At 33.5% G+C, this 72089-nt stretch overlaps 1 protein-coding gene and 1 long non-coding RNA gene across 3 annotated transcripts; one reads left to right on the forward strand and one right to left on the reverse strand.

The window, feature by feature from the left end:
• Positions 1 to 5764: 5764 nt before the first annotated feature.
• LOC123678222 (protein lin-28 homolog) lies at positions 5765 to 28264 on the forward strand. 2 transcript variants are annotated; one of them, XM_045615123.1, is made up of 4 exons: positions 5765 to 5975; positions 22239 to 22381; positions 23957 to 24129; positions 27184 to 28264. In XM_045615123.1, exons 1-4 carry the CDS (start codon positions 5948 to 5950, stop codon positions 27413 to 27415), a joined length of 576 nt encoding a protein of 191 aa, XP_045471079.1. In that variant the 5' UTR covers positions 5765 to 5947; the 3' UTR covers positions 27416 to 28264. The 2 variants fall into 2 exon arrangements, with proteins under 2 accessions (XP_045471079.1, XP_045471078.1); XM_045615122.1 differs by lacking the exon at positions 5765 to 5975 and adding an exon at positions 19173 to 19639.
• On the reverse strand, positions 16751 to 17348 carry LOC123678223. The gene is made up of 2 exons (XR_006747204.1): positions 16928 to 17348; positions 16751 to 16866 (listed from the first exon to the last, which is right to left on the reverse strand). It is a non-coding gene; the product is annotated as an uncharacterized LOC123678223 (long non-coding RNA).
• Positions 28265 to 72089: the final 43825 nt, after the last annotated feature.

Genomic DNA, 72089 nt, shown 5'->3' on the forward strand with positions numbered 1-72089 from the left:
CGGCACCCAATTTCCTTGTTTGTGAATCATTCCCATGACTTTTAGGCGTTTCGAAATGACTTGTTGCGTCACTTTCAATGATCCTGCCAATGATTGTTGCTTTGACACGAGTCTTGATCAAATAATGCATCCAATTCTTCATCTTCGAAAACCTTCTCTCTTCTACCGCCATGCAGGTCTTCGACGTTAAAATCACCGTTCTTGAAGCGCTGAAACCACTCTCGGCACGTTCTTCCACTGAAAGCGGCCTCACCATATATATTTGAGAGCATTGGATGAGCCTCAGCCACAGATTTCTTCATATTAAAGCAGAAAGTTAAAACCTCCCGCTAATGACGAAGATTTGGCTCGTAAGCTGACATGTTTAATTGAGAATAACTTTATGATGCAGCCACAAATCGACTAATATTTCAATGACGTTATGTTTACAAATACCTGAGCTTATCGTATGATACCTACGAACTATTTATTTCAACTATCACTTAACGCTACATCTATTGCAAGACGATGGAAGCAAAGTTGAACACCTACTAAATTTCAGAAAACTGAGATAAGTGATGGAATTTTCCGAAAAATAATTTTTAATTGTCTTATCAAACTTCCATCACGATATTTACAATTTACAATTATTTTAAACAACAAATGAAAGAATTATTCATAGTCGCATTTCATTCAATGAATTATTGAGATAAATCATTTTTTTCAGTAATTATTATTGAGTATTAATTTATTAGGATCATCGTTGCCCGAGAATTTTTCCTTGAGGAACTCCTCTATATGTTTCAATGTAAACTCATCTAATCAATAACTGTTTCGATAACTAACAGAATTTACAGAATCAAAGATCTAAGCTTCATTATCCAATTCGTATGATAGGTTTTCAATGTCTTTACATCGTAGATATTGGGTCGAATATGAGTTATTGTTTTCCTTTGGAAGTTTTCCATCGTTAGCAGTTCTAGAACATCGAAATGATACCTTCCTGTGATAACCGTTCATTATTTGAATTCACTGAACGAAACCCACTCAATGTCTATTAATTCGGTAGTCGAACAACAGACGGTCTAATTCAAAAATAAAATATCCAATTCTTCGACAAGTCTAGACAAAAATAATCCCCTAAATGAATCTGACCCCTGTTAATTCGATACACCTGATATACTTCGCTAAAATAGGCGTAACTAAAAAAGAACATGGTCTAGTTACCACCTGCTTATTGCTGGAAATAGAAAAGATACCATCAACATCAATTAAAACGGGTTGCTGGAACCATGTTTTAAAAAACCTAATTGTTACTTGTTTTATTTACCGTAGAAAAACGAAGTAAATCTGTTAGTATTTTGGTTCATTATTTCCAATAATGAAAATATACTGGATGTTCCACCATTGACGCAAGGCTCTATTATGGTTAAGCGCTGAAATTTTCAAATTTTTTTCGACATAGTATCATCAGGCCCCATTAGTCCTACATTCAAAAATTGTTTGGAAATACACAGTCTTCCACGAAAGTGTAAATGACCCAACATATGTTTTTTATGGAATACCCTATTTTTATCGAATTATGATATTTTATGGGATAAGCGAACCCAAGTTTTTTCAAAGTTCCATATCGTTAAAAATTACCGCTTTTGCCCTGTCTATCTAGGGCATCGAGTCAATAGTGGAACCCTTGCAGTTTGAATAATTCATATTTCCAAAGGTTTAAACAACAAAATCTAGAGCTTTTCCCGGAAATAAAAGTGGGCTTTATCTGACCAATACTGTTAGATCGATAATCTGCGCATTCGGAATTCAAGATTTTAAAAGGTGATATTTGAATATTCTGAAAATAAATGCATTGAATAGAGAAATTCAAATTTTTAATTGATACGATGATACTGAATAAACTACGTAAAACTCATAATTTCTGAGTATAACAGTTATGTAAGTTAGACTAATGAATCAAACATTTTTTTTTTGGACCATGTCTTTGGAATTTGATTAAGTTATTTTATTATAGAAACTATCAACTATCAGGATTCTAAAACATAAACTAAAAATTTCTGTAGGTATAACTAATTTTTTTCTTGAACGATTTCGAAGAATAGGAAGAATAAAGGTAAAGACGTATATTTGAGGCAAAGTTCTCGAAATTCTACAAAAATCGTGAATATAGCATACGGGATTTTCAATCTGCAACAAATATTTTTTTACAATTAGTTGAGATAATTTATGCCATGAAAGAAATAATATAACATTTGTGAAAATTTGCATGTTTTTCATTTCGGTTTAGGGTTGCATATTATTCAAATGAAATAACACAATTTGAAATAGAAAAAGATTTCCAAAATTGGTACAAAAACCTTAAAAAAATTGTGCTTTTGCGCATTAAAACTTCTAAGTTACTTGTTAATCATACATGATGAGGAAAAAGATTATGACCAAAACAAATATGAAGCTTAAGTAAGGTAAGAATTAAACAAGAGCATTAAAGCTCCTTGATTTAGTTTTGTGTTTTTCCTGATTTTTCCGCACAATGACAGTTTTACTTGAATGAATTTCCACAAAATCATCAAGCAGCTAGAGGAATCGAAATAAACTTATTTGGTGTACCTACGAATAGACCTAGAAAATGTGAGCTCTCGCACTGAATATACATAATCAGAAGGAAGTCCAGTGTAATCTCAGGAACAGCCATTTCCTTCGCATATTTTCAAAAGTGGGGGAGAAGAAGGATGAAATGAATTTGGCTCACATACAGGCGATTATTGAAGGGATTTAGGGGTGAGACTCTAAATAAAATCGAGGGCGTTTCTAGGCAACGACCAATCATATTTTGTCCAACATTGTGAGATCGGTTATTTGATACTTTTCAAAGGACAATCAATATTTTGTGATATGGGAAATTTAGAGATGCTTTTTTCGTTAATAGATCTGCAGGATGTAGTAATTTGTGATGTAATCACGCACGGGAAAAAATTTTCACACCCATAATGTCCCGAATGAATTCTTACTATTTGGTGTATGAAAAATACAGTTTCCCAGTGCCTATCTGCAAAAATGATGTTTGAAATTCAATTCAAAATAACCTAGCATTTTGGAAAATGTTTTCTGATTACAAATAGAGTAAAAAAAGAAGAAGCTCAAAAAACATTTGATTTTGGAAGTAATAGGAAATTTTAGAAAAAGGTGTGAATTAACATCAAATTCAATCTAAACATAACTTCAAAAACATCATTTATATGACATTAATCATTAATGAACTACCAATCAGTAATAAGTCAATCAGCAATCTTCCAGAATTGTTCAGTACCTATAAATATGGTATCCCATTTCAAACTATCTACGGAAATAAGTTTTTGGGAAGAGCCTGGATCAATAAATATTTCAAAGGAAAGTTTCTTACTCTACAGGATGACATTCAATGCATACTTTCCAGGTAGAGAGGATTGTTTAATGAACAATATACATTTTCCCTTGCAGAATCTCATTCTCTTTAAAAAACCTGGAACGTTTTGTCTCTTTTCTTTTTGTCATGAAATGAATCGTTTTGAGGATAAGTTATATCCTTAGAATAGTTTCGTGTATTCAGAGTAGGAAGTATTCATGGAGAGACAATTAACAAATCAAAAATGATCTTTTGGAATATGCGAATGAAAATCTATTCAAAAGCTCATTGAATCATGACTTCAGATGGTTGGGTAAAACATCAATTAACCAGAAAAAATAATAATGACAAATAAATGAATAAGAAAAAATAATACTGAGGTAATTTGTGTGAAATTGCGCAGAATCTGTAATTCACAATTTATTATGTACCAATGCATCTGTTTCAAGTGGTAATAATTTCAAAATTCGGCATGCGGTGAGATTTAAATTACCATGATCAACTCATGTGCGCGTAGTAGTTTTTCTTTTTGAATATGATCATGGGGATCACAAAAACAAATGCTCCTATGCGAAATAACTTCGAAGTACTCTATTATGAAACTTTAGCATGAAACAGAGAAATTCATTTTATGGAAAAGCAAAGGCAACAGAATGTTTCTATTTTTTCAAGAAGGTAAAAAAAATGTATATGCCCATTCAAAAACTTTACTTGACCTTGAAATGAAATTGAAATCAAACTCCAAGATCATATTGAATGTTTGCGTTCGATGTTCTCCTGAAGACTAAGAACCTTTCATTTAATTTCATTCATTTTTGATCTAGGCTCTTTCCAAAGAGTTATTTGAGTGGATCTTTTGAACGCTGTATATCAGAAAACGCAAAAATGTTACTTGAATTGAAAAAAATCGAACTTTTTTGCGTACTTGTTTCCAGCATTCATAATTTAGTTGCTTATAATTTAGTTTTACTGTTTGTTAGTATACTATTGTGAAGCCTATCCATAAACACGATAATTTTGACAAATTTGTTTCATTTTCGCTTGAAAATAAAAAAAAAATATTTCTAAAATTTTCAACATATCTGTGTTAATTCCACACATTCTGCTTATTTGCTTCATGGCTACTGTATCAGAAAAGAAGGTTCTTTCAAGTGCCGTTACCAACTAATGAATAATTTCTATGAATGCAGTAGACGCCACTTTGGCATGCAACCTAGATAAATGCATATATCATATTTTTTCCCATAATTGATCTTCAAATCAAAAATAATTGAAACCACTGAGTACGTTACAAATAATCGAAGTTCTGCAAAGAATTATTAACTCACCTCAAAAGAAAGATTGGAATTTTATTCATTAAAAATGATCATGATGCAAGTAGATAAAAATGAATTAAATAATGAGACTTTTTTCGGTTTCACATGTGAAGATACGTTTTTCACAAACAGTTCAAAAAATACAATAATAATCACATGATGCGAAATTCGAATCTGTTGGGTGTTCAAATAATTTTCAATTATCTTCTACCACTGAAATATTGAAGTCAGCATTCAAATTTTAGATAAATATTTCCTTCAATTCCAATCGGATAGGTATTTGAGTTAGGTTTCAATGCGGAATTTTTAATCAAATTTCGTACAAAGAAATCTTTTAGTTCAGTAACAAAGTTTTGGATGACGGTCTAAAAGCTATTTTTGTTTCAATTTTAGATTCAACCTACCTATTCCAAATCTTAAAATTATGTGAATTTCAAGAGAGGTTTGATAATTTCTTTGAAATATGGTTTTTGGGCATGAACAGAAAATGTTGCTTCCATATTGTTAATGGAGCAAACATTTTTAAAAAAGCAATATTATCAGATCTTTTGATTCGCTAAATAATTCAAGAATTTCATATCGACGAGTCCAGATTAGATAAAATTTCAAATTAAAAAAAAACGACTTCAAGATCTCAAATAAACTTCGTATTTTTACTGATAATCTATCAAAAATAATGATTATTTTTCTAAATAAAATAATTTTACTTTAAGACGATAGAACGTAAGAGACCTTCTCATCTTTAACATTTATTTCTTCAGCGTATTTTTGATTCTAGTAGCGTACAGTTCAGAAGAAACTAAATGATTTCCAAGTTAAGTTGAAATACAAACAAAATTATCATATAGATGTATATGCACATGCTTGAGCTTGGTCATTTATGGGAACTGCGTTGTGGAATTTTATGAATGGTACATAATTCACTTCACTATCTTATAGTAAACTTGAAAGAACGCGCACCCTCCTAAGCACGCTATTTTAAACTCTATCAACGTGTTCGTAAGAGCGTACCTTCTAAGCTCATCGTCAAACTTCCTATTGGCCCGGAATTTTTTAAAGGTTCCATAGTTCGTGTGAGCTTCTTAGCACGCCGTAGTAAAGCTATGTAAGTGGGGAGAACAGTGCGTCTCGAAAGAACATGAGCAAATAGAGTGGAACGTTCTATACGCAATGTAACAGGAAATAGTGCACGAGTGTTTCTCAGATTGTGCTTTGATTTTTTTTTCTTCTGGTTTTTGTTTTGTTTTTTTTTGAATAATTCTCGATGGAAGGTGAAATCGAAAATGGACGAGGTGAGTGTAAATAATGTTTTATTTCTGTTGTGTCGATGAGGCACTATGTTACCATGCTTTTATATGCATCATCTATTTTCAAGAACGTGAATATACCAGTTTGAATCTTCATATCTAAATTGTATCTTTTTTAGGTTTTTGGTATTCAATGGGGAAAACAATAATTTTTTTTATTTTATTTCTTCATTAAGTCTAATTGGAATCCCTGGAATAATTATTTCAATTCCATATTGCTTCAAAATTTGTGTATTAATTAATATTTTCATATAAAAAGATTAATATTGTTTTCATGATTTCATCAAAAATTCTCATACAACTATTTTCAATCATCAGTTAAAACCTCTTTTTTCTTTCACACTATACAATCTTCGTCAAGATTTTCTCGAATCTTCTTCCAGTGCTTCATTTCTACCTAGGTTCATTTCTTGGGGTGCCGGGTGGTAAAATATTTCTGATGAGAACAAGCTAGAATCTACGAGTTTCGAATTCCTACCTCTAACATTCCTCGTAAAGTACAGTGCCGTAGAAAGGGCAAACGGGATTGTTCGGATTGGGATACACTTATTCTAGATGAGGGCCTATAATATTTTTGTTCGAGAAAGATATGATATATTAGATTAAGTTTTAGCTTTTTCAAGCTTAACTGTTATTGCCACGTGTGTATGGAATGACATATCATGCATTAGTTGAATTTGAAACGGAAAATTTAACACAATAATTCCCTTTATAATGACATTTTCAACGAATCTTTCTGTGTATAACTACTTCTCTTAATGGCAAAACTTCAATTACCTATTATGACTAGTGCAATGATTTTTAGAATATTTTCGTAATGTAAAAATTTGGGTCTTATCAATATTTCGTGTATTCATCAATTGTTTGAAGAAAATAACTTTTTACTATTTTTTCATTGCTCATTGATTTTTTTTTTAATCAATCATTATTCATTGAAGGGTAGATTATACTCATGAAACTCAGATTTCTACTGAGAATCATCTACCTTAATTTTTTTGAATTTGTGTATATATTTCTGTTACTTCTACTTATATTTCTTGGATCCCAGTATCAATACTCATTGAAAAAAGAATTGAATAAAATAATTCACAAACAAAACTATGTAATCATCAGATTAAAGAAATCATCGGTATATAATTAATTCAAATGTACCTTTTTACATTATTTTTTTTTCAAGCAAAACAAAACATGAACTTAATTTCTCCGTTTTTCAATTATTGATGATCAAAGCATTTTTTAGTAGCGAAATGAATCATAATTCCAACAAAATTCGGCATCGAAACATTTCTCCGAAAAACGATGGTGACGTATTCCCAACATCAGTAAACTTTGTAAACATTGAATGAATGAATATTCCATATTTTGTCTACCGATCGAATCATCTGACAATTATTCGACTCACTTGAGATTCCGATGACTAACGAAACCAGTCTAATCATTCTCATTTCTTCTGGACTTGACACCTTTAGTCATCAAAGTAGCAGACCGATTGTCATTTGAAAAAAGTTGAAAATTTCAGACTCGTATTTATGTAAAATGATCTGAAATATGAAATCATTGATATAGTCTACACTTAATTTTTTATCACTAAACTTCTCAACTCGTACCTATAACAAAATCTTTCAATGAATATCAGGCTGCTACGTTTGAACACCATGTTATTTGTTTATGTGAAAATGTTCACGAAATTCAACGATTCCCATGTTTCCAAATGGACCCCAATGAGTTCAAAATTGAGGATAAACACCTAATACCAGTATTTCCTAACCTGAAGACGATTAGGAACAGAAATTAACGGAGAAAAACATCAAGTACCTAATGTATACTTTCTAGATATAAATTCACTTGAATGAAATTCCTAACCCGATTAAATTCTCAAGTTGAAAAGATCAATACTCATTCAACGGCATAACTCTATGATAGAAAAAAATTATGTGAAGTACTTATTATTGGATATTTTGAATCGTCCAAAAAATGGATTGAAATTAATAAAATCGGTCTGTCTCTAATTTTAACCTGGGATCTTCAAGCTGGTTATTACATTTGTACAAAAATTTATAATTTTGAAATAATCGATATAATAGTAGTAAATTACGTTTTAAATTTTGAAGTGATAATGTGGCTTTGGAATTGTTCAGAGCCTTTTGATATTTTGACACTCTTGTTTTAGTTGTTTCCTCCTTCCAAAGCTCTCATTGTAAATCATAAAAAGTACTTCAGAAAAATCTAAATTTTCTCCTTAATTTTTCATATAGTTTTTTATTGATAGTTGACATTGAATGTGATATGAAGAATCATTAAGTGAATTTTACAGAATTGAAAATTTTGTTCAGTTTTTCGAGTTGGGACGATCAACACATCAAATATATATATGTACCACAAATCCCATCTTACATTTGATAAATAAGTTCTGGTTTTTGTAATGCGGGCTCTATCTCAAAACTTAAAATGTGGATGTTTCGGGTTAATTCTAATTGGAAATATCGAATATATTACCTATTGGTTCATTAAACATTTTTAATCGTTTATAGGTTTTAACCTAGCGTTTTCTGTTTCGAACCGAATACTAAAATTTCATGTCTGTGAAACTATTGAAGGTAAGATATGGTAGTTTGAAATTTATATGATATCGTTTCACTATTACATGTTAGCAATATTAATACGGGATGGATAAAATTTCTATTCAATTATTGAAAACTAAATGTAAAATCCACCTGCCGGAAACTACACAGGTTTCTTCTTATCCTAATCGTTAGCCCTAATTTCAAAAGGATCATTTGGAATTGAGGAAACTGTCTAGTCTAATCTAGTCGCTTATCTAGAAATTAAAATTCAATTTGGCGTCAGGTCAGGGGGTTGATTCTGGAGCTCTTCCCCTATTCCAGAATTATAGTAATTGGTAATCATTGGTTTGTAGTAAAATAGCCGACTTTTGAATCTGATCGATTTTCGACGAAGTTTTAAATTATGGTCAAACTCACATGGCGTCCATAAGGATCTGTATCCTGCCATTTTCAAATTATTAGGTTGGCCAACTGACCATCACATGTGCAAACTGCTGATTGGTACACCTGCATACACACGTATTATGGGTCAACGCTAGACCTTTATACCATATCCGTTACTATTCATCAGAAACCATTGATTAATTTCAAAATTATGATTCACACTGGATAGGACATTATAAACAATAATTTGGAAACCAGAAGGTACAGAAAGAATTCGATGACACAAGCTGTTTTCGATATTCGGGAAATTTTCGAAGATCGACATATTTTCATAACCAAAAGAATTCCAATTCATTAAGTTTATGCTTGAATGGTTTGTCCTTAAAATTTTCTATCGTAAATGTTTTCGAAGATTGAAGCTTCAATAATTGACATTCGTTCAAAGGGTTAAACTAGCAATTTCTTTTTACTTGAAAAAAAAAAACTACATGCGATTATATTTTAAGGAAATGAATGTTTATTCCACTGTAAAGAGAAAGGTGTGCTATTAAGAGGGACTACCACCACGTGGCTTTCCGCATATCAGTCAAACTTTGTTGTTACCCATTCATATCCCCTCTGGCGCTCCTGCGATGACCAAACTTTATAAGATGTGCGAAGCTAATAAGAATTTTCTACTTTCAATTTTCTAATTTTTATTTTTTTCGCGAAATTAAAGTTTCACCTCTATATTGTGATGATTTTTGCTAAGTTTTTTTCACGAATATTCAAAAAATATTTTTATATTGTACGTATTAGCACTTCTTCTGCGGAAAACGAAAAGTTACCAAAATTTCTTAAATATTTTATTCGCAATTTATTTTATTTATTTTATTTACTTTCTACAATGAAGATTATTGTTCAAGGAAATTATGTGAAAACCACATAAAAATCGGTGATTTGTAAGAATATTTCTATAATTTCGTTTTGAAATGAGCAGCCACGAGGTAACTATGGAAAACGATATCAGCCAAAAGGCTGCCACACCTATGATTATAGCACCATATCCTTCTTATCAAAATTTCCATGACCAATTCACACATTCTCCTGGATATCACGAATTTCATTTTTAAGGTCTTGAATCGGTTGTGGAGCATCGACTTAGATCTTATTTTTCTCATGTTCCTTTCAAAGAAGGCTAAAGTTTTTCTGGCAGAATTGCGATTATTATGCTTCTTGTGTGAAACGTAGCGTCGTTTTGTTGAAATTAAACGTCGTCAATATCTTCCAATTCTGGCCATAAAAATTTTTGACATAACCTAATTCCCAAAATAGAAGAGGAATTGACAAATCTGGGTTTTCATCAACACTACGAGCTACAGCAGCAATATTCTCATTTGCTCTTGAGCGACGCACACGGTTTTAATTCATATCACTAACTTGTCCCAACAGCTCAAATTTTCCAACCAGTTATTGCTGATCGAGAAGATGCTTCACGACAACCCAAAACTGCTTAGTTTTGAGACCTGTGACTGCAAAAATCTCACAAGTAGTTAGTAGAGGATCACAACAATTTCAATTAGTTTATGAAGTGTGTATCACTTCACACTTCATAAACTAATTGAAATTGTTGAAATTCTCGTGTAACCTACGCCATTGCGTAGGTTCCATTTGTCAAATGTCAGAAGATGACAGCTTCGAAAATAACAGGTGTCCAATTAGCTGACTATTCAAAATGAAACAGATTCACAGGATTTCTTTTGGAAGTGGCAACAAATTTTTGAAAATGATTCAATATTTCTTTTTACAGAATATATCTCCCCTCCTAAAAATATTTTTTAATGAATATCGAGTGAAATTTAAGAAAATTGAATGACTCGGTGGTAAAAAAATCAAATTTTCATTCACATCGTCATTGATAAAATTTCAAAAATATCAGACTCGGAGTGGTTTGAACCTAGGATTATTTATTTTGAATAGTTTTTATGAATATACCACGCGTTTATTCTATTCGATAATTTAATTTTTAGCATTCAATATCTATTGATCTTATTTTCAAAATGGAAGAAACAATGCGATACTGAAACTAGTTTTATAACAAATTTAATCTGTTTTTTCTTTCATTTCCGGATCCTAAATATTCCAGAATTCAAACTGTGAAAGTTTCTGAGATGTTAGAAACATTTCATCCTCAAAAGATGCAAAGGTACATTATTCTAAATGATATAGTATCAAATTAGAGCGAAAGAAATTTGAAAAAGAAAACAAGGTTTATTTTTTGATTTGTTAGTTAAAATAATGAGAAAAATGGTACTTTTTTCATAAAAATACATGTGACATTATGTATTGAAGAGAATCCAGTCTTCATGGAACCTCTGCTGCTTCAATCCTGAAATCAAAATTCTGAAGGAAGATGTGTGAAAATTTTCATTTTTTCAGAAAATTCTATGAAATTTTTCCATAAAATAATTTTTTTACTAATCAACTTTCACTCATAAAACAATTTCATGTTTAATCACGTAAATGAAATGAGAAGAATTTTCTAATGGGTTCTCTGATTTATTCTCCAATATAGACAGTGAATTCGTGGAGATATTCGTAAACGTTGTGTACCTAAAAAGTGTCCACATCGGTTACCGCCTTGGAGCCAGTTCCGGTATTTGTTTGTGAGTTATAAGCATTATCCGACTGAAGCATTCGAAGAATGTACGAAGACCTACTATACCTACCGAAAAGAGAAACTCAAATAGGCCGAGTTAAACACTGCATCTAGTGGCAATGGATTCTTACGACGAAGGGACCGGCAACCCTCCCTAAATGGGACGCTAGATCTTTTTCCCATGATAAATTTCACGTCACATCTACGACCTGTCGGCCTAGTTAGGGATTTTATTTATGGCGAGCGGCTAATGAAGATTAGAAGATATGGAAATTGTTGATGATCTGGGTAGTGTTAATGTGATACAATAATAAGGAATTCAGGGATATCAATTATTTATATCGTACATTCTTCCATTCAATAATTTTTTATTAAATTTGATTTGAAGGAAGCTACCGAATGAAATCCATTTAAATTAGAAATTACTGCCAGGACCGGCAAACCGGACATTTAGCCGGGGAGCCAAATTTTAGGGGCGCAAAGTCATTAAATAAAACAAGACATTCCTTTGGAGACAAATTTTTTTTTTTGTAGTTGAATAATAAAATTTCCAAGAGACGATTTTTTCAAATCAAATTGGTGCTCTCAACTATTTTTATGAAAATACAAATAGGTACTAAAATGATTCTTTAAAAACTACTTCTTCTTTTTACTATAGACTTATTGAGCGTTTTTTTTATTAAATCTACAAAACGTCCTTTGATAAATTCGACATAGTGATTTTGAGTTAAAAAATACGATTTGATATGAAATTGAAAGTATGCCTGAGAGGAATAACAGAGGCTCCTCCAAAAAAAATTCAGATGAATAAGGCATAGCAGGGCGGCGAAATTTTATTTTGCCGAGGCGCCAAAATGTCTGGCGGCGGCCCTGATTACTGCATAATACCTTTTTAATTGCAATTATTTTCCATTTTCTATAAAATTTCCATCAGAAGGTTCACACACCTACAAATTGCAAATCTTTAAAATGTGTAACCAATGAAGTATTGACGAAAACATAAGAACATCGTTGATTTCCATCAATACTGTAACTTCAAATTGATATATTTATGAATCAAAATATATATTGTAACTTCAAATTGATATATTTATGAATCAAAATATATATTGCAACTCCGCCTGGGGTATCTGGTGGTGGATTGAGTAGCTACCAGATATCACTGCCGGTCCCAAGCCCGGATAAAGGAGGAGGGTTCTCAGGCAAGGTTAGCATCCTACCTGGCGTAAAAAAAAAAATAACCTGCTCACAGATCCAATAATCAGCCTCGGAACAGGACGGATACAACGGCAACGGACACAGCTTTAAACAGGACAATGAACAAGGTTTTGAGAGACAAGAAGAAAAAATGGAGGAAGAAAATCCTGAGATTGGCCAGTTGGAACATTATGTCCTGGAACTCCAAAAATCATGAGATACTTCTCGAGATGAAACAACATAAAGTAGACATTTGCGCACTATCTGAGACCAAACGAAAAGGCAAGGGTACTATGAAACTGCCAGAATACGTCTTCATTTATAGTGGCGTAGACCTGTCTAAGAGAGCGTCAGGAGGGGTAGGAATCCTAGTTGCTGAGAAATACGAACCTTTCATCAATAACATCCATTACATAGATGAAAGAATCCTAGTGCTGTCTCTGAACTCAGAATCAGGAAATATAAATATTATGAGTGTGTATGCCCCAGATAGCAGTCGAAAAAAAGAAGAGACAGATGCATTCTACGAGAAGGTTGAGGCAGAACTAGGGAGAATACCCTCAACTGAAAAAGTGATCATTTTGGGAGATCTGAATGCTCGAGTGGGCAACAAGGTGTTACCTGGGATTATGAACCGGTTCAATGAAGAACATACCAACGGAAACGGCGAGATCCTTATCGACTTCTGCGCCCGCTACTCCCTTAGGATAAACAACACTTTTTTCCCTCACAAACCCCAGCATAAGATAACATGGCAAAACACCCGAGGCCAGCAATCAATTATCGATTTCGTCATATCTAACAGAGCCATACACTCTTCTCAGATCTTAGACGTCAAAAGCATAACATCAGCAAATATCGGTACGGACCATAATCTCGTCCTGTGTAAGCTCCGAATGAACAGACAAAGAAAAAGGCAGGAGAAGAACAAGTGCACTAGAAACAAATTCAACATAGAATCTCTCAGTAACACATCAACAAAAAACCTGTACCAAACACGGATTGACGAGAAAATCGAAACAGATGGAGTACAAGAAACGGATGACGTAGAAATATGCTGGAGGAAGATAAAAAACAACATCAAAACAGCAGCAACAGAAGCAGTTGGACAGAGACAAATAAAAACAGTAGAGAGAACCCAGAACAAAGAATGGTATTGCCCGGAAATAAAGGAACTAGAAATCAAAAACAGGGAAGCTTACATAAGATACAGGAGCAGTAGAACACCAGAGGAGAGAATACGATATACAGATGTAAGAAACAGGGTCAACGCGGATATAGAGGACATAAAGAGGAAATACTGGGAGCAATTTAGCTCTGAGATGGAACACGATCTCTATGGAGCTCAAAGGAAAATATGGGGGATGCTGAGGAACAGAAGGAAAGAGATAGCGGAATACACAAAGACGGTACAGATCGATGAGGAAACATGGGTGGAACATTTCACAAAATTGCATAACACACGTAGAGGCCAGGATAGGGATCGTCATGTTGAAGAAGATGGAAATACAGAAACGTCAGAGATCACAATCCAGATGGTGAAGGAGACAATCAAAAATCTGAAGAACCGTAAATCCCCCGGTCAAGACGAAATACCGAACGAACTTCTCAAATACGGAGGACCCAAACTTGTCAAGGAACTAACAACACTATTCAACAAAATAATCAACACAGGAAAGGTTCCTGCAGAATGGAAAAAAAGCATAACAATACCCGTGTTCAAGAAAGGAGATAAAAGGAACCCCGAAAACTATAGAGGGATCACGCTACTTAATTCCACAATGAAGCTGTTCACAAAAGATTCTGACAGATATAATTCAAGAGTACACAAATACTTCTGAAGAACAGCAAGGATTCAGGAAAAACCGATCAACTCTTGATGCAATATATATAATCCGGCAGCTAATAGAAAAATCTATAGAGTACGACAAGCCTGTGTACATGTGCTTCATAGACCTAACAAAGGCTTTTGATCGAGTTCAACTGAAGGATGTCACTCGTATCCTACAAAACAAACATGTTCCACATGACATCGTTAACATAATTAGGGAACTAAATCATGAAACATCTACGAGAGTATCAACGAAAAGCGGTCTTACGAAGGATATACCAACACCAACAGGAATAAGACAAGGAGACTCCTTGAGCCCCTAACTATTTAACATGATAATGGACGACATAATAGAGGAACTGAAGACAACAAAGGGATACAAACTAACAACAGGAGAGATAAAAGTAATCTGCTACGCTGACGATGCAGTAATCATGGCCGAGAGTGAGGATGATTTACAAAGGCTCCTGTTCAAATTCCACACGAAGGCCAAAAACAAAGACTCTTGTCGTTTCTAAGGAACCTGTGAGATGCAAGCTTGTAGTGGAAGATCGACCAGTTGAACAGGTGATGGCAGTCGAATACTTGGGAGTACGAATATCCGTTAACGGATGTTTGCGACCGAATATCCGTTAACGGATGTTTGCGTTATCCGTTAACGGATGTTTGCGACCACACCACTGTCATTGAAAACAATTAATCAAAAGGGAACTCCTGCACATTGTAAACATTTATTAATAATACTTCAATGAGGTGAAAAACACCGACATATATCCTTAGGGAATGAATTAAATAATCCAGCTTCAAAAATTCAAATCATTGGACGCTTCCAAGGAACAAATAAACTTATTCGTATTGGATATATGGCAACATGGCGCGTAACAGTGAATTCCAAGTTGAGTTATTGAAGCTTAAAAAAGAGTATTTAATCGAAATAATATTAAATAAAAAACTCCCCAGTGGTGCTGTAACCTCTCCTGAATTGCAAAAATTCATAGAAGACAGTGCTTGTGGATCTACAAGTGAAATTTCCATAACATCGAAACATAACCAAGAAAATGTTTTGGAAAAACTTACGCTAGAAAGCGAACTGAAACTTGCAAGACAGGAAATTGTGTATTTGCAAAAGCTCACCAGGAACCTAGAGAAAACAGTAAGTGATAAGGATCAAATAATAAACTTACTGAAACCAAAGCAACAAAAACAGAGTAAACAATCGGTGTCATTTGTGGAGTGCGACGTTGCCGGTAAGACGACATTATCAGAGATTTATGCACCCGAACAGAACGTCCAAAAAAGCGATGATTTTACAGTCAGACCACAGAAGGTCATCAAACACAAAGTAAAAAATTCAAACCGAAAATCAGAAATAAAAGAAATACGAGGTAGTGACCGATCTCAGACTTCGTTTGGTAGTGCCCCTAAGCGTGCATGGTTGTATGTCGGACATGTCGAAGAAGGTGTCGACTCAACTCATATTGAGAGGCACCTAAAAATGAAATTCCCCGAAGGACAATTCCAAGTAGAAGGTCTAGTGAGCAATGAACACTCAACCGGAAAATCCTTTAAAGTAGGAGCAAACATAGAACTCCTTGAAAAATTATATGAACCAGACATCTGGCCACATGGTATCATAGTGAAAAAGTTTCGATTTTTTCGAAAACCCATTAGGGCTAGGCAGAACTGGAACGAAGAAAATTGGAAATAAACCACCGACCACCGAGCTAGTATTGAACCAGAACATTCAGAGTCTTACAAATAAACTCGATTCTCTGAGTTTCAATCTCAAAAGGGATAAATATAAAATAGTATGCTTGACCGAGCATTGGATGCGTAAAGATCAAATAAAAAATATCGCAGTAACGAATTTCCAAGTTGCCAGTGCTTTCACTAGAGAATACTCCAAGCACGGTGGATCTATGATTTTGACCAGAAATGATGTCATATACAAAGAAGTAACAAAAGTTACAGAACTTTCGATCGAGAGGCACATCGAAATATCTGCTATTCACGAGGCTGAAACCGATACTGTGTTCTTATGCATTTACAGATCGCCAACCGGTGATTTTGGCCTGTTTTGCAAACAATTGGATTTGGCATTGGGATCACTAGAGTCCGCTGAGCAAAAGATTATAATGGTCACAGGAGATTTCAATATTAATTTTATTACAGAAAGTAATGAAAAACAAGAATTAGTCGAACTCGTGGAATCCCATGGCCTGCATGTGGTGTTCGATGAACCATCGCGGATAACCCAAACATCTGCAACATGCATTGATAATTTCTTCACGAATTTGGATCCCTGCCTATATAATAAACTCACCGTTAATCTCCATATGTCTGATCATCTGGCCCAGAGAATGGAACTAAAAATTAATAAAACTCCTGAAAAAAAAACATACCGCAAGGTTCGCAAAATTAATGAATCCAGAACTCGTCAATTCCACCAAAGACTAAGCAGTTTTAACTGGGGTTCAGTATATTCCACCACGGCACGAGAATCATATGAATTATTCCATAAAAATTTTCTTGGTGCCTTTCATGAATGTTTTCCTGAAACAAATATGAAAAATGGGCGATCGTCTAAATCGAGAAGAAAACTTCAGGATCCTTATATTAAAAAAAGGATAAATGAAATAGATGCACTTTTTACTATCGCGAAAACTACAAAGGACGAATCAACATTCAAGCTATACAAAAAAATGAAAAAGGATCTTAATGCCACAATAAACAAATTAATCAAGGAAGAAGACACAGCATATATAGCTAACAGCGAAAATAAATCCCGAGCGATCTGGTCAGTGATCAACTCGAAAGTAAAGAGCAACGGTACAAAAGGAGAAGAAAGCGTTTTATCCCCAGAGGAGCTCAATATTTTCTTCACCACAGTTGCCGAAAGGCTGACAAAAAACTTCAGATCAAATGAAGATGAAGTAGCTGAAGTAAATAAACGGTTACCACCAGCAAAATCCATGTTCCTTGCTCCAACCACACCCGAAGAGATAATCAAATTAGTTTCAGACATGAAGAATAAAACATCAAAAGACGAATATGGCCTAACAGTAAATGTTTTGAAGAGGGTAATTGGAATATTGGCTGAACCACTCGCATTTATAATAAACCAATGTTTTGAGCAAGGATATTTCCCCAAAGAACTTAAGGTTGCCAGAACAATACCCATTCATAAGAAGGGGGATAAAAATACATGCAACAACTTCCGGCCAATTTCAATACTGCCGGCCGTATCGAAGGTCTTCGAAGCTACAATAAAGTCCAGACTAGTAAATTACATAGAGACCAACAACCTTCTGAGTGAAGGCCAACACGGCTTCAGAAGAGGTAAATCTACAAAGACTGCATTAGTAGAGATGGTGAAGTTTCTTGTAGACTCTCTGGATAACATGGAAGAAGCTACAATATCCAGCATGGACCTTAGTAAGGCGTTCGACTGCATCGATCATCACAGGCTTTTGCTTAGGCTGGAGTCAGTTGGTGTCAGAGGACCTGTACTTGAGCTGATAAAATCTTACCTGAACAATAGGTTTCAGGTTGTAGACTGGAAGGGCAACACATCATCTAGAGCTCAGGTCGAACATGGAGTGCCGCAGGGCTCTATCCTGGGTCCAATATTGTTTATATTGTACTTAGATGACTTGGTAAATGGTGTTGATGCGGATTTGGCTGGGTTGTTTGTGGATGATTCAACATTCATGAATAGGTCAAAGCATAGGGAAACCCTTGAAAAGAAGGCAAGAACATCCGAACAGCAAGCAATGGACTGGTTCAGCAGAAATAAGCTTTCAGCAAATGAGGAAAAAACACAAAGGCTGCTGATAACTTCAAGACAGACCACCCAAAAAAATAAGGTTACAATTCTGGGCCTAACATTCGACACCAACCTAACGTGGGCTGAACATGTAAACTCCCTTTGTAGAAGGCTCTCTTCATCCATCTTCATGATCAGAAGAATAAGATCAATAGCCTGGCCACTTATGGCCATATACTGTGGGGCTCTTCGGCCGATGCTCAAAAAGTATTCCTCAAACAGAAAAGAGCCTTAAGAGTGATAGCGGGTATAAATAATAGAGTTAGTTGCCGGGAAGTATTTAAAAAATACCAAATACTTACCATCCCCAGCTCCTTTATGTTTGAGTGTCTTTTATTTGTTCACGAACGTAAGGGGCAGCTCCCAAGGCACTCTGACGTCCATACCTATGCAACAAGAAGTAGAGATAATTATGTTCCACCAAGACACCGCCTAGAAAAGACCAAGAATACATTCCTATTCCTGGGAACAAAAATGTATAACCACTTACCAGCTGAGGTTAAATCACAACCACCGAACCAATTCAAGAAAAAATTAAAAAAATACTTGTGTGATAACGCGTTTTATAGTATAGAGGAATTTTTGGCGCATGATTATTCATAGTTGTCGATCATTTATGTTGTTTGTGAATTGAGTATTGTCTTATACACAGTTTATGTATATGTTAGTCCTCAAATATTTTATGACAGGCCTTGTAAAATTGAAGGTAAATAAATATGATATGATATGATGATATGAATAACATCCAACCAGGACAGAAACAGGGAAACTAGAGAACAGACCAGCAAGGCGGCAAGAATATCGGGTGCACTAAGAGATATCATATGGAATAACAGGCACATGCGTATGGAAACTAAAATTAGAATATATAAAAGTGTTATAAGACCAATAATGACATACGGGATAGAAACAAGAGCTGACAACCAAGTGACCAAGAACGCATTTCGAACAGCCGAGATGAAAATACTGAGAAACGCCCTGGGGTTCACCCTACGAGACAGAAAGAGAAATGAAGAGATTCGGAACATATGCGGAGTCCAAGATATAGTACGTTGGGGTCGAAACAGAAGGAGACTATGGAATTCCCACGTGGACAGGATGAACGAGGAAAGAATCGCGAAGATTGCGAGAGACGGAACACCAGGAACAAGACGACCGATAGGAAGACCTCCAAAAAGATGGAGAGATTCGTGGACGTCGATTTCGCAGGTAGGTTAAATGGAAAACACAAGCCCAAGGCTTAAAATACGAAGAAGAAGAAGAATATATATTGCATGATTTTTATTTTCGTAGAATGGTTTCATTCACGTACAATAATTTCGAAAAAAAATTAATTATGATACATTCAACCATTTTCCATGTTGGCTGAAAACATTGAAAACATAAAAAGTTTTCTTTCGATTGTTGAAATTTAGAATAATATACCTAACTCAAAGAATATGACAACAGAAGTAAAAGAAATCATTATTGATAGCTCTTTTTTTGTCGTTACCTTCAGAATTTCAATTTTGTGATTCGAATCGATTGTTACAATGAAGTTATACAACCTCGAGACAATTTTTTGAGTTTTTTAAGGGTAGGTAGCCAACGAATTGATTCAATGTTGATTGAATGTTTACATTGAGTTCATAGTCATCTGAAAATCTTTGATATCACTCAAAATTCAGAGTTTTTTCCAATATAGTTTATTGTGCTTCGATTATTATGAGGTTATTTATAACATGATATCAAGTTTTTCACTTTTTCCGTATCAGTCGTTTTATCGTGGTTTTTCTATTTTTAACAGAAGTAAAAAGGAAGTTCATAATGCACATGACGAATACAATCCCAAGACATTGCTTGATCCGGAAAAATAGTGTTTTAAATAAAAGATGTACATACCTACCATAAACACCTTTTATTTAGAACAATTTTTCGGGATCAAGCAATGGTTATAAATGGTTATAGAATATTTCTGAAGATTTACCAATAATATAGATTATTCAAAAGCTGAGCTGCAGATTTCTCTTCAAAGTATTTAGGAATACAACTGCAATATTTCGAAAATTTCCTTCAATCTTAGCCTTATTTTATTGAATCAAAGGCTATTATATACATGCAGAGTATGTAAGTTTCATTATTTGAAGGGTTGAAAGAAACGAATAAATTTTCATGTACTTTCTGATTACTATGAATTCGGTCATAACTACAAACGCAAAAACGTGATGTGTCTATCGGTGGAAATATTTTAACATAGATAAGTTTAGTTTGAACTGAAATTTCAGTACTCACGAATCTATTCTGTTTATTGAAATATAAAATATCTTAGTAGATTCCTTCAATTCTTTGTAATATAATAATTACTAATTATTGGAATTGTTATCGACCATTAGCTTTAAATTAATGAAATCACAAAATATTTTGAAGGATTGAATATTTTAGATATCCCCTCCTGAATCATTTGAAAGTACGCCACTGTCCTAGTTGACCAACTGGCAGGTATAATAAGCACAAAAAACCACCAAAACTTCCCTCACAAGGTACAACCCTTACTTCCACAACGTCGTATTCTCAAACGGGCCATTGTCACAGAGGGAAATGTATAACCGCTTCTCTTCTATTTTACTACTCAGAACCTTTGTTACCTACCTGGCCCTTCTAGGCTAGATTTCTATATTCATATATGAATCATTCACCTTTAGTGGAAAATGTGAGAATTTTTATTATGTAATAGATATTCTCCATTTTTTCAAAAGTGAAGTTTTTGATATAGTTTTCTATGTAGGTCCTGGGTTCTAAATTGAATCATCAGATTCGTTAAGAATTCCTGTACTCAAAATAATCCACAAATCCCAGGGAATTTAATTTTGATATTGCCCACTTTCATAACTGCGAGAGGTGTCGAGTGTTTATTAGGTATAAATTGAATTAACTTCATTGATAACCTCATTTGAGGAATATGATAGTTTTCTTTATCATAAGGATTTTATTGGTTTTCACTCCATCATGGTATATTTATATGTCTTAAAGATAAGAACTGTTCTTTATCCAAAATTTCGGGTTTTAAAATTTTGTATCACATATGCAATTCTTTCAGATAAGTGGGGGATCGATAAGTTTATCTCGACAAGACCTCACGCGCTCAATGCTGAACTAAAGAAACTATCTGAATTCTGAACGAGGTGCCATGCAAGACATCATAAAGTGAACATATATCATGATTTTCTCTTGAAACTTGTTACTTATTCTTGAAAATAGGCTCATAGTTAATAAAGGCCTTCTCGTCTTAAAAATTTTTTGAAAAAGGTCGAAAACACAAAAGGCGATATGTCAGTTACATAGATATGTTGGCAAGGTAGATGTGCTGGTTATCTATTCAGGTATTGAAAACGAAGGATGTGGTGCTTACGATGAATGAAAAACAAATAACAAGAGTGTCGTATATAGTGCGAATTATTAAAATCTTTAGCTGATTTAGAAATGTCTCAAAACTAAAAAATGGGAATGCAACGAAATAGATAATGCTGAAAATAGGAAAGATTGACATTGATCGCAGAGGAAATCGAAAAAGAAAAAAAATTCTGAGCAGTGACTTCACAGCAAAGACTTCTCATTGATCTAAAACCCGTTATTCAATAAAATAATTATTTCTTTGTTCAGAAAATGTTCATTCAACACCGAAATTGAATTAATTGATTATATTATATTTCGAAATTTACGTTTTTTAGATTTTAATTGAATAATATGAATGAAATATAAATTTTAAATTTTATTTAAATGCCGTGATGGTACACGTATCCAATCATTTATAAATTAATATTATTTTCAGGATCCGAGGCTGGTAGTGCCAGTCAAGGGGGTTCAAAAGCAAGTTTTGGTAGAAGACGAGGGAAGTGCAAGTGGTTTAATGTGGCCAAGGGGTGGGGGTTCATCACTCCGGAAGACGGTGGCCAAGACGTGTTCGTTCACCAGGTAAATTGATAATTCTGATATAATTTCTATAAAAATCGACTTTTGATTGATAGGTTATTTTCGATTCATTGAAATACTCTGACAAACATCTTGAAACAAAAGTATCGATATTACCATATAGTGAGGAAGATCCAAATCAATAAATTGATAATTTTGATATGATTTCTATAAAAAATCGACTTTTGATTAATAGGTTATTTTCGATTCATTGAAATACTCTGACAAACATCTTCAATAACCACTGCCAATTGAAACAAAAGTATCGATATTACCATATAGTGAGGAAGATCCAAATCAATAAATTGATAATTCTGATATGATTTCTATAAAAAATCGACTTTTGAAAAATAGGTTATTTTCGATTTATTGAAATACTCTGACATACATCTTCAATAACACTGTATATTTTCGAACAATTTGAGAATATAGCTCTAATGGAGCCGAATGATACTGTGAGGAAATGTCCGTGCTTAACATAATAGAGCGTCGCGTGAATGGTGGAACACCCAGTATATGATGGCTTTTCCCAGGATGAAAATGGAACAATACCAATCGAGCAAGGTTTCATAATAGTAATATTAAGGTTTTTCCATAACCGATTTCTAGTGAACTTGAGTTCAGCCTATTCAATTCATAGAATTATTTCACTACTGTTCAGTTGTATCCAAAGAATAATCTAATGAATTTTTTAGAGCAAACGCATTCAACAACAGGTACCTATGAGCTTTAGGGTGTGACTCACCCTTCGTTTTTTTTCGTAGGGACATCAGGTACACTTATCCTTGTGGATAGTTATGATAATCATATTGCATTGTAATGAAGATTGAATTTTTTCCGTTCCTCATTCAGTTGATGATTATTTATTGTTATTTAGACTGCTCTCCACTCACGTCAAGTTTGAATACAAAGAAGATTTGCATGTTTAATTTTCTTATTGTGATTGATCATCATATGGTTGAATTCCATTTTGTTATTGATACTCAGTGAAGAGAAAAAGGCAATAAATTTTTAACACGATTTTTCGCATCAACCGATGTCTTGAATTACATAACGTCAATAATATAAGGATTGTAACAGGTAGATAGGAGATATTTAATTCATTCTAATGATAGTCGTTACAAAAAGATATTCTCATCTAAGTTTCATTCTCGGAATATTATTCAGTGTGTACATTAAACCTTTGGTTGATTGTCCAAACATTTTTATCTATTCCTTATAATAAATAATATCCGAAACACTGTCACCTATCCTGCGAAGATTGACATGATTTTTGTTTTAATCGAATTTTCAATGATTATACCTAAAAGAAAAATACGTGTACCTACAAAATGTATCTATTTTGTCTCAAAACTATTGAATAGTCTAATAGGGTTTTCTTGGTATTATCGCTTCAATTTTTGTCTTAATATTTTTGCACTTTCCTTCTTATTTTTTTCCTCTTCAACAAAACCTTGGTAGTCCAGCTCAATTGTCAAATTTATTTTAGCCGAATAAATGTATTGAGATTCTCTAATTAGATATCATCATCCATTATTTTAAATGTTAGTTTGTGTCTTATTTACAATTCTTTTTTAGAGCGTCATTAAAATGAACGGTTTTCGTTCTCTGGGAGATGAAGAAGAAGTAGAGTTCGACTGTGTCTTCTCTGGTAAGGGTTTAGAAGCTACAAATGTAACCGGCCCCCAAGCAATTGACTGTAGAGGATCCAACAGAAAGCCTGCCGGAAAAAAAAGGTTTCGTAAGTTGAGGTAAGGCAACATAACCTCATTTGTTGTGCATAATTTCGGTAAAGATTAGATAGTTGTCCTACGAGGACATTTGAGGTTGAATTCCTTACATAATAACATAATGGTAAGGTCCAAGCATTGATCATATTGAAATAAAAATTTGATCGTTATTCTGAATGAAAGTAAATTACTTCTACCTTCCGAATCACAAAATGGATAACCTTTAGATATACAGGGTGTTTCCTAAACATGCGGCAAAAATTCAGGGGGTTGTTCCTTGGACTATTCTAAGAATATTTTGTCCTTTGATGATTTTTGAAAAACCTATTTGTTTCGAAGATATAGGGGAAACAAAATTTCAGATAATAACATTTTATTATGAAAAATTACATGAAAATTCAACTCAACCTACAAAAACTGTTGAAAATGACCACCTCTAGCCAGCATACAAGCATCCAATCTTCTCCTCATTGACTGCCGAACCCTTTCAAAAACACCAGGATCATTTCTTATTAAGTGTATTATTAACTGTATTCCTTTACCATCTGCACTTATCAATTTTTAGTCAAAAAACTGGCCGTTTTTAGTAATTGGAATGTTGTTAAACAAATTTAAAAATAAATTGTACCTACTTAGTAAACACAGTGCGGTACGCATTTTTATTTAAACTATTATTAATTTTAAAAATATGAAAAATGTTGTTCGCCCTGTATCTTCGAAACAAAGAGGTTTTTCAAAAATCATCCAAGGACAAAACATGCTTAAAATAGTCCAAGGAACAACCCCCTGAATTTTTGCCGCATGTTTAGGAAACACCCTGTATAATTATAAACTTGAGAACACCTTATATTTCTTGAATGAACAGAAGGCATGTTGCGCAATTTTAGAGTAAAATTCAGTAATACATAACTTATTTTTGAAAGGAACTTAGGCTCTGAGAAGTGTCCCATGTTGAGGTTCACCCGCTGAGCAGATACCAGGTCAGTGAGGCAACTAAAAATAAGAGTTACTTTACTCATTCTTCAATGGCTGTTTTTATATATAACTACATTGTAAAATCTTTCTCTGAAGTTATATCAGCCGTCAAAACTTTAGCTAGGCACTTTATAGTCCAGTCAGTTGGCGGTTACTCGAGGTTATTCAAGAATTTGAAAATCGGAATGCTGATTCAGACATCGTGGCTAGCTGGAGAACGTTTTCTTCTTCAACTATACAATCACAGTAATATGAAAAGTAAGAAAAACATACCTTTGAACGAATATAGATATAAATGCTTCAAAAAATAGATATCTATGTTTTTTTGAGAAAGAGCAATACAAAAAATTGTTGATAACAAAAATTGGAGCATGCTTCGGTAAATCTCAGTATAAGCAGAGGAAATGTGAACGGTGATCATACATTTCAACGTATGTTTCATATATTATAATCAAATCTGAAAACAAAGAAGAAAAGAACCAGAAAGGAGTAATAAATGCTATAGTTTCCAATATGATGACAATTGAAATCACCAAAATAAATTGAAGAATGAGAAAGAATCATATCGAAATTTCTAGGCCAAAAAGTACTAGGGGGTTTGTACAGGGTGGGCAAATAAGCGAGGTAAGCGGCTATATCTCAGGATCCACTCATCGTAGAGACTTGCAGTGAAAAATTTTAACACTAAAGTGAACAAGAGAACACACTGGAAATTGTTTTGAAGTTCATACCTCTACCGCTAGGGGGCGTAATAGCGACCGTCGAGGAGAAAAATGAATTTTACTCGAAAATGTTTCATATGAAGTTGAAGAAAAAATATCATCACAGTAATCCTTGGAAAATTGTCTATCTTTTTGAATTGTCACTTTCGATTTAACGACAGCAAATAAGGGTAGGTGAAAGGGAGAAATCTGACTGATTGAAACGCCTGTAACTTCAGTTTGGCTCAACATTTTTGAGTATTATTAACTGCAACAGCTCGTATCTGTTCCCACTCATGACATGTCCCAGAGCTGTCTTGATTTCATTTGTTCGTTCAATTCCATTGTTTTTTGTAGTCTACGTAAAATCTCTTGATTGGTAACTCTGTCGACATATGACACCTTGAGAATCTTTCGCTGGAGCCACATCTCCAAAGCCTCGATTTTCTTGAGCTTTACCTGGCTTAGCAGCCTCTATACAGTCTATACCTTTTAGTAGAGTGGGAAACTCGTAACATCTCAGCATGTTGATCTTGATTTCGGTATTTAGACTTTTGTTGACGAAAAATTGTTTCTTTTTTATGAAAGAAATTGCAATTTTAATCCTGGACTTAAATTCAATTGTTGGATCGGAATTATTGTTGATCCACATCCCCAAGTACTTGTATTTATTGACCCTTTCTATTGTATTGTCGTCTATATTTAGAGCATCGCAAATGTCTGGTTGTTTCGTGATGATGAGAAATTTGGTGAAGTTCATGTTAAACCCATACGCTTTGCTGATGTCATACAATTTCATAGTTAGTCTCTGCAAGTCTGCAAGGCCCTCTGCTAGTAGTACAGTATCATCAGCATATCTGAGATTGTTGATAAGTTTTCCATTTAATTTTATTCGGGCTGTTTCATTATACAATGCTTCCCGAATTATGGGTTCCGAGTATAAATTTAACAGCAACGGAGAAAATATGCACCACTGGCGGACTCTTCGTTTAATATCAATGCTTTCCGCATAATTGTTGACAATCTTCATTATGGCATTCTGATATATGTTTTCTATTATTCGGATGTCTGCAAGGTCTTTTTCTCTGCCTTTCAAATGTTCAGAAGCTGATCGTGTCGAACCTTATCGAATGTCTTCACATAATCCGCATAGCATGCATACACTGCCTTATTAACCTCTAAGCACCGCTGTATCAGAACATTCAAGCTGAATATTGCTTCTCTGGTGTCGACCTTCATGCAAAAACCAAACTGTGTGTCACTTATATTGGTTTAGAGTTTCTTGAATCTTCTATTGTGAATGATCTTGAGAAATAGCTTCTTTGTGTGGCACATTAAACTATTGTTCATTAAACCTATTGAATACATGTAAAATAATATGCCTTTTTCTGATTCACAGGTGCTACAACTGCGGTGAGTTCGCAAACCACATTGCAGCGAAATGTTGTTTAGGACCTCAGCCTAAACGATGTCACGCATGTAAAAGCGTAGATCATCTTATTGCAGACTGCCCATCAAAAACTGAGCAACAAAAGATTGATTTAGTCGAAACTAATAAGAATGGTGTTCAAGAGGATGAACAAAAAGAAAATGTCATTGCTGCCACATCAACAGAACAGCCGACGGATTAAAATCTAAATAATTTTTTTGTGCTGTGTTTGAACACATTTGAAGTTATTGGTATCCTCATGACTGAAATTTTCTTGAAATAGAAACAATTTGAGCCTCTCCAATTCACTTCAACTATTGATAACATAAATTATCGAATCATGTTAAATAATTCAATGCCTGAAGTTCAGCTCACCCAACTCTTAAATCGAGAGAACCAGTTGGGGGATATCAATTATCTCGAATAGGTTTGAGAACGAAAAAAGATTATGGATTCATAGAGAAAATGTATCCTACATAGATATATTTTTCAAAATAAATATAAAAGTATATCTGATTTTTATGATTAAAATTTATTTGCTGATTTTGTTAAATTTTTTTAATTGTTTGATTCTTTAAAAGATATATAAAAATTTTAAATTCAATTAGTTTGTACGTTTTTCCAGAAATACTGACACTACCTCATATATTGTATATAGTAGATGTGTAAGTATTGTATAGGCACGAGTTACCTCCTTTAATGTACCTGACTGCCATCTTTTTTAATTAAACACTCTGTCAAGTAGGATTAAGGTTACGATTAACTTCAAAGTTGCTTTTGTATTAATAATTCATCGACTGATTCAATATATAGGCTCAGGCAAAGGAAATTGAGACTACCTATATTAACTTGAGTGTACTAGTTCTTCAAGGCTAACATAGACACAAGTTGCCTCTTTTCAATGTACCTGAAAGCCATTCAACTTGATCAACATAACATAATTTTTACAAAACGACTGATTGTATATATTCATTTTGGCTCAGGGAAAAAGGAATTGTAAGTATGTTACTGAATTTATGATTATTACTCACTTACAAAATAAAAGAGATTTTGATAATTATCTTTCACTCATTTTACCTTTCTTCTGTTTCCCTTATATTTGTCCTAATTATAGTATATTGAAATTTTCTGGAAGATATCTTTGAAGATAACCATCCATTTTTGTTTTATACAGGGTTATTCATTGGTAAATGGGCGGAACTAAGGTAGATAGAGGACACCGAGGTTAGTCAGAATAAACTATATTTGAAGGATCTAGTCTTGTAATCAAGATACTGAGTGTTTTATTGATTTTGTCCATTTCTTCAATTAACCTTAATTTTCGAACTCAACCCTTTAAATTTTCATGATATTTGGTACGTTTATTCTCTGTTACAACTACTCCATACAGACATAGCAACTGATTTTTTTTTCAGGTCCAGCTTAGAGAATATTGATAAATAATATTCAACCGTAAAACATGAACAGATATCAAAATTTCTTGAATTTGATAGGATATTCAATTATTAAAGCAGAAAAAACTGAACGGAGCACGGAAATACCGCATGAGATTTCAATACTCAATAAATCTAGTCAAACTAGAATACTCAGACAACACAGTCCCAAAATATGAAAAAAATTCGTAGGGTATAGGTATATCAATTTCACCAAATTTATTTAATTGTTTGGTCACCAAATTGAAACTTGTAGAGGTATGGAGAGGTCTTTGAGGAAATCTCAAATTATTTCAATTAGTTATATCACAAATGAAAATCATAATATCGATAATCAAATTTATTTATCGAATATCTATATTTGAAATGAAGAATAAATTCAGTTCTGAAAAACATAACTTCTTGATGAAAATGCAATATTATAAATTTACCGCCATTTTGTCAATATGGCGGTACGAGCGGCAAACATACGAGGTGGCAAAGTTGAAATTTGGAAAGAGCATATCAAAATCTATAAAATTGCCAATTATCAAAACTCCCGGAAAACTTTCCAAGTAACCTCTATTTTTTCGACCAAATTATTGGCCTATTTGAAACAGAAAAAAAATTACAAAAATTGCACAAAATGGCTACTATTCTGCTCAACGTATTTCTGTGCTCATTGAATTATTGATTTTCTCATCATTTATTAATAATTTTTCACTTTGTTACAAGCGTCCTCGATTCTCTGATGATGTTGCATTCTATCGTTTATTCGCGTCAAATAAAATTCAGATTTTAAGTAACACCTAAAAAAGTAATTGACAGGAATCAAGTCAAGCCTCCTTGCAGACCAGTTATGAGCCAACGATTCGGATAATTTTCGTTCAAGAAATTGGTCACAATAGCCTTGAAATGAAGATCAGCCCCATCGTGTTGAAAATAGATACCTCCGACATCAACATCATAACAGGTAAAATATTTTGAAGAAAGTAAAAATTAACTTCGCCAGTTAAAAATGTTGGTGGATGGAACAACCAATCTATTACATATCATAAACACCACACCAAAGCATTAAATGAAAAACTGTATTGGGAATGGATCTGTTTTGTGATATGTGATTTTCAAAACTATTAATACCATCTCTGGTAAATTGTGCTTCATCGCCAAATAAACATCAGTATAAAATTCTTTGATTTCGCAATTTTGATGATTAGCTTCAATTTACCTATTCTTTTTATTGAAATTTTCGATACAATTCCATTCTTTAATTTTCAGTTGTAGAACCAATTTCAGGATAATAAATTTATTGGTATTGCCACAACTGATTATATCGCCACAATTTTTGCCTGCTGAAGTTTTGCTTTACTCTCACAAAAAAAAAATCGGAAAGCCATCAGAATTATTGAACACTTTGAAGCAAAGAAAAATTGTGATGATATAAAGAGATGTGGCAATTTGTTAGGGTTTATGTTTTGTGGAAGCAAAGTAATATTTTAAGATATTTATTATTAACAAACTGAAGACTTATTACAACGCTACGTCATTACATTACTGAACCTCCATCTTGTTGTTGTGTCAATTGTCAACAGTGTCAACCATAGAAAAATATATATCACTGAATTGTCTCTTCTTCTAACACTCCCCCTCGATTTAAACACTTTTCTCAACAAAAGTTTTACAATCGTACCTAGTATTCTATGATATTTAACAATTTGCATATGTTTACAAATTTTTCTTTACATAGGGGTTTTGTCAGAATATCTGCAAAGTTATCATTTGTGTTCACATATTCTATTTTGATTATCCCTTTATTAGTCAAGTCCTTAATGAAATGTTCTTTAATGTCTATGTGTTTAGCCCGTTTTGAATTTTCGTAAGTTTGCGCCATTGAAACCGCACTCAGATTGTCCATTTTCAATGTCGCACACTTCACTTCACTGAACTCGGAGAGAACACACCCTTCAGGTTGACCAATTCTTGAGCACTGGCTGCGGCTGCAACGTATTCAGCTTCTGCTGTTGAAAGTGCAACGCAAGTCTGCTTCTTGGAGAACCAGCTGATTGGATTTCCCCCATACAGTATTAGTGATCCACTAGTGCTCTTTCTATCACTTCGATCACCTGCCCAATCTGCATCCGAATAGGCTTCCAGTTTTTCTGGTCCCTTTTTGTATACAAGTCCTTTGTCTGCTGTAGATTTCAAATATCTCAATATTCTTTTCCCAGCCGTAACCAACTCTTTGTTGGGCTTATCCAAATATCTACTAAGATATGATACTGAGTACATAATGTCAGGTCTTGATGTACAGGCTAAATACATCAAAGATCCGACTAACTTTCTGTAGGGAAAATTTGTCGATTCTGTATCAGGAGCACTTGAAGGATCTATATAGAATCCTGTAACCATTGGTGTGGATACACCTTTGCATTCCATCATATTAAAATGGCTTAAAAGTTTTTCAATGTAATTTCTTTGTATTATTTTGAGTTCTTCAGCTGTTTTAGTTATTTCCATTCCAAGAAATCTTTTAACTTGTCCCATATCCTTAGCATTCAATAAACTCTTCAAAGATTTTACTGTCTTCTCAATTTCTACATCTTTTCCGGTTATAATTAGGTCATCAACGAATACAATTAACCAGCAATCCTTCTTGCAGTACATGCAAAAATCGAAATTTGATCTTTGAAAGTCCAAGTCCTTCATAATTTTGTCGAATTGATTATTCCAACATCTTGGACTCTCCCTCAATCCATATAGAGCTCTGTTTAGTTTGAGTACTTTGGATTTCCCTATGTCTAATCCTTTAGGTGTCTTGATGTATACTTCGGATGTGAGCATACCATTTAAAAAAGCTGTTGGAATATCGAGTTGTCGTAAATTCCAATTTTCTTGTAAAGACTTCGCTAATAACATTCTTACGGTAGACATCCTCGTAACAGGTGCATATATGTTATGTGGATTCTCTTCTTGAATTTGGAAACCCTTCGCAACTAGTCGAGCCTTCTTTGTTCCATCTTCTTTGGTTTTGAATACCCATTTTGTATCAATGGCTACTTTACCATCCGGCAATTCGCATGTTGACCATGTTTGCAACTTCTCTAGAGATTTCAATTCTTGTTCAATTGATTTTCTCCACTCTTCATCAACAATTGCTTTTTCATATGTCTGGGGATCATCTGAAAGTATAAGGTGATCATAAGTAGCATAAATTTCAAAATCTTGTAAATATTTGGGTTTATTTACTCTTCTCCCTCTACTTGATACAATTTCTTCTTCACCTGTTGATGAGCTACCCCCTTGTTCATCTGTCGTTTCTAGTTCATCTTGCTCAGATTCTTCGTGGACTGAATTTTCTTCAATTGTTGCTGTATCTTGATTTATTTTACACAAAAATGTGTTGGATTCATCCTTTATTTCATCTGATTTTAATTGTTCCATTTTATCCTCGAAAAATACAACATCTCTACTGTATATTACCTTATTTGTATTTGGGTTGAGCAACCTATAACCCTTTTTGTTTTCACCATAACCAACAAATATGAGTCTTTCTGATTTAGCATCCCATTTTTGTCGTAGTTCATCCGGGACATGTGCCATTGCTTGACAACCAAAGATTCTAAGGTGTGCCAGGTTTGGCCTCCTGTTATACCAGGCTTCATATGGTGTTTTCCCTGAAATAGCCTTTGTTGGGGAACGATTCATCAAATAAACTGAAATGTTGACTGCCTCAGCCCAATACTTCTTATTTAAGTTTGCTTCTGATAACATGGTTCTTGCCTTGTCTACAATAGTTCTGTTGGCCCTTTCACTGACCCCATTCTGTTGAGGATTGTACCTCACTGTGGTTTGGTGAACTATACCTGAAGATGTTAAAATTAGTTTCATCTGTTTATTGACATATTCAGTACCATTATCTGTTCTTAAAATTTTGATCTTTCTATCAGTCTTGTTCTCTACTAAATTTTTGAATTCTTTGAAAGCTTCTATCACTTGACTCTTTTCTGCTAAGAAATAGATGTGTACATACCTCGTATAATCGTCAATGAAAGTCAGAAAGTACCTGCTACCACCTATGGATATTGTCTCCATGGGTCCACATAAATCACTGTGTATTAATTCCAGTGGCCTTGAAGATTGTGTTTGACTTGTTTGGAAAGGCTGTTTTCTTTGTTTTCCTTCAATGCATGACAAACATGATGTTGTTGACACCTTGAAGTCCTTATCCATTCCAACTGACATTTTGGTTAGCAAATTCATAGATCTTAGGTTGAGATGTCCTAACCTGCGATGCCACAAATTTTCCTCTGGTTGTGTACAGAAGTATGCTCTGTTTGATTGAACTGTGTTCAATTGATAAATTCCATTTGTCTCAAAACCTCTTGCTATTAGATAGTTATTGCGATTGAAGATTTTCGCACCATTCCTATCGAATACTACTCTGTGTCCCTTTTCCACAATTTTATGTATGGACAATAGATTTACTGCAGCTTCGGGGGCATACATAACCTCTTTAACCTCAATTGATTCTTGTTTACCGTCTATATGCACTTGAATTGAAGCAGTTCCTTTTTCTTCGATAATCATATCATTACTATTAGCAGTTTTAACCTTGGCTTTAATGTTTGTTGCTTCATTTAGCCATTTTCTGTTTCCTGTGATATGTGTTGATGCACAAGAGTCCAAATACCACATATCTGTTTTGACGTTTTCAGATGTTAGAAATGCTGCATACGCTGTGGAATCATTTTTGCTTGTTTTCTTATCCACCTTTTTCTTTGAACGGCACTCTGTCTTAAAATGACCCATCTTTCCACAATTGTAACATTTAACGTTTTTCTTTGGATTACTTTTAGTTATATTACCTTTAGTGAACATTGCCAGATTACTATCCACTGACTTTGGATCTTGTTGAGTTTTTACATCTTGCAATAGCTTTACCTTGATGGAATCTCCACTTATTTGTGTACCACTGCTTTCTAGTCCCATTATCATCGGACGATATTCTTCGGGTAGACCTGCCAAAAGTAAAGTTCCAACCCATTCATTTTCCACTTTGAAATTCATCTCATTCAGTTTGTGAGCAGTTGATATTATTCTATCACAATATTCTTCTGTTGATTTGCAGTCTTCCAATTTTGTGTTGATGAGTGATCTCAGGAGTCCTACTCTTCTTGTCAGTCCCGAGTCTTCGAAAGCTTTTTCGAGGTTGGTCCAAGCTTCCTTCGATTTTGTGGCAGATTTGATGTGGGAATAATTTATTTTGTCGACAGAAAGTATTATTTTGGACAGAGCCTTTTTGTCCTTCTTTTCGTCAGTTTCTGTACCACTGACTACATCCCACAGATCATCTAATTCTAGAAGAGCTTTCATAGCAAATTTCCACTCACTGTAGTTGTCCCTTCCTATTAGTTTCTCAACAGACATGTATTGAGAACCAGCCATTTGGCTCCGCGTGTTAGCACAAAGATTTTATTTTTGAACAAGAACAACTTCCTTAATTACTTTTACTTGCCGTGTATGTCTGGACCCATAACCTGTTAGGGTTTATGTTTTGTGGAAGCAAAGTAATATTTTGAGATATTTATTATTAACAAACTGAAGACTTATTACAACGCTACGTCATTACATTACTGAACCTCCATCTTGTTGTTGTGTCAATTGTCAACAGTGTCAACCATAGAAAAATATATATCACTGAATTGTCTCTTCTTCTAACACAATTCCTTCTATGTGATTTTTTATCCTGAAATTGGTGGAGGCTGAAATATAACTTTAAAGTGTTTTCTCAGTTGAGGGTTTTGAAGTCACGAATGCGAAACTAGATTTTGTTCATTGAGGCATTACTTAAGAAGAAGTAGAATGATAGAAATTGCGTGGGTGACCTTAGTTGAAGGCTGTGATCTCCTTTAAGGATTTAGATGCCACAAATCGAATCTCTGGCCACACACTCCGCAGTACGGAGGTTCTAAGAGGACACACTTATAGAACATGTATGTATGAAATGGAAACTCTCATGATACAATAAACACTGCATTCAGTGACGACATGCGGGCATTTATGAAATATTAAAATACGTTCTAAAATTTGAAATGATTCTTTTCGAAAATATTTCGGCAGTGAAAATAACCTATGCACGAAAATAAGGCAATTAGCATTTTCTTTTGAATTAGCTATATTACCATTATATTCCTGTACGAGTTCTTCCACACCCAATATTTTTGACAAGATTGGAGGCTAAAGTTTGGAAAAATCACGAATTCATATAACAGAATCATCTATTTAAAATTTCACATTTTTTGGATATTTCTGTTTAGCTAAGTTTTTAACATGAATCCAGAATTCTTTTAATTTTGTATTAGTGCCTTCACGATTGCATTAACACGCTTTTACGAAAAATAAATAAATAATAAATTTTACAAATAATTCACAGGCAGCCGTTTCATATTCAGGTTGCAATTCACAATGAATCGGCTTAAAATTTACCTGTTCCTGTTTCTCAGAGAAATTTTTTCAACATGGCATAAGCGTGGAATGAGATAATATAAACGTGAAAAGCACTGAGTAACTAAGAAATAAAAAAAACTAACCAAATATCCTTGTATATACATAAGGCCGTAGCCAGAAGGGTAAGATGGGTTCTGGACCCCCGAAATTTTTCAGAATAGATACAGCATTCTAATTTCACTGAAAATAGTCTCAACTTTTTCTATTTTATTTTAATTTCCGTTAGTTTCATTGATCGCAAAAATCGCAATATTTTTCTAGAGGGTTAACGTACCCACCCGAAAATATTTTCTAGCTACGGACTTGAATATACACCGATGTATTTTCTGCCACTCTTGACTTTTGATATTAGGGATAAGGGGCATTCCTATGTAGCGACCAGACCCAACGATCAAATTGTGATTCATGAATGAATACAAATTCTTTTAAGCACCTTCTGATGCATCACTGTGAAATAATTCATGCGACAAATTGAGAATCTTGTGCTTTATCGATTCAACTATCATGACCTTTTGGAATTGAGAATGGGCTGATTCATAATGTAAAACTCTTCCTGATGAAAAAGGCTTCCCATATAAATATCTATATCACCAATGATCTTGTTACCTCCTCTAATTAAATTATTAAAAGAACAATAAAAAACCGAATTCGGTTACTATTCTATAACTCATAGGTAAATTTGAGGTCACAATTGAACCTATTGAAAACCTGTAAGACTTGTTGAACACTTTCCCTTGGAATGGACATGATAATATCATCAACATAAAAATACACAAGAGGAATAAAGAAATAAACATTAGACAAAACAAGAGCAACAACCTTATTCACGATCATCTCAGCTACAATAAGTGATGCTGGGTTCTCCATAGCCGAACCTCTAATCTGGTTGTAAAATTTAAAATTTGTCAATGATTGTAACTTATTGTTTTTAGCCTGAAGAAGGTCTATTAAAGACCGAAACGTTATGAAAGAATGGAGTAAAACTAATAGATTTTTTTTTTGTTCCTGAGACCGATATTTCCCAACCCAACTTGAGTCGAGGTTTAAATTGATTTTTTATTTTGATCAAAATATGAAAATTTATAGAGAAAACGATAATTATCAAATAATTTTTCAGAAACATTCTTAGAAATGACTTCAGTATAGATACTCGCCAAGATAGTGATTAAAATCTAGTACTTCGAAAAGGATATTTGTGTACCTACCTATTGATAGAAATATCGAACAGAAGTCGACAGAAGAACAGGAGGATATGAGTTGTTGAGGAAAAATTTGCCACTAATAACAACCTTGTGAGATGCTGCATTAAAGTGGTCCAAAATCTTTTTTCCGAAATTTTGATTTCGTAATTGAATTCGATATTGTCGCAGAATACTTATGTTGAACCAACAAAAATAATTGAAACTGCAAACGAAATAAATGACAGATGGCATTGAAACTCCACGTACAGGTACAGACTATAGTTGTGCCTACTATGGAAAACAAAAAAAACCGATAATCCATTCACGCTGACTTAGATCATAGAGCGTTTTCCAATAGGAGGTTTTATTCTGATATTGGAGAAAAACGAGTATTTCTCGAGGAAAATCAATGAACTTTTTTTTTATCGCAAAATGGAAAGTATGTCAATAACAATGAAAAATGATATTAGAAAATGTCCACCACGGCTACGGTTGCAGTACCACGAGCAGTACCATATCATTTTCATCACCATTCCGCACATTTGGGGCTGTATGTTCTCGATAACATCATTTATTTTTCACGTAGCCAAGGCCGTCGCTAGGGGGAGGCATGGTCGGCGGTCGCCTAGAGCACCAAAATTCAAGGGCGGCATTTCAAGCTTGATCAACAAAAACCACATGTTTAGAAATTCAAAGTACCAAATGAGATTTAATTCGGTTGATAACAACAGAAAGGAATACTGACAAATTTAATGAACATCCAAAACCTTCGAAGGTGCCGCATTATGCATTATACTCATTAATATCCAGATTTCACGTAACCCCGTCCTAGTGGTTTTTACGAGTTTTTGACGCTAAAAAAAAGATATGCACTGATTAGGCTTGTCAGCGTTCGCTTTGATAAACGTTGCCGAATTTTATTGCCACTTGGGGCGGCTTCTAGATAATTTTTCTTTTCAATTCTCAAATCAGAATGTTGATTCCTCAGAATGGAATGCAAAATATACGAGAAACGATTCCATTCCACCATTTCCAAATTATCTGTCTCAAGAAATAATATAAGAGGATTTTTATTTCATACTACATTCCAATATACGAGTTTTATAATATTTTTATTTTTTGAATCAAATTAACTAGTATTGGGCGTGGGCGCATTCGAATCGAAAATAAAGGTTCTTCCGATTGTTGTACTCGATAATCTCAAAGAAAAAAAACAAAATTTTTTTTATGAAGTCGAAACTGAGCTCACGAACCTGAGACCGCTGGGCCCGCTCTAGAAGAGCGGCAAATAATGAAAGGCAGCATTGCCTACTTTTTCCGAGTAATCTGGATTCCTAGAAAAATATATTAATATTTTTTTTTTATTTCAACGGATTTCACGAATGATTTTTCAAGTCAAATTAACTAGTGTTGAGCACGGACGTGGAAAAAAAATGAAATTTTCGACCCTTTTTGGAAGTCAAAACTCAGCAGAAGAATCTGATACCTGAATGCAGGATTTCATAATATTCATTAGTATGCAGTTGTGCACGTTCACTGTTCATTACATTCTACGTTTCCTAAATCATCTATTTGGTTCAAGTTTGAAAAGTCGTATAATTAGAACCCAAGTACAAATATCTAAATTCAACAATATACATTCATAACATCGTGGCGAAAAAATTTAAAAAATCATTACGAAAAAGGTTGAACCATAATTTTGTGAAAAAATAATCGACCATCGTACCTACAGTGCTGCTCTCTACTTCTATGCTTCCCAAAGAGAAAGAAGAAACAGTGAATGTACAACTTCGTACACCGTACAGGGTGGGCAAATAAGCGAGGTAAGCGGCTATATCTCAGCATCCACTCATCGTAGAGACTTGCGGTAAAAAATTTTACCACTAAAGTGATAGAGAGAACACACTGGAAATTGTTTTGAAGTTCATAACTCTACCTCGAGGGGGCGTAATAGCTACCGCCGAGTAGAAAAATGAATTTTACTCGAAAATGTTTCATATGAAGTTGTGGAAAAAAATTCATCATTGAAATCCTTGGAAAATTCTCTATCTTTTTGAATTATCACTTTCGATTTTACGACATCAAATGAGGTTAGGTGAAAGGGAGAAATCTGACTGATTGAAATGCCTGTAACTTCAGTTTGGCTCAACATTTTTGAGCAAATTAGATCTCATCTGAAAGATAATATCTTGTTGATTGAGGACAAAAGATAGTCACGATAAATTTGTTTTTGCTGCTTTCGGTAGGGGGCGCCAAGTCAGAAGTTCATTGTTTTGTTCATTTTACTCCGAAATTTCAAATGTAATGATAGGATTTCCTTAACAGAAACAAAAATTCCATCAAATTTGCATGAAAAAACCTGAAGGTCGAAAGGCGATAATTTCAGGCGTTCTGAAGTTATGGCCGAAAGAAGATATTCTTGAACTGATGCACTGCGAAAAACCAAATTGTGTCTTTAAGTTCTAAGAGAAACCGAAATCCCATCAAATTTGTATGAAAAAACCAAAAGATCGCAAAGCGATAGCTTCAGGTGTTCAGAAGTTATGGACGAAAAAACGATATTCTTCAACTGATGCACTGAAAAACTAAATTGTGTCTTCTTTCGGTCATAACTCCAGAACGCCTGGAGCTATCGCTTTGCGACCTTTAGGTTTTTTCATGCAAATTTGATGGAATTTTTGTTTTTGTTAAGGAAATCCTATCATTACAATTGAAATTTCGGAGTAAAATGAACAAAACAATGAGCTTCTGACTTAGCGCCCCCTACCGAAAGCAGCAAAAACAAATTTATCATGACTATATTTTGTCCTCAATCAACAAGATATTATCTTTCAGATGAGATCTAATTCGCTCAAAAATGTTGAGCCAAACTGAAGTTACAGACATTTCAATCAGTCAGATTTCTCCCTTTCACCTAACCTCATTTGATGTCGTAAAATCGAAAGTGATAATTCAAAAAGATAGAGAATTTTCCAAGGATTTCAATGATGAATTTTTTTCCACAACTTTATATGAAACATTTTCGAGTAAAATTCATTTTTCTACTCGGCGGTAGCTATTACGCCAGCTCGAGGTGGAGTTATGAACTTCAAAACAATTTCCAGTGTGTTCTCTCTATCACTTTAGTGGTAAAATTTTTTACCGCAAGTCTCTACGATGAGTGGATGCTGAGATATAGCCGCTTACCTCGCTTATTTGCCCATCCTGTACAAAGTTTGGTCATCGAAGGAGCGCCAGAAAGGAAATTAATGTACCTAATATTGGACTGATACGCGGAAAGCCACGTTGTGGTAATCACTCTTGAGATCTAATCACACCACCAGCCCAAAAATTGCCACAGAAATGCCTAATTCCCAAGAATGACAAGGAATGGATAAATCTGGGCCTTCGTGAACACTATCGGCTACACAGAAATAATATTCTCAGTTGTTCCTGAGGGACGCACACGGTATCGATTTTTCACAGCACTAACTTGTCCCATAATCTCAAATTTTCTTACCAGTTTCACCATTGCCGATACAGAAGCTGCTTGACGACAACCGAAAATTGCTTTAGTTGTGCTAATTGTGCACACTGCAAGATTTTCCCCATTGTTGTAGTGGATTTCAATGAGTTTATTGAAGTTATTGAATCATCCATTTTCAGTAACGGCGTAGTTTTACTTGTCAAATGACACAATATGACAGTTTAAAAACTGACAAACTGCCAAAATAGTTAGCTATTCAAAACGGAACCTCTTATTGGAAAACCCTTTACTTTCCTGCCACTTTTTTGATCGAAGTTAACGCTTTTATGCTGTAGACTCGCTCTGCTCGCCGAAGGGGCTCCGCCCCTTGGACCCCGTCACTATGCCGGTGGATCCTTCACTGGGTATCCCTCTAGAAAATAAAAGATTTTTTTCGGAAACCTTGTATCGTTAGCTGATTTTAGACGATTCACTCGGTATCCTATGCTGATTCTAGGGTAGAATTCTATATGACTTCTTTCCTAGAACATACCATTTCGCCCTTGCTCACATGAAAATATTTGATGCAAATAACTTTCCATGACGACAAATCAAGGGTGGTCCTAGCCTTAAGTTTGAGGGGGTTCGCCGTTAAGGGTTTCGAGTTTTTCTATGGTACCAAATCCCAGATTACACCGATATCGAGCTTAACCTCTCAAAAATATTTATATTTAGATATTTATATGAATATTTATACAGGGTGTTTCAAGTTCGAAGGCCTATTAGACGTTTCTGGAGAACGGGGCCGATTTGAAATCTGAAAATTCAGAATATGACATTGTTCGTGATGCCCTATTCAGCTGAAATATTTTAGAAGTTCTGGCATGGTTATACAAGAATTAAAAAAAAATTCTTCGAAAAAAATATTTTTTTTCATTTTATGTCTCAGATATTATCAAGATTTCTATTCTCAATTACTCTCTGCTAAAATTATCGCGTTAATTCTCATAGTTTTCAAAATATTAAGAAAAAACCGTAAAAAAGAGAGAATTTCCATAGTCACTATCACGTGAATTATTTTCACTGTGAATATCCTATGCGTGTACTCAATTCACTTTCACAAACTAGAATGATGTTGGAATATCGTGCATATCTTGAATTTGAAAAATATCATCACAGGGTGTTTCAAATATTGTGCCAAAAATTGTGAACAAAATTTGATCATAACTTTCGATTTTCAAATCAAAACCCTATTTTTTTGTGATTTCGTTGAATTCTATGGTAAAAATAAGGGTAGTGTTCAAACATGATTATGCTCTCAAATTCAATAATTCAAGAGTTATTCCAGATTTTATGAATTTATGTTATACGTAGGGTCAATTTCATTCAATCTGTTTCTAGAGTGCGTTTCAAATATTCAATTATTTCAAAGTGACAGTTGTACCCATTATTGAATCTAGTAGATTATAATTTGACGATATGAATCCCCGTTATTCAAATAATGAAATTCTGGATCTATTCCATATCCACGGTGAATGCAATAGAATTGTTTCGAGAACTTGTCGAGCATTCAATCAGAAATATCCACATTTACCACCAATTGACGAGAAGATAATTCGGAAGGATGTTTCAAACTTTCTGTTACTCCCTTTTCATCACCACGCTGATTTTTTCCTGAATTCATAAAATGTATTCTACCGCTTTTTCATATGAATAGAATTGGCACACCGGAGTCCTGAATGATTTTATTTCATTTGGTAGGTAGAGGTTTTTTTCTTCTAGGTAGGTACTCCATCCAGTATAATGGATATTCATGAAGTATGCAACATCCTTTCAAGAAGATGAGGAAATTTCTGATTTAAAATTTAATGAGTTCTACCAATAATTCTAATGCATTCATCGTGAATATGGAATTGATATTTATAATACAAGTGCAGAACTTATTGATATTCTTCCAAGAGTTCAAAATGACCGAGTGGTAGAATGAGCCTTCTGTACGAGTTTTAAACATTATGTTCCCGAATTCACTGCCTTTTTATTGAAATTGACGGAAATTTCCATAAATATCTATTAGTGATTTTTGCATTGAAAAATGTTGGTTGGTAGAACAGTTTTCTGTATCACAAATTTGACAAATAATAGATAAATCCGTTCCAGTCTATTTTGTTCCACAAAATGTGCCGGAAAGAACTGATTTGCCACATAATTAGAGAAAAGTATATCCAGAATTTTGTCATTTGAATATCGGAAATTCAATTCGTGAAATCAAATTAGTGAAGCTTTGATAATGAAAATACCTGTCACATGTAAAGTAATTAGATATTTGAATTTCTATGGTCATAGAGTATTATTGCTAGTCTGTCTGGAAACAGATCGAATAAAATTGACCCTACGTATAACATAAATTCATAAAATCTCAAATAACTCTTGAATTATTGAATTTGAGAGCATAATCACGTTTGGACACTACCCTTATTTTTTACCGTAGAATCCAGCGAAATCACAAAAAAATAGGGTTCTGATTAGAAATCAAAAGTTATGATCAAATTTTGTTCACAATTTTTGGCACCCTGTGATGATATTTCTTAAATTCAAGCTATGCACGATGTTCCAACATCATTTTAGTTTGAGAAAGTGAATTGAAATAGGCATAGGATATTCACAATAAAAATAATTCAGGTAATTGTGACTAAGGAAATTCTCTCTTTTTTACGGTTTTTCCTTGATATTTTGAAAACTATGAGGACTAACACAATAATTTTAGCAAAGAGTAATTGAGAATGGAAATCTCGATAATATCTGAGACATAAAATGAAAAAAAAGTTTGTTTTGAAAAAAAAAATTTTAATTCTTATATAACCGGAAGCGCCTGAACTTCGAAAATATTTTAGCTGAACAATGTCATATTCCGAAATTTTAGATTAAGGCGTACAACTTTGCTCCTGCCGTTTTGCAATAGCTGGCTGTAACGGTAAGTGATAGTCGAAATAAATATATCGTAGATGTCATACAATAAGTTTAGTTATTTGTGAACATAACGCCATCGACATGTTAGTCGATTTGTATCTGCATTATAAAGTTATTCACGATTAACCATGTCAGCTTACGAGCCAAATTCTCGCCATTTGAGGGAGGTTTTAATTTTCTACTGAAATATGAATAAATCTGCGGCTGAGGCTCATCGAATGCTCTCAAATACCTATGGTGAGGCCGCTATTAGTGAAAGAACGTGCCGACAGTGGTTTCAACGCTTCAAGAATGGTGATTTTGATGTCGAAGACCAGCATCGCGGTGGAAGAGAGAAGGTTTTTGAAGATGCAGAATTGGAGGCAATACTTGATCAAGACTCATTTCAAACGCAACACTAATTGACAGGATCATTAGGACTACAAGCCATTTCAAAACGCCTGAAAGTCATAGGAATGATTCAGAAACAAGAAAAGTGGGTGCCGTACGAGTTGAAGCCGGGAGGTGTTTGAACGGAGTTTGTTTGTTTGTGAACAGCTGCTTTCGAGGCAAAGACGGAAGGAATTTCTGCATCGGATTGGGACTGGAGACGAAAAATGGGTTCATTACGATTATCCCAAGCACATAAAATCATGTGGATATCCCGGCCATGCTTCCACGTCGACGGCTAAACCGAATATTCTCGGTTCTAAGGTCATGCTATTTGGTGAGACCAGCTCGGCGTAGTGTATTATGAGTTGTTAAAACCGACTGAAACGATCACAGGCGATCGTTATCGAACGCAATCAATGCGTTTGTGTCGAGCATTGAGAGACAAACCGCCGCAATACGACGAGAGATTAGATGAATGTATTTTACTGCATGACAATGCTCGACTCCATGTTGCGAAAGTCAAGATATACTTGAAAAAGTTGAAATGGGAATTCCTAACCCACCCGACGTATTCTCCAGACGTTGCTCCCTCGGACTATCACTTGTTTCGATCAATAGCACACAGCCTGGCTGACCAGCACTTCCTATCTTATGAAGAAATAAAAACTTGGATCGATTCGAGGATCGCTTCAAAAGATGACCAGTTTTTTCAATTCGTACGCTGCCCGAAAGATGTGAGAAATTATAGTGACCAGCGATGGGCAATATTTCGAATCATAAATGTATAACCAGTGTTTTACAATAAAGCCTCAAATTTCGGTAAAAAAATTTGTACGCTTATGTATTTGTTATATTATAATATATTCATTTACTTATCACGGTTTTAGCCATTCAGGTAGAAATAAAAAAAAAATAGTAAATCTATTGTTTCATATGAAAAAAAAGGAAGACAATTGGCAAGTATAACACAAAATCTAATTTGGTCTGTGAACCCTTTGAAAACCTTGTAATCACAGCGTCCTCGTCAACATCAATGTCCCTGTATATGTTCAGGAGGACTAAACTGAATCCGATGCCAAGCCAATATCGAAAAAACCAGAATAACACCATATGAACTATCATTTATTCATTTCGAAAATAAACTTGCCGAATTTTCTGCTCGAATAGCTGTGCGAAAATTATGAGTTTCCATACAGTTTTATAATACGTCATAATCTCAAACAATCTATTAATATGAATTTCCACCACGTAAAAAACCGATCCCATCAAGAAGATCTGGCATACTGGCAACGTTGCAGATTATTTCGCATCTCTGACAGACTTTACGTATTAAACATGATGGCCGCCGCCATATATAAACAATCGATAAAACCATCGATTTTGACGAAAAAAAGGCATTTTTATTTCAGGGAAAACTTGAAATGTGATTAATTAATCATTTCTAACGAGAATCAGTTAATAAAATACAAGAAAACTAGCTATTAATGTGGATAACCTCACCTTCATTAGGCCAATTTCACAATTAAAAAAAAAACTAGCTGGATTAAGGAATTTATGATAGCGGATTCGTGATCTAAGACCCAAAATAAGTAAGTCTGCAAAATTTCATCACTTTTGAATCATTATTAAAATTAATTCTTTATAGTAAACATTGTTTTTCTTTCAGAAGATGGATTATTTTCGTTTGGATGGATAATTATACAGGATATTTATTTGTCGAATATCAATTAGAAGTATCTAGAGATGTTGGACCAATTCAAGTCTGAAAATTGAGATTAAAGCTTCAAATTATTAACTAATTTGTATAAAGAAATACACAATATTTGATCAACAATTATATAGGGTGTATATATATTTGAAGTAGTAATTAGACATTTTGAAATCTGAAATTCTCATTTCTCTAGAAATGGCAATTTCTTTCTTCTTTAAAATATTTGGGCAAAATGCATAATCAAAATGTGAGAGTTATTATCAGTCGATAGAAATACTACCTGAAAAAGAAACTGCATTCAATGTTTATTTTCAGTTTTGATAAATATTGAATTTACATAATCATTCGATAAGATCTATGAAAAGACCTACAGTGAAATTTTGTATTTGGGAATATTCAGTATAGCTATAATAAACTGAAAAGGGGCAGAATGAATAGATCTATCTTTCAAAAACCCATGGCTAATGTTGCCTTACAAGCAATCGTAATAATATCAGTAACATCTTTGAGAAATCAGGTTATAAGAAGTCCCTCATTTCCGAGGTTCATCAATACTTTTTTCAGTTGAACAACAAATTATTCTTCTATTTCATAATTTATTAAGAAATACAATATTCGATCAACAATTATATAGATAGATAGATATGTTTATTCTCATTGAAATATAGGGTGTATATATTTAGAATACAAGGAAGGACACCTTTTGAAATCTAAAAATTTGATTAATAGTAGGTTATTTTCCATAATTTATAATATTGAAAGACCAATTGGACATTCCTGAAGAACTAAGGCCTTTTTAGAATCTGAAAATTGTATCGATGAATTTTGCATACTCTTCTGTTGCATATTTCTTGAAGGTATATAGACAAAAATGATTTTTGTGGGTTCTGGTGAATGATCAAAGGGATACAGGTAACAATTTCATTAATACCAGTCGAGATGTAGTTATCATAGATAAGGGATGATATAGAAATTTCACTATTTAATTCTGATTCAGTGGAGGACAGCTGAATTAAAGCTTAATCGTGATGGTTCGTTACGTTATAGAGCAAGCTTGTAGCTCTGGGTTTTACTCAGAAGTAAATTGAACAGGGCAATATATACAGGGTGAGTCTTTGACTTGTACATATATTTTAACCGAAGATTCCTGAGGTCAAAAGAAACACTTTTTTCCTTTATAGTTTTTTCCGATTCGGCCCGGTTACTAAGATACAGGCTGTTGAAAATCGATAAAAAAATGTGATTTTCGGCTATATCTCGTAAATGGTTCTATTGAAGGAAATGATTTTTGGAATATAGCTTTTCCTTGATGTGATACATCTTCTCCGAACACAAGATTCCCTACACATCTTTCAGTTTCTTCATTATGAACATTACATCACATAAAAATACCAGAAAATCTAAGAACCCAACTCTTAAAATTAATTTGAACGTTCATTGAAGAATATTTGGCTAATTTGAAAAATAAAAGTATTCCTCATATTTTCTCGTACAAAGCGCCGTTTTCGAGTAACTTGATCTTAAAAAAAAAAAATTATCTGTGAAATTCAAAAAATTGGGTACTTTGGCTAAATGCAACTCTGTTCTGTTGTGGAAAAAAAAACCACAGAAATGAATATTCACTATGATGTCATGTCTCAGATTTTAGAATTGAAGTACTAGCCAACTTAGTTTGAAAATGAAGTTATTTGAATAAGCTCACCTCAACTCTTCTATTTGATTACAAATTATTGAGCTTTGACACAGCTCAGATAATAAGATACTTCATTAAAATCAACATTCTATTTTGAAAAGTCCAGATTTACCATAAAGCCCATGTTTAAAAAAGTTTTCACAAAATAGTCCCATTTTAATGACATATCACACTAAAGACTGCCATCGAACAATACTGTTTTCTTCTTGTGGTCATTCAAACTCACATCGAAACATACCACTAAGTACATACTAGACAAATTTTCATGTGATTGAGATTAAATACTTTTATTCTTTTGCTACTCCATAAATTCATCCTAAAGCATATGATTGACATACTTCCAAGAGTGCCATAATTGTTTTAATACGAAAACAAATAGGTGAGTTGAAAGAAACAGGATATTCAATTGTGGATATTTATATTAATTACTTCTCATTTATTTTCAATGGCGAAATCAAGATGAATCAAGTAGAGTTGGCTATAATGCAGGTACATATTATAGAACAAATTTCATAACAAGTGGAGTCTAACATTTTCCATTGATTACAGAGCCATAAAACTTCATTTCCATATTTTCACACTAATGGCTTCAAAAATATTGATGCAGATCATTATTTGTATGAGATAGTTGGCACAAATCAAATGCTTGATTTCATAAAGGAATTACTCTCTATCAGAATGCATACTTATTTATTTTGTATCCACACCATTATTTTGGAAATTGTTTTTAAATTTCTTGAAAATATGTATGGAACTTCAATATTCTGTTGGGTTTCTTCAAATCTTCGATGATTTTCATTTTATGCAAATATAATATCGATTCCGAGGTTAGATGCGAAACAAAGCGGGCGAAAAAATTTCCCTAAGTGTTTTACAACTAAATCCTCAGTGCTATCGTTGGTGGTGAGTGAAAACTAATATTTGATTGACTATATTTGAATAAATATATTGAATTTTTCTTATATTGACGGAAAAAAAGAGACATAATATCATAAAAAATGAGTATACAAGATCCGGGGATATTTCCCCGGATAATGAGATCAGTTACCCCTAAAACAGCCATAACAATTAATAACTTGAAAGACGAGAATAAATTTTCATTTGCAGACTTAACATTATTGAACAATGAAATTCAAATCTTAAAAAAACAAGCCACAGAAGAAGGAGATCACGAAATGCTATCACAAATTCAATCTCTTAGTCAAAACATAATAGCAACAAAAAGTGCGAATAAACAATCCTTTACATATGCGGTGTCCGATAAGGGACCTTATACAGTATTCATACAAAGTAAATCAAGCAATATTGGAAACCTCGATCCATTATCGTTGGGAAAGATGTTTTTCGATAACGATGATTTCAATTTTAATATAAAGAACATAGCTAGGAAGGGAAGAAATCGAATTGGTGTAGACTTTGCTAACCCACGCGAGGCAAATTTATTTGTGGAAAAAAATAATTTCGTAGATTACGATGTTTTCATACCTTCATATTTGTTAACGAGTATGGGGGTCATCTCAGATATCGGATTAAGCATCTCCGAGGAAGACATTATGAAATACGCGGATTCAACATCTGAAATCATAAAGGTACGACGCTTAAAAAGACGACAAACAATAGACGGTAAAACGACTTACGTAGACGCGAAGTCATGTGTGATTACATTCCGCGGAAAAAATTTACCAAATAACATCAAACTATTTCACAACATAATATATGTAGACCAATATATAAGCCCGGTAATTCAATGCTATAATTGTTTGCGATATGGACACACAGCAAAACAGTGTAGGGGTAAAAAAAGGTGTAGAAATTGTGGTTCACAGCACGAAGAGACAGAATGCGAAGCAAAAAAACCAATTTGTATTTACTGCAGTCAAAACCATTCTGCAGTAGATAGAATTTGTCCGGAATTCGATAGACAAAAAAGAATAAAAGAGGCGATGGCAGTTCATAAATACACTTACTTTGAAGCCAATATTATTTTGAAAAACAATAGTAGAAATTTATACGCGAATGACAAAGAATTTCCAAATCTAACAAAAAATAACAGAACTGATGAAAATATTTTACGAACACCAGCTACCATTAACAATCAATCGTACGCTCAGAAAGTTAAAGAAAGACAAACACAAACCGTCAACAACACACGTAGAGTCAGCACACCCATTCAAAGAAAAAGACCACCCCCACAAATACCGGGATATAATCAAGAAGAACATAAAAAATGTTTAATAGATTCACAATGTAATGATAATATCCCCTACGATTGGGAAGAACTTAAAAATAATTCTAGAAAAGAAAATTTCGATATAATCGATAACGACTCAAACAACTCACAACCAAAAAAATCAGCGCAAGTAGATTATCTTCTCCCCCATTATTTTAAAAATTCACCTAATAGTAACAATAGAAAAATTCAACTACATCAAGATTATAAAATAATACAAGCTACAGCAATCGTTCATCAGACAACAGACGATTTTAAAAATGACGAAGAAGACGATATGGAAATCAATTTAGATAATTAAAATATTAAAAAAAAATCTAATGACAAACAAAATAAAAATTATACAATGGAATATTAGATCTATAAATTCGAATTATGAAAATATGATTAACATTGCAGAGAGCTTTAATCCAGATATAATTCTACTATCTGAAACCTTTCTTAAACCAATTCAAAAATTAACATTAAAACACTACAAAACGGTAAGGCAAGACAGAGATGACGGTAAAGGAGGTTTAGCAGCTTTAATAAGAAATACAATTGATTTTCAGAATTTTGAAATTAAAAATGACATATTACCAGAAAGAACTCAAGGAATGATCATTAAGATAACGAACCTCACCATAATACATATCTATAACCCACCCGATCTAAAACTTAATAATCATAAATTATCATCCTTTTTAAACCAAATTAACGGGGCTTTTATATTAACCGGAGATCTTAATTCACAAAGCCCGATGTGGGGCTCTGGTATAATAAATTATAACGGGAAAATCATGGAGAAAATATTAGAAGAAACTAACACGATTCTATTAAACGATGGAACTCCAACTAGATTCACAAAACCGGGCATCAACAAAAGCGCACCCGATATAACAATATGTTCGTCAAATTTGAGTAATAAATGCAACTGGGAGGTCATATATGACCCAGGAATAAGCGATCACTTTCCGATTAAAATTACTATAGGCATTGAAACAAAATTTTCTAATCTACTTTTTAGATCAACAAGACAATACAAAACAAACAACATAAATTGGCAAAATTTCAGCGACAGCATAGACAGTTTCCTAGGAAATAATACAATAGAGTCAATAACAGAGTTTGAACATATGATGGAAACATGCGCCAAAGAAAATATTCCAATTGTTAAAATATCAGAAAATAATCGTTACCGGACGATTTGGTGGGATGACGAATTGACGGACCTGACAAAGAATAAAAGAGAAACATTCAGAAGATACACAGAGCATCCCTCACGGGAAAATTACATAAAAGCAAACGAGATCAGAGCTAAGGTAAAAAGAAAAATTAAAAAAAAGAAATTTGAGACATTTCAAAAATTTTGTGAAGAACTAACATTCAAGGATAGTAAAAGAACGTGGAGAATAATAAATAAATTCAAAAATAAATCAATAAGTACGGAAACAATAAAACAACCATCTCAAGAGGTCCTAATAAAGCTAATGGAAAAATTAGCTCCTACCAACAGAGTCAACATCCCTTCAACGCGAAACAATTTGTTAACACCATTATTTAGTAGAGAAGAATTAAATCTAGCCATCAATGCGAAAAAAAACACAGCGCCAGGTATGAACGGTTTAACATATCCCATATATAAAAATCTGCCCGATCAGGCAAAACATAGATTGGTTAATATTATAAATTCACTGTTAGATAAACCCGAAACACTACAAGAACATTTAAAAATACTTATAATTCCCTTCATAAAACCGGGAGGAAATATTAACGACGTTAACAGTATAAGACCGATAGCATTAGCACCGTGCTTTATTAAAATTATCGAAACACTCATAAAAAACCGCATTGAAAAAAAAATAGAGATGGCGATAGATACAGACACTTTAATGTACGGATTTAGGAGAGGTAGATCTATATACGATAGTTTAATATATATGGTCAGTCGTATTTACAATTCCTTCGCTAGAGGACAATTAACAATAGTAGTTTTTCTTGACATTAAATCAGCTTACGATAATATCGACGTAGGTTTATTATTAGAAGACTTATACGAAATAAATATACCAACAAAACTTATAGAAATAATAAAAATGTTACTATTAAATAGACAACTATTCATAAAAGACATTAAGGAAGGAAAAATCTTAGGACCGTGGATAACAAGCCAGGGCGTATTGCAAGGCTCAATAACTAGCGCATCATTCTTTAATTTATATGTCCGAAGAATGTCAGATTGTGCAGAATACGGAGTGGATATGGGACAGTATGCGGATGACACATATTTGATGATAACAGGCAACGATGTATCAGTAATGCGCGAAAAAATACAACAGACTCTAGATCAATTACAAATTTGGTTGAAAAAACGTAATCTTACACTATCCATTAATAAAAGTACAGCTATGATATTCACCAAAAAACATTCACCCATAATTCCATGTTTCAAAATAAATAATGAACCGATACAATGGAAACAAGAAATAAAATATTTAGGTGTTACATTGGACAAAAATCTATCGTGGACAAAACATACAGAAATAATGTGTTCAAAAGCCTTAAAGGGAGTAAATATTTTGAGGAGTCTATGTAGAACCTGGTGGGGTGCGCACCCAAAAACACTTTTAATAATTTACAAGTCACTTATCAGACCTTATCTTGATTTCGGGTCCATAATTTATGGTGGATGCTCCAGAAAAATTCTCAATAAATTAGATACAGTTCAACATCAAGCTCTAAGAGCGGTGGGTAGTTTTATGAAATCAACACCAATTAATATTTTGATGGCAGAATGCGGAGAAACATCATTGGAAACACGTAGAAAGTCATTGGCACAAAAATTTATATGTAAAAGCTTTAGATTTGAAAACAATACCGTACTGACAGAAATAGAAAATATAGCGTTTTTTAGAGGATATTGGAACAACAAGTATACACCAGCCTTTATTAAAGCTTATTATTTAGTAAAAACCAAATCTCGCTGGATATATGGATCATCACATCTGCCATTCTTTGAACTAAATTATATAGATCACGCACATAAAGTAAATTGTCACATCTCGGAAATACAAAAATATTCCAAGACAGCCCCAGCAGACTTCAATAATCTCAAAAATCAGGAATATATCGGATACGATCACATATACACAGATGCGTCAGTAAATTTGGAAACAAAATCAGTAGGTATAGGAATATATTCAGATTCTCTGAATATAGAATACTCCGCCAATCTACCAGGTCATTGGTCAATATTTTCCGCAGAAATGATGGCAATATGCAAAGCAATAAACATAATAATAAAGAAAAAACGAAAATTCTGTGTAATATTTTCCGATTCATTAAGTGCCATAACATGTCTAAGGGAATGGAAAATGTCATCAAATACAAACATAATTTCTATTAACGTTAAAAAATATCTTCACAAAGCTGCATTATTAGATTTATACATCGTCTGTGTTTGGATACCAAGTCATTCGGGCATAATAGGGAACGAACGGGCAGATATTCTAGCAAAAAAAGGTGCTTCGGAAAAGAACAAAACTAGCAAATATAGGGGAGATCAAAACGATGTAAGGAATATATTGCAGAGAAGTTTAGAGAATCAGTGGATAAAAGAATGGAATGAAGTGGGAGTTTCAAAGGGGAAGACGTACACACATATGAGAAACAGAGATAAAAAGTTCACGCCAATTCGAAAATGTTTTTTGTTTGACTCTGAATTTGACAAATACAGTGTATCAACGATGATGCGATTGCGTTCCAATCATTGCCTGTCTCCGGAACATTTATTTAAAATAAAAGTATACGATAGTCCTAATTGTCAGTGTGCAGAATACGGAGATATAGTACATATACTGTTTAATTGTCAGCTGAACAGGGTAAACTGTGATATATTATACTATAAATTAACACAATTGGGAATGGAATGCCCAATTAGTGTGAACGATGTCGTTTTTAGCCAGTCGATTAAGATTATAGAGTGTTTAACTAGTTTTTTAAAAGCTTCAGGGTTGAAATTGTAGTCAATCGAATGTAAGTTTATGTGTAACTAACATTATGTATGTGATGTTCTAGCCCTGTGTACGTCAAATATCCTTTCCATCCTTGGGAATAAGGGGAGAAATAGTAATATAGTGACTGGGTACATGACCTCCGGTCGAGCCCAAATTGCCCTTCCAATAAGGGTAACCTTGAAAGAAGAAGAAGAAGAAATATAATATCAAATATCATAAGACAATAACAGTGTAAACTTTAAATGAATATTTTAGATTATAGGTTAGAAGTTAGAACATAGATTATTCGAACTGTTGTGTTTAAATTTGCAACACTCGAAATTTGAGGTTCAAACTTAAAATCACAGACTACTAGTCTGTGTTAGAACTGTCACAGATGAATATTATTTATTTGAGAATGTAAGGTTAAATTGCCGAAATCAAATAAACAACGATATATTATAAATGCGATATAATAAATGAATGGATATGAATTATGAATATCAGAGCTAAGCTAATATGGGTGGTAGCGAGCTCAATTCGTTATGATTATCGAAAATGAAATAGAAAATCAAGAGAAAAATATTTAATCTTTATCGTCAGTGAAATTGGGATAACTCATTTATTGTATTAAAAATACTACTTTGTTCAACAAATGGAATGTTAAAAGTGAGTTTATGATGGTTTTTTCAATTTAATAGCTTATTTCCAAGGTTCAAATTGTATATCTTATACTTGCGAAAACTTCAGTGTTCCAGTTACCAGGGGTGAATTAGCTCATTATGAAAATTTAAAATGGCTATATCTTTTTAATAGGGCCGAATCGGAAAAAATGGTAAATGAAAAAAGTGTTTCTTTTGACCCCAAGAATCTTCGGTTAAAATATATGTACAAGTCAAAGACTCACCCTGTATAGTAAATGAAATTTTGACAGATATTAGTTAAAAAAGATCAATAATTGAGCATTGTATTTACATAAAATCAAAAAATAACTTGCTAACTGTTGTTGCATTGTACGTGGATGACTTTTTTGTTTTAACAAATGTTAATTCTGAATGAATATATCTGATGGAAAATTTAAGTGATAATTTTATCATAAAGAATTTAGAGAAAGCTAAAAATGTTTAGGGATGAATATCACTAGAAATTATGAAAAAGGTAGTATAGTAATTGTTTATATTCTTCAAATATGTATTGCAATAATTCAACATGTCTAATTGTAAACATATGAAAACTCCTTTGAAAACTTAATTGAAATTTGATTCAACAAAAGAGAGTTGTAATGATGAACCATATAAGAAATTAATAGGTTTATTAACATCTTTAGCAGTATTAACTAATCCTGATAAAGCATACTCTGTTAATCTCTTGAGTCAATTTAATAATTATCTCATTATTAAACACTGAAAAAGTGCAAAATTCATTTCAAGATGCAAGTAAAAAAACATCATTGTTCAATTTTTACTTCAGTCAGAAGATGTGTTCAGTATTTGAAATGACTGCCTCGGTACTAAAATTGTATCAGCCAATACTATTGACCCATTTAGTGGGGACTTGATTTTTTTCAAATGTTAACTTTGGATCTGAATCAATTAATAATTTAATTTTTACCAAAATTAAAAGCAATGAATAAATCAGTAAGATAGCATTTTCGAACTAGCCATAGAGCAATTATTCCTATAAAGATTGAAAACTTTAGTGAAATAGGTATCTACATGTTTATACGAGTTTAATCATTCATTCATGAAATGGAAAGTTTTAAAGAATAGTTACTTTTTAAAGTATTTTATACCTACATTGAATTGATACCAATTTCAAAAGTAACTGCCATGTTGGTATTCTTCATATACTGAATGATCCTTTAAATTTTATTTCTGTCGTAAAATTTTGACTAGTATTTCAACTGATTTTTGATATGTATATCCTAGTATAGCTTTAATAAACAAACTAAAAAGAGACAGAATGAATAGACTTGCCTTTCAAATACCCATGGCTTATGTTACCTCATAAGAAATTTTAATATCTTGGTGGAACCTTTTTGAGAAATCAGGTAAAAAGTTTGATTCTCTAATTTCCAAGGTTTATTAATACATGTTTCAGTTGAGCGGCAAATAATATGATAGATAATATATAGTTGAAATTATTCGTATGGAAGATTTCACAACGATTTGACTTATTCATTATAAATTCAACAGCACTGCACTCAAATTCTTCAAAAACGGATTGATCATTTATATTTTTGCACTCTTCTGTCGTAAAAGTGTATATTTTAGATATTCAAAAAACACATGGAAATTTTTGAATGTCATCTGACTAACTTGGCTCTTTTTCCAGTAATAAAGCCAATTGTGAATTATCTATAGGGAGTTTTTCTATCTGTTTAATACATGATCAGATGAAGCTTCTGTTCTCTTTTGTAGTTCCATCTTCTGTCGCAATAGATTCAAATTCTCACGAAAGAGAATGTAGTTTTATAGTTTGTGGAAAATAAACGAAAAATTCCTGAAATAAAGTAACATTCATCCAATGGAATCAATAATTATACAAACCCTTCAAACGAACCTGAACTGAAAATGCATTCGATGATATCAATGTTCATTTCCAAATTTTGACAAATATCTATCGAATTTTCGATTCGCCGAAGACTTTGCATTTTATCTGTCGGCATTTATTTAAATATTGAATAACAATTTTGGAAACTGCAAACTTTTTCAAGAACTTTCATATATCGAAATGGAATATTTATTATTAACATGACACTGACAGTCGAATTGTCCACAGATACCACAGAAATATGGGACTTGAAATGTCAAAATGATCCGAAACACCCCGTATACTCAAAAACCGCGAGGAGAATCGAAGGTTTGGGATTTTTCCCGGGATCTCCAGATGATTTTGAGGGGGGTCTTATTCTTGTCATTTTTGCTCTAGATGGTCCCGTTTGGGCTGTGATTTTACGTTTAAAGTTTGACGTAAATGTGCAAGCGGTTTTATATATACTTAGATATGGAATCTTTGATAATGAACTGAAAAATAGAAGATTCTCTGCATTGAACAACGAAAATGTTTTGTCGTTAAATTTTCATATTGGTTTCAATCGCTTTTTCATTAATTTTCAAAAATATTTTTCATTATGATAAAAAAAAATCATTTAAAACTTCGACATTAATCTGAACGCTTTCAGCAATGACACAAGTTTTTTGTAGGATGGAAACAAAAATTCGAACTAAAAGGCAACTAAGAGACACCTATCTATGCGCACAAGAACTAGGAGGTTTCTGTATGTTGATAATTATTATTGGTTCAGTTTTTATATTGAAGAACTATTTTGGAATGGGCACTGTAATAGGGATTATAACAGACTGTATCTACCGATGAACCGATAAAGTTTTCCATATTATTCGTTGATAAAATCGCTAAAGGTAAAGAATACCGGCCACCAGAGTTTATGTTAGGAGATATAGCGCATTCGCCATTTTGTAACCAAATTTCTCTGGAAATATTTGATTACATCATTGGGTATTCCATACTCGATGATTACAAAAACACAAAATGAGCTCATACTTTAACCATCTATTCATCAGATTGACCTTCTTCTATCCAGCATTATTCTAGGAACTTTGAGAAATATTAATTTGAAATTAGTGAATTGAATTAATTAATACATTTTATTTTGTGGATCATATGAATCGAAATATATTCTGAAAATTGTGTAAACGGAATAGAAAGTTCTTCTTCAGATAATATCATCAAACTCAAATTTGATATAAATGAATAGAGTTCTAATTTGTTTTTCATTCTAAAACGGTTGCCCTCCCACAGATGGCGCTTCATGTCTCGTCCAGAATAAATTATATTATAATAGGTACTGAACTGCGTCGTGAAATTTGTTTTTAATTATTCTGGGGGGAATATGTGTTGTCACGGCTCTTCATTTCGTGATCGTGTCCGAATTTTTCGAACTTTGAATTGGAAACCAGGAGATTCTACTCACTGATGGAAAATCAGTTGTCAAATCTAATTGTATTCATCCAGTTGTCCGATATTTCATACATAAACCATAACTCTCGAATATACTAACAAATCTCATGATTTCAGGATACAAGGGCGTAGATCTTTTTTTTTGTTGAGGGGGTAATCGAAAAAACAAATTTTTGACGACATTGTTTATTTATAATGTGAGAAAAAGTGGTTTGATAACGACGTTTAAAAAATTATTTCGAGTATTAACTCGACATTTTACTAATTTTCTTTATTACCAATTCGATGGTTCCTATCTTATACTAGGAATTTCTGAATTGGAGTTACGAAGGAAAATGAGAGATTCCTTGGATAATTTTAAAAATAAAATGGTCCATAAACATGAACTGGCAAATGCTTTGTTTTCGAGATACAGTGTGTTTCTTGTAGTCCTACTTTTTTTTCATGCTTAACCACTTAATCGAATATTTATTAATCTTAGCTATTTTTAGTTTGTAAATAAGTACCAAAACTTATTATTAATTTATTCATCACAGCTACCTAACTGGATCTTTATAATAATTTAGATTTTCCTGAGAATTACTATTGAGAGCTCTTTGAATTTTTTTCTCGAAACCGATTACAGATACGACAAAACTTCAACAAACCAAAAAGTGTAGTACTGTACCAGAGTTCCATTGGAATACCTATGCCAATTCGAGTTGAATATCTTGTGATGGGAAGGTGTTATGAGAGAAAAACACCTGTATCTCAAAACCAAAGCGTTTGCAGAATCATGTTATAGGACTCCAATTCAGGAACACCCTGAGAAATATAGAAAGATTTACAAAATTTATATTCTGAAAATCATGAGGGGGGGGTAATTACCCCCAGTACCCCCCATTTCTACGCCATTGTCAGGATATGTTCGAATGCTGCTGTTGAAGCATAACCCAACAGGGAGTTCCGTTCCGTAAATACTAAATACTGATTTCAAAAAGTTTGAAGTCATTGAAGATGACATTTCGTATTTCGAAGGAAAATATCTCTTCATACAAAATTTCATGTTGATCGTATCACTGAAATCACAGAAAAACATTGAAAAAAAACAGATTGAGTGATTGAGTTTAGATTTTGCGTGTATATTAAATAATAATAACGAAGTCGTGCAAACTTCCAAGTTATTTGCGACATGAAAAAAAATTTAAGCAGAGTATCGAAATGAAACTTATATTTGAGTGACAACAGATCCGATCAAGTTGAAAATTGGCGAGTGGATTAATAATTACGGCTCCAAACTGTTCACGAAGTTTTATGTAATTCACTTCACCTGAAACAGAAAATTCAAGCAACAATCCCACATAGTAAATAATTTTTAGATTTTTATAATATGTACAGTTTTGTAGTATTCAAAGGCACAATAGTTGCCTGAATGAACGAGCTCTCAAGAGCTTCATACGTCAAGCAAGTGCCTCGAATTTATAAAATAAAGAGCTTAAATTAATAACATAATTTGAAGTTCTTAAATCCAAAGGCAAATTGAAAAAATAAGAATATGATAACACTCATTATGCATATACATAAAACGATTAAAAATATTATAACTGATTGTGGTATGAAATGAAAACACTTCTTAATTTTTTTTAGAATGATGAGAGATGCGAATTGTGGAATTGAATCGTTTCTCCAATATTTCGCATTCTTCTGAGGAATCAATGTTCTTATTGGAGAATTGAAAATAAAAATTATTCCTGAAAGATCAAGGAGCCGCCCCAAGAACGGAATAAAAATCGGTTCATCAAAGAGAACGTCGACAAGCCTGATGAGTGCATTAATTTTAGCGTCAATGACTCGTAAAAGAATACTATGAGTAGGATTCTGACTGAATTACATTCGATACTATGAATTTCCACCCATGTGATTTTTACTGATCAAGCTTGAAATGTCGCCATTGAATTTTGGCGCCCTAGGCGACCTACTTCACTCCTTACTCCCTAGCGATGATCCTGAGTATTAAGAGACCGGATGATGCAGCTATAAGTAGGTATTAAGTAGTTTCAGTTAAATAAGAAAATAATATCAGGCTGTTAATCATCACCAGCTCACTTGGGTCTCACCTTTATGAACAAAAAAAAATTCAACTCGTTGAAAAAAATTGCAACGTTTCTAGACCATTATCGACATACCGGTTTAGTAGGTTCAAAACGACTGAAAGAGGCAATCAAATATGTCCAAACAATCGTAAATCTTTCATAGCACTATCCAAAGGACATGTTCCCTATTTATGAGTAAGGTTTATGTGTTCGGCACTACCACGAATGTATCCATACCTCCGTCATAATAAATTTACGATGTTCTCATCCGATAAGCTCATTATTTGAGCGGCGTCGATCCAAAATCGAACCCATCGAACTCCTGCTCCCGACACATGATGAATAGTTCACTTTGTATGAGGTGCACGCCAAAATTTGCCAATGAATGGTCTATCTCGATTGCGAATATCTTTCGGCATGAATAGATTCAGATTTAATTAGTTCCCTCAAGATGCCTAGCTATTCGATGTTTGGGCTTATCAATATTCCAGTAGTAAGTAGAGCGATTGGAAATTTGAGCGGAAGCGCATTGCTTCCTGCCAAGTTTCTATTTAACTTCGATTGGTCGATTCTGATGCCTAAAGGGGGTTCCTGATTTCGTTCTTCTTGGGATGTTGAATTATCGACCCTGAAGTTTTTCGGAACTGGAACAGAACATTATTAATTGGTTTCAATTAGGATATAGTTAGTTGGCGATGAGAATTATGATAAAATAATTTGACTGAGATTGAAACATTTTTCAATCTCAGTCAATTAGTATTACTATTAGGTAATGGTAAATTATTCAACTAGCAGTAATGTAGGTCATAAATCCCGCAGATGAAGTTTGCATAATTCATCAATTGAGTTATAACCATTAGCGCAAGTTGAATACTATACTTTATTTACGACTATAACAATGAATCCTAAAATTCACGAATAGTGAAAGAACTTCATTGAAAAACCCCAAAAGTTACCTATAAACGTCGAAACTATCAAAGTGACATTCCTCTCCTCGATAACAATAATGGAATGTGCTGTTTCGGCCAATCGAATAGAAGCACAGAAGTATAGAAGCACAGAGCAATCTTTTTCGATTCATTATAGTTATGGCAGTGAGTTATTAAAACTCACGTTGTTTGTTAATAGATACGATTAATTGCTCAAAAGCAGTTGAGGAATGAATAAATAATTCAATAGGAGTACATGAACATGTTTTTGGTTCCTCAATTTCTTCCTATTATAACTGTATAATAAAATGCAGTACAACTCTCTTTAGAATCTTCATGACTTGAGCTGAATATGCAAAATCAAAAACCATCCAGATTTAACATATCGATTCAATATAGCCAATTACAAACTTTCCAGCACCATAATATGCTATTCATGAAAAGTGGCAAAGCTGGTAACTGTACCCCTGGTGTAGTGATGTGTCAATAGCTCCATTTTGTTGAGATTATTTTGGATTGTGATGAATTTCTAGCTCAGTTTTTGCATTCTTTCCAGTATTGGTTCTATTTACGTTGTCTGCTATGATAGCTGATTGGATGGCTTGTAGAGTATAGGTTGTTGAGGGCAGAAATATTTTCTTGCATAATTGCGATTGTTTTGTTGTTTTGGTGCACCATCCTCATTTTCTAATGAGTCCAATCCCACCACCAGCCCAAAAACCACACCACACAGTGACACGTTTCAGTTGGAGAAGTTTTTCAACAATCACTCATGTATTTTCCGAACTCCAAACTTGACAATTCTGTTTATAAACGTACCCTCCTAGGTGAAAATGGGCGTCATTACAGAATTTGATTTTGATTTTTCGATGAAAATTGCATTTCAAGATCTCAATCAGTAAGATACGAATATCCTGGTGATCGACTGGACTGAGTTCTTATGTTAACTAAACTTTAAAAGTCTGGCGTAGTTTTCAGTTGTATATATAAACATATCGGTTTAAAACATGCGAGGACGTTGTCCGATGTCTAGAATTCATTGCTTGCGATCTTCCCATTGCCCTGCTTGCAAGTTTCGATCACTCATTGCACTTCATATTTCAGTTGTCACATGTCAAAAAATGACAGCTCCAAATGTGACAGCTACCCAGATAGCGGGTGACTCAAAATGAAACCTCTTATTGGATAAAAATTTTTGAAAATATTATTGCAAAATGATTTGTAGAACGAATCTTGAAGTAAAAATTAAAAATAAATTGATCAACAATTTAGAATTCTTCCAAAAAGTCAATAATACGCCCAGCTATCTATCTGAAACACCTACTTGATATATAATGATCAAATAAATTTTTTATGTTCTGTGATAGAGATCACTCGGGATTCTGCGTACAAAAATTCCAGGTTGTACGCAAAGGAACAGCTGCATCCAGAAATTCCTGTTTGACCTACGTTATCACCCCCATTTGTCAAGTTATCTGTCCAGGGGATACACCGAGATGCAGAATAAATTTTGACTACTCTAATTTATCTGGGACAGCTATCTACACACATTTCCTCTTGTTTAACGTGTGTGGTATTTCTAATTTGCATACAACCCTCATTTGGCATGAACTGGTACGATGTTAATGCATTCGGTAGGAAGTTTATAGAAACTTCAGAAACTTATCGCAGTCATATATATACATTCTGGAGGGTATAAGTATGTCATCCGTTTTAGTGGTTTTGAATTTCATCTAAGCGCTCCGGAAACCGTTTTCTCACCGGATATCCTCCGTTTATTCTGTGGGGAATTCGCGTTGGCGGCGTTTCCAGGAAAAAAATAGATTAAGGTCTCGAATTAACCATGCTGAAATTTTATGATCAATTTTTATAACACTCAAAAAATATATTTCAGTGTTGCAAATTTGGGACAGATTTATTTCGCCCTGTTCTCAAATGAAGGGAATTGAAATTATCCAGAAGTGGATAGTGCCGATCATTTACAGAAAGCCAAATCTATTTTCATGAGATGAACTATACATGATGTATAGAATAATGAAGATTCTTCAATCATTTGACTTAAAGATGCTTTTCACCTTAAAGTCACAAGAACTGCAGAAATCAATTATTATAATACATCAATTTATTGTTCCTAGAGCTGAAATATGCAGATATTATACGTATCTGGGACCCTTCTTACATTCCATGACTACCGAAAAACTCAATTCAATCAAGAAGTCCTATAGACATAAAAATTAACTAGAAAATTGGATATTCGAAAAGAGAATATCATTTTTTGACATGTCTATAAACCAACATTGAGATTACCACGTCCACAACTAAGTCAGCACTTATAGATGCAAATACAATATTGCATTCCCTCATCACATAGAATAACATCTCTATATAAAAGCTGAGGTTATTTTCGATGATTCGCCGGTACATTCAAAGAAATATCTCATCAATAACCTGAAGCATGTCAATAGCCTGCAGATTATTGGCATAAGCATGATTATTTGTCAAACATCCAAAGACGATAAATCACAAGATATTGGTGGCCAATTCACATCCAACAAAGTTTTTGATGTGTGGAATGGCTTATTGATGGTAGAGAAGAAGTTGAGAATGCGAGTACTGTAAATATGTTCAATAACAGTTATGACCAGTGATGGTTGATAACATAGAAACTCAGGAAAAATGATGCCCATAAAATCAAAAGGTGTACTGTGTAGTGATAAATATAAAGCAATATGGAGCATAATAAGTATAAAAACCATTAAGAAAAACCAGCAGCTGTGGATGAAAACATAACCGCAGAAGCATTACACCATTTGTTTGCATCCATCGGAAGTCGGGCGAAAGATGGAGTTCGACCACAAATGAGCTCTCCGAGAAGATTCTGTATGAGGCGCACCATGGTTTTCGACTGGGAAGTCAACGGTTACCGCAATGATTGATATGCTGGATGGTGTTCTAGACTTAGAGACTTTCAACCACGAAGATATTGTCGAATTGACCTACGTAGATCTGAGCAAAGCTTTCGATAGTGTTTGTCATGAATCTCCGCTCCAAAAATTACAGAGCTTTGGCATCGAAGGAAAGGCTTATGCAATGTTCAGGAATTTTCTGACAAACGAATTCCCGGACACCAAATGGGGAAATGACATCTCGGGAATGTTGGTGTTGAAGGTTGGTGTACAGCAAAGCTCTATATTAGGGCCTTTATTATTCAAACTCTTTATGAACGACATTTATGCCAACGTCGCATCTGAAAAGATATGTTGCTGTGCGGACGATACTGGACCAATGAATAGGTCAAAGTCAAGGGAAGAACTTAAAGACTGAACACATAGGGCGATAAAAATTGGTTCCAAGTGAACGGTCCTTCAAAGGAATGAAGAAAAAACATGAAATAATTTTTTCAACAACGCTCGTGATATTTCTTCTTGACTTACCTTGGTATGGAATTCCAGTCAATTCTCAGTTGGGGATTACACATAAATACCTCCTGTGAAAAATTGCCAACCACGATATTCATGATAAGAAGAATGAAGCAGATATTAGATTTGGAGACGGCAAGACTCATATAATTTTCTACTTTCTGTAGTCAGGCCTTATATGGAATAATAATTTGGGGACAGGGCAGCGATGCTTCAAGCTACCATAAAAGAAAGTCATGAGAGTAATTTTCAGTATGATAAGTACAGAAAGCTGTCAGGAGGTATTTAAATCGAAGGGTTTGTTCACCATCACCTCTGCCTATATACTTGCTTCTGTGAATTATGTTCATCAACATCTGAAGCAGTATACCTACTGCGACTTCGAATTATCAAGACCATGACACTCGAGGAAAAACCCCATTGGTGATACCTCACTTCAGGATAGAGAAGACTCAACAAAGTCCAAACTACACTGCAGTTAAACTTTATAATATGTAGACTCCCCAAGACTTTGAAATGCTTCCATTCACTCAATTCAAAGGGAAGGTGAGAGATTTGTTACTGAAGGAAACAATTTACGACTTGAGAGAATGTTTACCCTGAAATGTTTGTAGCTTAAAGTTTGTATAAAATTCGTTCCATGTTAGATACCTATATTGTGAATATTTGCTTATGTGACTTATCATGTAATATTGATGGTGAATTTTTATGCTTTTATCTCTACATGTCATAAATAATGAAATGAAAATTAATAATAATAATTATAATATTCGAACTATTGGCTTACATCGGGTGCGATGTATCCAGAAACGGAAGGTTTTCTTTCAGCCATCCAAGATCAAGTGATCTCAACAAAAAATTACTGTGAGCATATCTTTAAGGATCGAACTATTACTGACGATTGATGCCGATATGGGTGTTCAACGAATGAGACAATCCAACATATCACGGGATGATGTCAAATGTTTGCAGGAAATGAATATAAAAAGAGACATACTACACCAAGAATTGGCAACTATATGAGAACTGATTCATTCTGAAAAAGTGCCATACTACTTGTACCGACCGGAGGCCATCCTGGAAAACCAACGCTATAAGCTGTACTGGGATCGTACAGTTTTGACTGATAAAACAGTCCCTCACAATAGACCAGATATATTACTAGTCGATAAACATCAGAAGACAGCATTACTCGTCGACGTAGCAATATCAAATAACAACATGCGTCAAAAGGAGGTCAAAAAAATTTCAAAATATAGGGACCTCGAATTTCAGATGAAGCGGCAGTGGGGAACTATATCAACAAGAACTATTCCAATTATCATTTCAACAACTGGAATAATACCCAAAAATCTCAAGAGGAATATCAAGCAATTAGAGCTTAGTGAGTATATTTGAAATATAATGAAAAAGCTGTTCTTTTAGGTAGTGCACGGAAGGTGAGAAAAGTCCTAGGAGGCGACGGATAGGTCCAAGGATCAGCAAGATCGCGTGTAAGTTCGACGAAAACCAAGGGGACCACAAGGACCGGACACGAACGAGCTCTACCCTTCTGATATTTTAAATATCTGGGATTGAGTGAATGTTCCTCTAAGGCCCAGTTTCACCAAATGCTTTAATCTTGACTTGGCTCTCAAGTGAGGCCTAAGATCACGATTAATGTAATGTAGCGTTTCACCACACTCCAAAGCGACATTTAATCGACCAATCGCGATTTAGCACTAATCGGCCATTTTTGGAGGATTACAACCTTTCAAGTTGAGATTAATAATTATTTATCAGTATGGAACTCTTGTCTATGTAATTATTTTTCCGGAAATTTCTAATTTTTGGCTCAATTTTATCAAAATATGACTATATGTATAGGCTCAATATTTCCCATTTAAAATACACGTAAACTTTGTTTTTGTGTTTTATGAAATTTATTGCAAAGAATAATTTATTGATATGTTTGATTGAAATATTATTCAAGAAGCAGTTAAACTTGTTAATAAAAATAAATAAGTTAATAAAATTACTTATATAGTTTTTTTTCCAGAATATGCCCAGCAAACCATGTTGTTATATGCGCCTTCCCGTTACATAACATCCCTAAGAAATGAGGTATATACCTGATACATCTCAAAACTAATGTATCTGATACATAACATTTCATATATCCATGAAATTATTTGACTTATTCATATATCATATATGTAACATTAGTATATTACTGAAGTTACGTATATGATACATCTTCCAGCATCCCTAAAAACAATATTACTCTGATATCTACTAGTGTGTAATATAGTTACATATCATATATGTAACATTCGCAATATATATTTTACATTGCTAATATTATGTAAAAGCTATGTAAATATAGCATATTCATGATATATTACCCAGATCTATACAAGTACTCTTATAATACATAACCTTTATTAAAGTTGAACTGTTTAGAGATTTTTGCCAGGACTAGTGCAGTGAAAAGTGATATGCATTTTCTAACTTTTGATTGTTAGTTAGAAGTGATGAACTATAATAATAATAATATTCAATATTCTTTGATTTTTCATCAATTCCGGATTACTTTCATCGTAGAAATATGTGAGATAAGAAGTGAAAAACTGTAATAATAATATTCAACATTCGATGATTTTTCACCAATTCCAGATTAGTTTCATAGTGAAAATATGTGAGGTAAGTGAATATGAGTATACTTCGACAACGTAACTACATTTAGATATATAAATGCTGTTGTATGTGCCTTTCATTTTGCTTTTGTACTTGCATGCCTGTTAATAGCATAGGTATATTTGCTGCATGTTTTTGTGGATCGTTAATGGAATGTGTGCATGGTTTCTGTCTTCTTCATTCAAATTATATGCATTTTGATATTTTTCCTTTTTATGGTAATTTGCATTTGGGTGTATATAGTTCTGAAGTAATACCACAATTGTTTTATCATCTAAATAAGAAGTACCTATCTGAATAGTGCGCTAGTTTTTACTACTTAGACTATTTTTCTGCTATATTTTATTTATGTTTGTGATGTATATACCTATGTTATTCTCTGCTATTCGTGAAATTAAAACATCTAGATTTCATATATGCACAATACACTTTTCTTCCATCATTATTAATGACCAATGTCAGATCACATAAGGATGCTTTTTGAGAAATAGATTCTGATAAGTTTAATCAAATGTTTTAGTATGATATAAATAATTTTGCTGTTTCAGAGTGAGGAATCACCTCCTGAAGTTGACTCATGTATTAAAAACTTTCATAACTTTATATTATGTAAGAAATTTGTTATTTATCCAATCAGGAAACCTCGTTACTGAGAATTTTAATTGTAAATACCATTTTTTAATAACATTCTAATATGTTTAGGTTTTGCATCTCAATCTTTTATCCAATGTGCTGACTTTGAGAAGATAGATATCAGCCGAGTGGATAAGGCTGGCCACATTGAGGATCAAGAGACAAAAATAAGTTTTGGTTGATGTAGGTACTTTGATTACATTAAAAATTTTCAATAATTCTATGATCTTTCATTTAACAAACACCCAATTGTTAAATTATTGAATCCTGTTTTACTATTCATAAATTATTTGTAATATTTCAAATGTGGTGCATACCAAACGTAGGAATCTGGTTTTTGTTGAATTTTCTAGGTTCAAAATAATAATATTGTTGACTAAAAAATATTTTTCTAGCAAAAAATGAAAGATGGAGTTTAAATATATATTTTTGGAATGCACCTTAATTCATAAGTATCTCTTTTCATGTTATTTATAAGTGATATATCTCTTATTAATTGATGTTGGCTAGATACCAGCAGTTTTAGTTTCAATTGGTATTGTGTATCATTTGTTATATTTTTGTTTGGAAGGTATTGAAAAAAATTCCAACAAATTCACTAAAACATAATTTGTGTGGTGTCAGCATATTTAGATTTTTTATTTGTAGTTTGATTAGTTTTTCCTCCAGAAAGAATTGTACAGGTATGTATTGTTTTTGAATTGCATAGAGAATTTACTTCTGAGTACCTATATGTAATATAAACATTCAGATAACTATTACATTTTTCTTATGTCTCTTGTTTGTAGCAGATATATTTCTTTTGGTTATATCACATAGAACGGATAATTTTTTTTATATTGCATGGTGAACTTTTTACTGAGTATATATTATGTAATATAACCATATACAGGTTGGCCCAGTTCTTGTAGAGTAACTTGGTGTATTCACTTTTAGGATGAAAGCGTCATAGTCACTTTATAGGTCAATAAATTCACAAAAACATAAGGAGGTTATTGACATCAGGTTGTTTAAAATTAAAGATTTTATTGATAAATCTGGTAACTTGAACAACCTCGATATAACTTCTTTATGATGAAATTACGACCCATATTCATATTATGTTTTCATCTTAAAAACTGAAAACTCTCACAACTGTTATTCTACAAAAAACTGAGCCAGCCTGTATATATTTATATTACATAAAATCGCAGTAAAAAATTCTCCATGCAATATAAAACAATATCTCAGTTCTGTGTGAGATATATTAGAGATATATATCAGCTACAAACATGATATATAAAAGTAACACAACAGATATCTGAATGTTATATGAAAGGTACGTATTATCTATGTAAATTATTATATAACAGCAATATATCAGCTACGTAAATGATACATAAAGGATATTACAGATGTAATGTACCAGCAATATCTTTCAATGTATCATGTATTAAGGTACATCATCTATACAGAAATGTAACAGCTACGTATATGATACATAAAGGATGTACCATAAATATTACAGATGTAATATACCAGCGATGTATCATGTATGTTACATGAAATGTAACAGCTACGTATATGATACATAAAGGATGTACCATAAATATTACAGATGTAATATACCAGCGATGTATCATGTATGTTACATGATCTGTACATGATACATGGCAATTTTGTTACATGTTATGTAACGGAAGGCGGACATAGAGCGGTCGTTGAGCGGTACTAGAAAGGCGCATGTATGTTACATTGTTATGTAACATAGATCGTTGTAATATATATGTTATGTCTATGATACGTATTTGTGTTTGCTGGGTGTGGTTTTGTGAAATGGGATAATTTCTTTTTAACTTCTGCAAGTTTCCGACATTTCGAAGCACATCACTCGACATTTTCGGCAAAAATTAACTTTGTTTTTTGTTTAAAAGATGACAAATGCTTTGAAATGTTATGAGTTATGAATGAATGACACCTGACACCTAGCGCCAATGGTGGTCATCACTGCTAATACGATACAGAACACTATATAACTTTTTGTTCACAACGTTGCCAAATGGTTTGACTATTTAAACGCGATTTGGTTAATCCCGATCATCTTCGGACGGGTTGATGCATGGTGCAACAGAAAACACTGTTAAGCCTGCTTTAGTAACAAGCGGAGTTTAATCAATCTGGGATCAAGTGCTGTTTGGTGAAACTGGGCCTTAATAGCGAAGAGTTAGAAGCCGACAGCGAGGAGATTTTTCTATACTAAGCGTATAGGCTAAAGTCGGAGAGCATGACGCCTTGTCAATTGGTAGAGTTGTGTTTTTCAGGATAAGGATAAGCCGATACGTGGTGGACAATATTAAAATGATTTTAGCTATTCAAGATAATTCTGGATGAGAAATTAACAAAGTAAATATTGATGATACCAATGACAAATCAAGTGTGAAACTGGAGAAGAAATGAAAACATGTCAATGATCATAAGGAAGCCTTTCATAATTAACAGGAAAAGATAGTCGTGGTGCATTTCCATCTCAGTTATATCGGAAAGACGAATCGGTTGTTTAATTCAGGGACCACGAAATACGTGATCGTGAACGCAATTTCCTCAGTCTAACCGCACAATCTTTCCCTCTCAGGGCTCCTTCCCATATTCGAAAGCGATACAAATTCCGCCAATGAACTGTTGTCAAACCAGCAGCTTAAACTGTTCGATATTTGAATATTCATATTTCATGCGGGGTAATGCGAACGAAAATCGCTTATTGTGATTCCGACCCGGGTTCCGTGAAGCACAATGGTGCCAATAACAATAAATTCATTTCCTTTATAAGAGACATCTGGAAATATAACGGTCGGAATTTCTTTTAACGATCTGTTCTTCCTTTTACTATGTTTTATGGCTACGGTTATGGTCGAGGCGTTGATCGAGCCCTGGATAGGTTATATTTTTGTAGAATGTTTTCATCGTTTAACTTGAAACGAAAAATTTCAACAGGGATTGTTTCTCTCAAAGATATCCCAATTTGCAAAAAATATTAGTGAAAAAAGGTTTTCCAATGAAAGTTTTCATTTTGAATAGCCTCCATTACTGAAAATGTAACGATACAAGCTTCAAAAAGCATTGAAATAGTTGTGAAGAAACAAAACCGTGTGCGTCTTTCGAGAACAGCTGAGAATATTTATGCTGTAGCACATATGTTGCTGACGACAAACCCAGGTTTGTCGATCTTGTGAATAAGGCATTTCACAAACAACATTACAATGTAATTTGCCTGCAGAAGACTAAGGTCTTAAGGAGTCTAGAGATCAGTTAACACAAGAACTCAAGGCGGTCGATCACCAGCAACGACGTACCTTCGCTGACTGTGTCCTTGAAAGGTATCAAAATGATTTTACTCGAAAAATCATCTTCAGTTCATAAGCCAAATTGTCGAATTTGAACTCGGAAAATAGAAAAATGATGGTTGAAAAACCGAAATCTTGTGATTCCTTTAGACCTTTAGACTTTTTTATTGACTGCTGACTCCTGTTTGATTAGTAACGTCCTAATAATTACATAATCATGCTGATGACAACATTCTACATAGTGTACAACTGGCAATGTCTGTAGAAATTGTTTTACGTAATTCAAAAAAACTGAAGTGATGGTTTCACATAACAACAGTCAATAAAGTTATAAGACAATTCTGGCTCCAGCCTACTACTTTTACTCTACAAAAAAACTGTAGAGATTGATACATTGTTGAATTCGTAATTTTTTCTTCATCACCTCATAAGTAGAACCAATATGGCGTCCATAAGAAAAAAAATGAAACAATGGATAAAAGAAAATATCTGAAGGCACCATTAGAATCTCTATATTATATAGCTTTATTCGGTTGCCGAATATATAAAACAAAAAGACAAACATTATCCAATCAATTAGCCTAACTCAAATACTCAAATTAGATTAGTCTCTATATTGGATAATGGCTAAAAACCGAATTTCGTGAAGTTATCTCCAAAAACAAATGAGTTACACAGAAAATCTCGATTTTTAGTTTTTTCATGATATATGGGGAACCATTGGAAATATTTCGAATCTGTTGACACCAACACACTAATCCCTGAATAACACAACTTTTTTATAAATCAAGCTACCTTGCATTTTTAACGATTTTCAAATTCCCTGTAATGTCCCTCTAAATAGTTTTAACCCGGTATAAGTTCATATTCTAAAGAAATATTGACAATTTTTTGTTTTTAATTCTTCCATCCCATAAACCTCTGCCAAGTTTATATCCCCATTCCGAAATGTTGAATTTTTCAGGAGTCCACAAAGTCTATAGATCCCATATCAATTGTACAAATTCAATCCCAGAAACTTTTAGATTAATCCTTCTTGAATTATAAGCGAACTCTTTCAATTCCATTCGGTAGCGGAAAATTTCATTCGGCTGAAAACTTCCCCTTCGATCTGGCAGGCAGACCAGCCGATGTCGGCAATCTCAACGATGAAATGCAACAAAAAGTGGGAAAGTGAGACAAAACTTTTCAATTGTGCCATTGATCGATCCGATAAATATTCATTTCTTTATTTAGTTAGACTGGAACTGTTGGACTCTTTGTTGACTTAAAATTCATTAAAAGTTTCGGACTCACGAATAGCAGTTTGCACCAGATCAAAGGTTGTGTTTTTACAGGATGGTTCGAAAAAAACAATGTCGAATACTTTTGTTCCGAACTTGAACAATGATGATGGAAAAATTTCGACGCGGTAGTGATGCGATCGGCATTCAATATTTCTCGGAAGTTGAAATTGTCATTTTATGGGTTTTTCCAATAATAGAGTTCCATTTTGATATTGACAAAATACGAGTATATTTCAACGGAAATATATGAATAATTGATGATATGCTATCCCAACAAAGTACTGAAATATTCGTAAAAAACCTACAAAAGAGGTAAAACTCTAATTTTGTGCAAATTTTTGAAGGAACTAGTAAAGCACTTCCTTTCGTTGAAAGTTGGAACTTTCGTAATATTCCTAAACTTCAACTGATCGTTCAATTGTTCTCTTAACAACAATTGATGTCAACTTCACTTGTCAAATGTCAAAAGATGACTAGATGGCGGGATATTCGAAATGTAACCTTTTATTGGAGAAATTTATTTTTTGAATTTGGATGTCGGTACTTAGATGTTGAATTTCGAGCTTTTGTGTAGATTTTTTCACTAGAATCATAAAAAATTTAAGCAGAGGGTCGACAAAAATTAGGTACTCAATATTTCCGTCACAACAAATCCAAATAGGTTGAAATTAACTTTGTTCAAGAAAAATAATAACTAGAATGGTCATGACGAATTTCCATGCCATGGTCATGCCGAGGAAAGTATTATAAGAACTACCCATATAGGTGAACTGGCTGACTACAATGACATCATAATATTCAGAATAACTCACATCTCTTGAGTGAAATATATTTTTCTATCGTATCTAGGAACTCAATAATTGAATTTTTTTATTAGATTTCAATGAATTTCGGTATAGATATTCAGTACCTCTATTCTTTACTCCAATTATTAGAATTGAGGCTCCATAAGAATTCAATAGTAAAACAGGTTTAGTAATCAGTTCACAACCCGCTAACGAATTCTTAAATGTTCAGATGAGGTGATTGATGTTTTTATATGTTATTTGATTCCAGGCCATACCCGAA

The sequence above is a fragment of the Harmonia axyridis genome, chromosome 4 (assembly GCF_914767665.1).
Source record: "Harmonia axyridis chromosome 4, icHarAxyr1.1, whole genome shotgun sequence".
Taxonomy (NCBI): Eukaryota; Metazoa; Arthropoda; class Insecta; order Coleoptera; family Coccinellidae; genus Harmonia; species Harmonia axyridis.

Coding starts and splice junctions, on each gene's coding strand:
- LOC123678222 (XM_045615122.1), top strand. CDS start 19,459: ATGCGGAGTCCAAGATATAGTACGTTGGGGTCGAAACAGAAGGAGACT. Junction 19,640..22,238: donor CGTGGACGTCGATTTCGCAG/GTAGGTTAAATG, acceptor TATTATTTTCAG/GATCCGAGGCTGGTAGTGCC. Junction 24,130..27,183: donor AAAAGGTTTCGTAAGTTGAG/GTAAGGCAACAT, acceptor TCTGATTCACAG/GTGCTACAACTGCGGTGAGT.